This window comes from Bufo bufo, chromosome 2 (genome assembly GCF_905171765.1).
Source record: "Bufo bufo chromosome 2, aBufBuf1.1, whole genome shotgun sequence".
Taxonomy (NCBI): domain Eukaryota; kingdom Metazoa; phylum Chordata; class Amphibia; order Anura; family Bufonidae; genus Bufo; species Bufo bufo.
In genome coordinates, this window is record NC_053390.1 from 258,591,308 (window position 1) to 258,663,396 (window position 72,089).

Consider the following 72,089-nt stretch of genomic DNA (forward strand, 5'->3'; position numbering starts at 1 on the left):
AGGTTGAGCATCCCTGGCGTAGAGGATGATGAGAGTGACTTCTGCGGAAACAATGACTTTAGGTGAGAAGTGACTGTGTGTGTTCAGTAATATGTGTTGTAATGCTGAATCCCCATTTCTGATGCAGAGTTCTACTCTCTCAGCTCTGCAGATGAACCTGAATCTTCACCCTCTCAGTCACCGACACAGTGTAATGCCGCCAACCACTGCTCTATGCACTCAGGTACAGTAAGTGTTTTTGTGTCAGCTTCATGCGCTGATGTAGAGACACATTGTTTGTCCTGCTTTACACTGCAGCTTAGCTCTGTAAAGGCATTACTATGATCGAACTGGGGTGCCTGGGGCCCACCAGTAAAATTTATTTTGGGCGCCCACCGTACGGATACATTCAAATATTACCTGCTCATACAGCAGCAAGATGCTACCAGATGATTGAATATGGGGGTCCCTGCAGCAACTTTGAGGAGGTAGGTCCTGGGGAAAAGAGCACACTGGCTAGCTTTCCTCTATACCTAGAAGTCATCTCAGCTATGTGACCGTGTCTATAATAATAAACTGGGGAGTTTCTTTAATATTCTATCAAGTTTTTTGCATGAACATAGGCTGGTTGAGGTGCTGTACATTGAACATATGTATGTAGTGCAGTAAGTCTACTGTGCTATGTGCCACTTGTGCAGGGGATTGTAAACTAGGGACCCATCTTGCTCAGGTACCCTGAGGGTGAATCACCTGTACCCTTGTGGGCCAGTCCGAGCCTGAGCGCCAACATATTCTGCAGTGCTTTGAATCAGTGAAGAAAAGTGTCCCTTTTATTTTTTTAATTCTGTTCCTTTCTAAAGAAGTTTCCCCCCCCCCCCTTGACGACCCCTTTGACCTTATGCTGATCTACAACGTTTGTCAGCTTTCTAATAACAGTCCTATTCCTGTTGCTGCTACTATTCTTTACTAACCCTAAGCTTTTCAGAGACTCCATTACAGATTCCGTAATATTTGCTGTAAAAGACAGTGCAGCGTTTATTTAGTCAATGGGTCCATTGGGTGTCATTGATATCTCTGATATGATGGATCCAGCTCTTGGAAATTACAGCAGAGATGTGAACAGAGCCTAAGTAGTGGATATACATAGTCCTATATATATATATACACGTAAGGCTTTGTTCCACTGTGGATCCAAACATTTCAATGAAGCTGTACATGTATTAACAGGCTATTTTAATTAGCGATAACCTACACTTTATTGCTGATGATTTGGGCTTTTACACTGGGCAATTATTATTAAAATCAGAACCATCATCGGTATGTGTTATACTTATTTGTTGTTTCATGCAGCTGTCACATTTGTTTGTTTTAGTTTTTTTTTGTTTTTAGTTGTCCGTATTTTTTTATTGCTTTTAGTTGTCTATCATTTTTCTGCTCTTGTAGTCTGTTCTCTGCAGCTGAGGCATATTAAGTTCACCTTTATGTGTTTGTCCCCTTACTGTTATCTGCACCTGCCTGCATCTTTCACTGGTTGCTCTGCAATCTGGTTCTTCAGGTACCTGCCTCCTGCTGCCTTGTCATCTGCACCTGCCTGCCCGTCACCCTCTCATTATGTTTACCTCTTAATGTCCCTCTGTTACTGTTGTCTCTACAATTGTCACTGTATCTGTCCACGCATAAACTATCCCTTATGGTTCTGCATGTTTCCTGTGCTGTGATCATCAGATTTACACTGTTTCCTCTGTTGCTGTCCCCTAAAAAAAAGTTTACGATACTATTTTTTTTTATTCATTGCAAACTTTTTATTTCTGCCAGTTTGTACAAGCTTTTGAAATCATGTACGATGAGAAATGGGTGCATGTTCTGGCTGTCATAGGGCAGCCCTTTGCCTTCTTAGCCACATCTGGGTGCAGTGCCCATGGGGATCCCCTGGCTTACATGGAGCTGGCATCTAACAGATGGGCGCTTGGATCTGCTTTCCAAATCCTGAATAATTTATTAGGAACAAAATAGTTGAGTCTGTGAACAGGTCCCTCCTTCCTCTACTCTTTGTCTCTATAAAGTGCCATTGAGTGGCAGAGTTTCTAATTACAGGTCAGACAGGACAGGCCCTCCTCCCCATCACAGGGAGTTATTTATACACCTGAATTACAGTGACGTCGCTTCTGTTGGAAGAAGCAGATTTATTTCACCTTTTAGAAAAGCCTGTATTCACTCAAACCTCATGACCCAGTTTAGCTACAGAGAGAGCCAGACCTATGGGGAGGAGCAACACTGTGGGGGAACGGACAGAAACTAAGGGGGAGGTTTGTGTTCGGGTAGAACTCTACTGTACTCATATGAAACCAATATTAGTTAGGTATTGATCCATCCGTGCTTTATGCCCAAATTATCTTTTAGAAACACTATAGTTAGTATATATATATATATATATATATATATATATATATACTAATCCAGTAATAAATGTAAGGCATCAGGATATGTAGAAGTGTCAGTGTAAATATTGCAACCATTACTGGTATATGTTACTGAATGGGATGCAAGTGTTTCCGACTTAGTATCACCCCTGGAAGTTGGGTGTAAGATTTGGACAAACTGGGTTATAAGAGTTCCCTGGAAGTGGCCTCTGCAGTTTGTACCCAGTGAGTGATAGATGGGAGGCGCTGGACTATGCCTGTGGGTCTCTTTCCCAGCTCCTGTTTGCTCTCCGCTCCCATTGATCAGGCATGTGGAAACATTCCGCCTCCTGTACTCCTATTGTCAGAATCATGTTGCCAAGCCGCAGCTGCCCTCAATAACTTCACCACAACCCCCACCTCTTGGGCACCAACCTGTGCCTTTTAGCCACTGTCCAGTTGCAGACATGCTAGAATCTTTAGAAGGCAAAGCATAAGAACATCAGTCCATGACAATATCATACGTGTCACCTCTTATAAAAGATGAAATATGGGGGGAAAAAATACATTCAAGTTGTACAGGCCAGTTATGCTGACAACGCTGATGTGGGTCTCTCTTTTAGAGTTCCTAATGAGATGTAATGTGATGTGCTAAGATTGGGGGGTCTTTGTCGGGCAGGCTTTCTGGGGGGCTCCAACATGTTCCCTGAGCTTGAAGGACACTGGAAGTGCTGAGCTCAGCTGATTAGCATAACAATCCCTGCAGATCCTCTTCATCCTGCACTAACGCTGGGCTTTTCAATCCAATTTCCAGCCTCCTTCTTTAGCTGATTACATCAACTGGGAGGAGGGGACTGACCTTAAATCGATGCAGCATCTCCACAAACAGAGTATATAGGTCACCGTGAGATGGATGGAAACAGCTTGTAACAGAGGGGACCAAGAACAGCACATAGTGATACACAGATACAGTGTGTGGGGGAGAGGGGGAGGACAATGTAGGAGGGAAGTAGGAAGTGGTAGAACCTCAGTGCTTGACCAGGTGATCTTGCAGGTGGAAACTCCTTAGTCCTTGAGCTAGCACTGTGCTGTTTATATGCAGACCTCACATTGCACATAGAAATCCACAATATTCATCGGTGAAAAGGATCATAGGCCATGGCTAAAATACAAAACTCTGATGTCCTACAGAATTTATATAATTTCCAACAGGCCACTTAAAAATGGATATCCTAAGAGTGTAAGTTTTGTTGGTTCATGAGAAAAGCCTAAATCCTGATACTTTAGACCCAGATCCCCCACCTGTGAGTCAATGAATTCTTATGAATGCGCCTCTGCTTCCCACATGAGCTCACAAAGCCCTCCCTTCTCTTGTTGTGTGGAATAAAAGCTTCTATTGAGGCCCTCCCTGTAATCTCGGCAGGTCCCTCTTACCCTCTGGAATTCTTATGCGAGGCACGAGTTAATTTCAGTTTGCTAAGCTGAGAGGGAACTGGGAAGGGACCTGTTAGCAGGAGACATAGTAAAGTGTGCATCTGTCCAACCATAATGTCCCAGCACATAGACATCTGTGTGCAATAGGAGGAGAAGACTCCCTCTAAGAGGGCAGGTGACATAGACTCTCTATGACCTTTTAAGTATTCCATTCAATATGGCAACGGTAAAACGGTGTCGATAAAACCTCCAAAATCGTTGTATGTCAAACCAATCTACTTGGGTTTCTTGTAGACATTGACTGCACATATTTTTATTTCTTCTTCATAACATTACACTTGTCTGATAGTATACACTTCTATTCATTTTATATATGGGGAGTTATGAATAATCTGCCGTATGGACAGGCTTTATTGAACACATAAGAAGAAACCTGAATTGAGCTAGGCCTGAAGGCCCATAAATGACAGCAGTGTGCTGCCTTATCATATATTTTCTCCTTTTGTTTTAGCCATTTGTATCTTGAGACTAGAAAAAAAAACACTCAAAGAGGGAGATTCGCTGTTCAGATTAGCTGATGGTTATTTCTGGTTTTATTTCACCCTTAGAGATTCATTACTTTTTACCTGCTGAAATAATCTGCAATATACTTTAATGGCTTAGCAAGGCTTGTTCAGTTAACTGTGAGGTACCTAAAGCCAATCAATGGAAACAGCCAGAAAAGCTTTTGTGTAGTTTAATTTGGGGGAAATAGTGTTCTAGGTAATAGCACACAATAATATTTTAAAAACACTTTTACATCTCAATTACTACACCAGTAAAAGTAATGTACATAAACTGCCTTTATTTCATGGTCATTATGTTTCATATAGTAATTTAATAAAATATCAGTATCTATCTATCTATCTACTTTATCTATCTATCTATCTATCTATCTATCTATCTATCTATCTATCTATCCATTATCTATCCATCCATTATCTATCTATCTATCTATCTATCTATCTATCTATCTATCTATCTATCTATCTATCTATCTATCTGCCTGTCTGTCTATCATCTATATATCGCTATCTGTCTGTTGTCCTCAATCCAGCCAGCTTCTTTCAATCTAAAGTTGCTTTTTGTAAAAGGATCATTCATTTAGTAATATATGCAATTATCTGGATAACTTTCCTTAAAGAAGACCTATCACCATGATATGCAATGCTATAGAGCAGGAGGAGCTAAGCAGATTGCTACATGGTTTTGTGGGAAAAGATTCAGTAAAACATGTATGGCAGCATGACTGACAGCTATCTTTGTATACACAATTACACAGAGAATGTTATCAATCACTGATAACACCTCCCCTGTGTACAACTATCAGTGACTGACAGCTACCTCTGTATACACACTTACACAGAGAATGCTATCAATCACTGATAACACCTCCCCCATGTACCGATATCAGTGACTGGCAGCTATCTATGTATACACACTTACACAGAGAAAGCCATCAATCACTGATAACACCTCCCCTGTGTACAACTATCAGTGACTGACAGCTATCTATGTATACACAGTTACAGAGAATGCTATCTATCACTGATAACACCTCCCATGTACCACTATCAGTGACTGAGAGCTATCTATGCATACACACTTACACAGAGAAAGCCATCAATCACTGATAACACCTCCTAAAAGAACAAATGAAGTCAGAAAAAGCAGTGACATAAAAGTATCATTGGGTGATCTTTGGCATATTTACAAGGGCAGGTTATCGGGAACGAACGTTCCTATGAATTTGCCCGACACTTGGGCAGTCTAAACTCACCTTACAGAGAAACTGTCACCACAAAATGCTATGTAATCTGAAAGCAACATGTTCTAGAGCAGGAGAAGCCAAGCAAATTAATAAATATTTTTGTGGGAAAAGATTCAGTAAAACCTGCAATTTATACATTTATATCCCTGCTTTTTCAACCACATGTGAAGAACTAGGTGTCATCAGGAAGGTGTCATCAGTGACTGATAGCAATCTCTGTATACACACTTATACACACAATGCTATCAGTCACTGATAACACCTTCCTCCTGTACCGATAGTTGTTTACAGAGCTGCAAAAAAGCAGAGATATAAATTACAAGTTTTGCTGAATCTTCCCATAAACTTTATATATCAATCTGCTCAGCTCCCCCTGCTCTATGATATGCTGCCTGCAGATTGCACTGCATTTCTGATATCAGGTCCTCTTTAAGGAAAATGGCTTAGAAAGGATCATGAAGTATATGTCAGTCCTTAAAGGGGTTGTCTCATCATCGACAATGGCGTTATATTGCTAGGATATGCCTTCAATGTCTTATAGGTGCGGGTCCCACGGCTGGGACCCTCACCTATATCGAGAACGGCGCCCCGCAAGTGAAGGAGGGCGCACTACGCATGCGCAGCCGCCCTCCAATTATTTTCTATAGGGCCGACAAAAATAGCCGAGCGCTGGCTCTGCTATTTCCGTCGGCCCCATGGAAATGAATGGGAGCGGGGGCCACGCATGGGCGGTACACTCCCATTCACTTCTATGGGGATCCGGCTTGGTGGTGGCTGGATCGGAGTCCTTCAGCCACCACCTTGCGGGGCTCCATTATCGATATCGGTGCGGGTCCCAGTTTGCTGCAGTTGATCCTCATTGACATTTAATAGCATTGAAAAACGAATGCAAAAACCATGAAACATTTCCTAGAACTGCTGTTTTGAGTAAAATGCCACCTGCGGTGAGGCCAAATTCTGATTGCTGTAGTGACACAGTGCCACTAACATGGTAGATGTGAAAGTCCGCTTGTTTTACAGCTGCAAGATCTATAACTTTCTGCTTCATTATCTGGTCCTCAAAGTGGCATCTCAATACTACAGCTGTGTGCAGTAGTATTTTGGATGGTCCCTTTTTCCTAGGGGCCACCCTACCACATCAGCCACCTGCTCTTATTGGTGGTATTATTTGGTATCAACTGTTGATTATGTGCACACTGTAGAAGAGTATAATGTAGACTCTTGAGGGGCCATTTGCTTTTCATGCTGCTTATTATATAGGTACTATATGGCAGTATTATATATAAGGGCTCAAATTATAAAACAGTCCATAACTGGAAAGTGGGGGGTCCAATTTTGCTTGTTGACCTGGGCTCTATTTTATGTAAAACCAAACCTGACTGCATGCTCATGTATGTTCATTTACACGTGAACATCCTTATACCACGTACATATACAAGAATGTTCAGGCCCCCCAGAGCGTTTCGCTTGGGGGACACATGGGGGCAATGACACCATTAATTTTAGTATGTTGGTATGGTTTTGCTCTCCCCCCCCCTTTTTTTTTCTTGCTTTCCAGCTCTTTTATTTCAGGTTTACATGAAATGGTTAAGTTCTGTCAGAATCAGCTGGTTTTATCCGGTCTCACCTGAACCTTAGATGACAAGCAAGGATCCTCTGATTGGTGCAGCTGGTTGCTGAGGGAGATTTCCGGACAGCTGATTGGTGTGGATGCCAGCGGCGGGAAAGTATGGTCCTTAAAAAGAGGGTTTCGGCGGCGCTTCTGGGCCAGTTTTATCAAGACCGGATCGTCGCCCGCGCCCTCCCTCCGTATTCTTATGCTTTATGTCGCTTTGCTTTATTAGAGGGGCTGTATCACTCAGCTACTGCTGAGTGGATTTCGGCAATTATTGGAATTTGAAGTTTGAAGTTTTAATTATTTATTAATTTATTTACCCTTAATAAAGCATTGCGGCCATTTTTATTCCAACACAAGGTGTCATGTCCTTATTTTATTAATTACTATGGTTCAGTTAGTAAGTCTGAAAGGGGTCATTTGCCTCCATGTACGGTAACTATATTTCTATCGACTTCTGTTTCTGTATATGAATAATCGCCCGCAGTATCTTCCGCCTAATCACATTCCTGTCTCCCATTCCAGCACCTAGTCTACACCTATTCTAATTATATTTGTGGGGGTAGAACTTAGTTGGGGGTTCAAACCAATACAAACAGACATAAATTGGAATGATGGATGTATTCCCGAGGGATTAGAGCTGGGGACAGTAACGATCAGTCAGTTGCAGAGATAGATGTAGGTTATATACGTATTTCTGGTGGGGGGGTTGGGTTTAAAGAAGACCGTTTTTTCCTTTTAATCACAAAGCATTGGTGACATGAGAACCTCTGTTAATATCCACCAGGACTCCCACCCTTACATGCATTTTCCATCAGGATTTGCGTCTTCCTAATGGTTTGCTAGCTCTTGCTACTCATGAAAAGGTGTATGGAAAGCTACAGCTTCTGTCACTACTGTTGTAAATAGCAATTCTCTCGAGGGGCTTAGCCTAGTGATGGAATAAGGGATTTGGTTTAACATTCTATTGAAAGCAACGTGTTATTATAAAAATCAGACCATCGTCGTTTTAGATGTGATTTAGGCACATGGTGAACAAAAAGTGAAATCAGAAGATTTACAAAGTGCTACTGCTGCCATATTGTTATTGCAAAGCAGCATTGTGCACGAACACAAGAGATGTCTGAATGTCTGGGTTGTCAGCATTTGGGGGTTCTGAATGTTATGATAGCCCCTCAATAAACTTTTAGTTTAAGAATCCTATAAATCCTATGCATCCTCTGGCTGGAGATGGGTGTCCCCAGATCTACTCTCAAGGCAGAATATAGTATATGACAAGCTTTGAGCTCATCTTTTGGTGACTTCAGTTCCGTTTAAAGGGAGCCTACCACTATAAAATGCAGTGCAATCTGCAGGCAACATGTTATAGAGCAGGAGGAGCTGAGCAGATTGATACAGTCAGGTCCATAAATATTGGGACATCAACACAATTGTAACATTTTTGGCTCTATACACCCCCACAATAGATTTGAAATGAAACAAACAAGATGTGCTTTAACTGCAGACTGTCAGCTTTAATTTGAGGGTATTTACATCCAAATCAGGTGAACGGTGCAGGAATTACAACAGTTTGCATATGTGCCTCTCACTTGTTAAGAAAACAAAAGTAATGGGACAATTGCCTTCTCAGCTGTTCCATGGCCAGGTGTGTGTTATTTCCTCATTATCCCAATTACAATGAGCAGATAAAAGGTCCAGAGTTCATTTCAAGTGTGCTATTTGCATTTGGAATCTGTTGCTGTCAACTCTCAAGATGAGATCCAAAAAGCTGTCACTATCAGTGAAGCAAGCCATCATTAGGCTGAAAAAACACAACAAACCCATCAGAGAGATAGCAAAAACATTAGGCACGGCCAAAACAACTGTTTGGAACATTCTTAAAAAGAAGGAACGCACCGGTGAGCTCAGCAACACCAAAAGACCCGGAAGACCACAGAAAACTACTGTGGTGGATGACCGAAGAATTCTTTCCCTGTTGAAGAAAACACCCTTCACAACAGTTGGCCAGAACAAGAACACTCTCCAGGAGGTAGGTATATGTGTGTCAAAGTTAACAATCAAGAGAAGACGTCACCAGAGTGAATAGAGAGAGTTTACCACAAGATGTAAACCATTGGTGAGCCTCCAAAACAGGAAGGCCAGATTAGAGTTTGCCAAACGACATCTAAAAAAGCCTTCACAGTTCTGGAACAACATCCTATGGACAGATGAGACCAAGATTAACTTGTACCAGAGTGATGGGAAGAGAAGAGTATGGAGAAGGAAAGGAACTGCTCATGATCCTAAGCATACCACCTCATCAGTGAAGCATGGTGGTGGTAGTGTCATGGCGTGGGCATGTATGGCTGCCAATGGAACTGGTTCTCTTGTATTTATTGATGATGTGACTGCTGACAAAAGCAGCAGGATGAATTCTGAAGTGTTTCGGGCAATATTATCTGCTCATATTTAGCCAAATGCTTCAGAACTCATTGGACGGTGCTTCACAGTGCAGATGGACAATGACCCAAAGCATACTGCAAAAGCAACCAAACAGTTTTTTAAGGGAAAGAAGTGGAATGTTCTGCAATGGCCAAGTCAATCACCTGACCTCAATCCGATTGAGCATACATTTCACTTGCTGAAGACAAAACTGAAGGGAAAATGCCCCAAGAACAAGCAGGAACTGAAGACAGTTGCAGTAGAGGCCTGGCAGAGCATCACCAGGGATGAAACCCAGCGTCTGGTGATGTCTATGCGTTCCAGACTTCAGGCTGTAATTGACTGCAAAGGATTTGCAACCAAGTATTAAAAAGTGAAAATGAGATTTATGATAATTATTCTGTCCCATTACTTTTGGTCCCTTAACAAGTGGGAGGCACATATGCAAACTGTTGTAATTCCTACACCGTTCACCTGATTTGGATGTAAATACCCTCAAATTAAAGCTGACAGTCTGCAGGTAAAGCACATCTTGTTCGTTTCATTTCAAATCCATTGTGGTGGTGTATAGAGGCAAAAAAAATTGAATTGTGTTAATGTCCCAATATTTATGGACCTGGCTGTATATAGTTTTAAGGTCCCTTTATACAGGACAATTTAGGAGACGATTGTTGAGAAGGAAGTGTTCGTTCCCAGCAATCGCCTGCTCGTCAGTGGAGGAGTCTGATGCATTTACATACAGCAATCTCCTCCACAGTATAAGGAGCAGAGATCACTAATACCATCGCTTTTCCCCGTACAGACTTGTATTTTGCCGGATTAAACTGCAAGATCTGCTGCCAGCAAACAACAATTTAGGTGCCTACACAAACTATTCAATTACCCGATGAAGGAGCATTTCGCTCATTCATTGGTCGGTGGCACCTTTACACTGCCAGATAACGCTCGTTAGCTATTATCTGGCGGATTCTCGGCTCATGTAAAAGGCCCTATAGGTGTAAAGGTTTAGTAAAACGTGTAATTTGTGCATTTACATCTCAGCTTTTTTTTTTTTTTACTTCAGTTGTACACAGGGGAGATGCTATCAATGATTAATAGCCTCCCTTGATAAGTGTGTATACACAAATAACTGTCAGTCAGTAATAAGACTGCCTACTTGGGTATTCAACAGAAAGGGCAGGGTTAAAGGGAACCTGTCACCGGGATTTTGTGTATAGAGCTGAGGACATGGGTTGCTAAATGGCTGCTAGCACATCCGCAATACCCAGTCCCCATAGCTCTGTGTGCTTTTATTGTGTGAAAAAAACGATTTGATACATATATGCAAATTAACCTGAGATGAGTCCTCTCCCTGACTCCTCTCACATACAGGACTCATCTCAGGGACAGGACTCGTCTCAGGTTAATTTGCATATGTATCAAATCGTTTTTTTCACACAATAAAAGCACACAGAGCTATGGGGACTAGGTATTGCGGATGTGCTAGCGGCCATCTAGCAGCCCATGTCCTCAGCTCTATGCACAAAATCCCGGTGACAGGTTCCCTTTAAATGTAAAAAAATAAAAATACAAGTTTTACTGAATCTTTTCCCATAAAACATTAAATCATTCTGCTCAGCTCCTTCTGCTCTATAACAGACTGCATTACATTGCAGGTTCTTCTTAATCATACAGACCTGCCCTTTAAGTATGGCTACAGGGGTACAGAAATTGTCACATAACTGAAATTTTACAAGACTACTGTAAGGTGTATATTATTTATTGTGTGTATTGCAAAGCCCTATATACACAGAACATATTTATGTCAGAACCTTTCACAGTTGGGGCCCTCAATCTACTCATTCATACTAGGGCCAAGCATTTCTCAGCTGCTCTGTTATTTCACTTAGTAATCTGCCATGTGAAAGGTGACAAATTAACAAAATAATAATATATGCTGATGTCATAGATACAGGTATGGCTTTGTTCACGTTGGCGGTGCATCTTCCCTTCCATACCAAAAAGCACAAGGCCATACCAGATCTGCTGTATGACAGATACTGATGGACCCAACAGATGTGGACTGGCCATAGACACTACACAGGGAAATTTCTCAGGGGGGCCTCCTGGGCCCTCCTCACTGCCACTGGCCTGGTACATAATGATCTCATGCTCTCCCTCTTAATTAATGCTGGCGGCATTAGGTACTTTTGTACCTGGCCAGCTTACGCAAGTGCCCTCCTGAACTCAATTGTATCGCTGTCCTCAGGATACAGTGATACAGGTAAATACTGTAGCGGAGCATGGGACTTAGATCAGAGACAGCTACTTAGAACGGCACTCAGGTATTTAACTTTTTTTCCTTTTCTTGGCCACTTGGGGAGCATACAACTTGAGAATTATAGGGGTCAGGGAAAATTCAGGTAGCTTGCTGATGGTAGGGCAGGCTTGGTGTTGTGGCCCACATCTCTCCAACTAAGCCCCCTGGTCCATATCTTAATTAGAGGCAATTGGTGGAGGAGGACAGAACATGCCAGCTATTGACGGCCACCACAAATGGACATCTTCTGGGAGGTATTTTGTGTTGCACTGTGGTATTTGGTTCTGCTGGGATGGTGTTTTGTTCTGCACTATGGTATTGCTGATCCTGACTACTTGTGTTATCACTGCCTACTTGTGTTGTCCTGCCTCCTATTAGTTTGGACCTGCCAACATAGGGCCATTTTTAGTTTTATTCCAGGGCCACTTTACGTTCTTGTTCCACCACTGGGACCCATTGACACATAATTAAGTTAGATGGGTTCTTTCATGGTGTCTATAGTTCTAAAGCAAAGAATAGTGCTGCCTACAGCACTAATCTTTTGCCAAATCTGAGACCCTAAAATATTACTTTGGTCAAGTCTGTGACCATCACTGAAAATCTAAGCAAATCAATCACAGTTTGCCTAGGATGTCTTAAATTTTAAAAAATCAGAGATTTGTCAGCAGAACCAAACAAGCTGAATAGTTTGACCCTTTTTTTCCTGGAAATCAGCAGTTTACCAATGTAATTTTCTTACTAGGGTATGAGCAAGGCCTAGGTGAAACGGGAAGGGCACAATAAAAGGATTAAAATCCAATAGTCTGCCGGAATTGCTTTGTAAAATTAATTGGATGGTGTGTCTGAGGAGATGATAGTACTGTAGGTCCCAGGGTCCGAGAACACTTCCCTTTAAATATATTGGTGTGGGCACGAAATCGACTGTGGTGGGGGTGTAATTCTGAAAACCTCTGGCTTGGGCTTCCAAATCGTTCTCCCTGCTTATTACATGTATCTACAGTCAGGTCCATAAATATTGGGACACCAATACAATTCTAACATTTTTGGCTCTATACACCACCAGAATGGATTTGAAATGAAACGAACAAGATGTGCTTTAACTGCAGACTGTCAGCTTTAATTTGAGGGGATTTACATCTAAATCAGGTGAACGGTGTAGGAATTACAACAGTTTGCATATGTGCCCCCCACTTGTTAAGGGGCCAAAAGTAATGGGACAATTAGCTTCTCAGCTGTTCCATGGCCAAGTGTGTGTTATTCCCTCATTATCCCAATTACAATGAGCAGATAAAAGGTCCAGAGTTCATTTCAAGTGTGCTATTTGCATTTGGAATCTGTTGCTGTCAACTCTCAAGATGAGATCCAAAGAGCTGTCACCATCAGTGAAGAAAGCCATCATTAGGCTGAAAAAACAAAACAAACCCATCAGAGAGATAGCAAAAACATTAGGCATGGCCAAAACAACTGTTTGAAACATTCTTAAAAAGAAGGAACGCACCGGTGAGCTCAGCAACACCAAAAGACCCAGAAGACCACGGAAAACAACTGTGGTTGTTTTCCGTGACTTCACCAGAGTGAATACAGAGGGTTCACCACAAGATGTAAACCATTGGTCAGCCTCAAAAACAGGAAGGCCAGATTAGAGTTTGCCAAACGACATCTAAAAAAGCCTTCACAGTTCTGGAACAACATCCTATGGACAGATGAGACCAAGATCAACTTGTACCAGAGTGATGGGAAGAGAAGAGTATGGAGAAGGAAAGGAACTGCTCATGATCCTAAGCATACCACCTCATCAGTGAAGCATGGTGGTGGTAGTGTCATGGCGTGGGCATGTATGGCTGTCAATGGAACTGGTTCTCTTGTATTTATTGATGATGTGACTGCTGACGAAAGCAACAGGATAAATTCTGAAGTGTTTCGGGCATTATTATCTGCTCATATTCAGCCAAATGCTTCAGAACTCATTGGACGACGCTTCACAGTGCAGATGGACAATGACCCAAAGCATACTGCAAAAGCAACCAAAGAGTTTTTTAAGAGAAAGAAGTGGAATGTTATGCAATGGCCAAGTCAATCACCGGACCTGAATCCGATTGAGCATGCATTTCACTTGCTGAAGACAAAACTGAAGGGAAAATGCCCCAAGAACAAGCAGGAACTGAAGACGGTTGCAGTAGAGGACTGGCAGAGCATCACCAGGGATGAAACCCAGCGTCTGGTGATGTCTATGCGTTCCAGACTTCAGGCTGTAATTGACTGCAAAGGATTTGCAACCAAGTATTAAAAGTGAAAGTTTGATTTATAATTATCATTATTATGTCCCATTATTTTTGGTCCCTTAATAAGTGGGAGGCACATATGCCAACTGTTGTAATTCCTACACCGTTCACCTGATTTGGATGTAAATACCCTCAAATTAAAGCTGACAGTCTGCAGTTAAAGCACATCTAGTTCGTTTGATTTCAAATCCATTGTGGTGGTGTATAGAGCCCAAAAAAATTGAATTGTGTCGATGTCCCAATATTTATGGACCTGACTGTATGATAATCAGAAGATCATTTTGCCTGGACGTCCCTTTATGAAACTCTAAAACTGCCTTTACACAAGCCAATAATCAGCCATAATCTGCCCATGTTAATGTGTCGCCGATCACCCAATGAACAAGCGAAACACTAGTTCATCGGTTGATCCTGTCGTTCATGCAGGCACCACCGATCATGGCTTCTGGGCAGCAGATTGTGTGGTCTAAACAGCGATCTGCCACTTAGAAACACTGAATCTGTATGAGGACTTGGAATCGCAATAGCGATCCCTAGTCCTTATACAGTGAAGGAGATTGTTGCATGTAAATGCAGGGGTCTCCATCACTGATAGAGCAGCCGACTGTAAGGAAGGAAAGATTCCCGTCTAAATCCACCTTGTCTCACTTCAGAAAATAGCATTTATCATGTAGAGAAAGTTAATACAAGGCACTTACTAATGTATTGTTATTATCCATATTGCTTCCTTTGCTGGCTGGATTCATTTTTCCATCACATTATACACTGCTCGTTTCCATGGTTACAACCATCCTGTAATCCAGCAGCAGTGGTCGTGCTTGCAGACTTTAGGAAAAAGCAATAGCCTATGCCCGGTGGCATGGTCCCAGCCACCATTCTGAGAGCAAGAATAGGCATTGTTACAATGGGTCCGCAAAAAAAAAAAAAAAACAGATGCAACATGGATGTCACACGGACATCATTCATATTTTTTGCAGACATCAAAATACATGCGGCCATGTGTATGCACCCTAAATGTGCCACTGATCACCAAACAAGCAAGTGATCGTTTGAATGGCATCTTTCATCTGGAATCTAAAATCCTAGTTGATTAGTAATTAGGGACGTGGGAAAGAGGAAACCGTATGGGGGACAAACGATTGTAATAACGATCGTTCATCCTCAGACATCCCCAATCATTGCTGCATGTAAATGCGAGCAAATGTTCCTATGACTGTTCGTCCCCAATTATTGCCCGCTCTATCCACCCATAAAGGGGCCCTAAGGCGTCGGCTGTATGGATGATTATTTTATACACAATTTATAAAATGGAGTAATATTGAGTTTGAGTAATTGAGTAATATTTTTTAGGACGGATCACGTGCGATCATTATGTGATTGTAAGACAATTTCTTTTTATTTATTTTTTTACTGGTAAACTTTACTATATAAAGTAGTTGAAGAGTTAATCAAGTTCTCCATTATACAGTATAGGCAAAAAACTAACAAGAACTACTAGTTTGTGATCAGTTTGGGCCACTGATCAGCTCTTGGTGATCAATAGCATAAATATACCTTGTTAATGTAGAAAGTCACATAAGCACAAATAGTTTTTTTATTTAATAAATAATCTTTTATGTAACGTAGGCCTATTTAATTAATAGAACTTTGCATTAGGCTACAGTCACACGGATACCGGCCCATGTTCCGCAATTTGCGGACCGCACATGCCGCGGCTGTCATAGAAATTGCAGACAAGAATAGGACATGGTCTATTTTTTTGCGGGGCCGCGGCACGGAGCAACCGATGCGGACAGCATCTTTTTCGGCCTCATAGAAATGACTGGGTCCGCACCCGTTCCGCCAAAAATTACGGAGCGGATGCGGACTCATTCATACGCTCGTGTGAATGTAGCCTTAAGGGCACGGTCACACGTTCAGGCTTCTTGATGCAGTTTTGGAAGCCAAAATCAGGAGTAGATTATAAATGCAGAGAGGTGGTGTTTATCTTTTTCTTCAGACCCACTAGACCCGTGGTGGCAATCATACTACTCTGATCCCCGCTGATGGGTTCCGACTCCATCGCTCCCCCGCCGGCTCCGCCATTCCTAGGTCTCCCCGTGTCAACATCCTTTTTTTGACGTGGGTCGCCTGATCGCTGCAGCTACTGATTGATCATAGTAGTGGTGTGTCACCCACATGGCACATGACATGCCACACAGGTGACACATCACTGCTGCCGCGGTCACATGACCAAAGATGATGTTACCATGGGACCTGTGAAGATGGAGCTGGAACCCAGCAGCGGGGATCAGGTAAGTACGATTGCCACCTTGGGATTGGAAGAAAAAGTCACCAGATATGAACAACCCCTTTAAGGACTGATACCACTTTTCTTTTTTGAATTCACTTCTGGTTTTGGCTTCAAAAAATGCATCACATGGCCGTAGCCTAAATGGGGCGAGAAATGTTATTATGGAAACCTGTATGTGGTGTAGCTGGTGCTGCCCCTCTCCAGGATCCGCACATACATTGTATATGGCAGGTGTGTGATGTCCTGGCTGAGCCCTGCACAGGACGAGCATCATTTTATTAGAAAAGTTTGGCCAGCCTCACAATGGCGCCCATTAGAATGCACTGGTGATGCCAGCACAGCCGGGCAGGGCATGGTGACAGGTTACTGGAAGCCCCTTTTTCTAGGGCTTGTGATTCATAGTTAATGCTTCATATGAAGTCCGGGAGGAATGTCATCCCCACCCCCACCGCATTTCCAGTGGCTTTAGGGACAGTCAGTGGCAAGCTGGCTCAGTAGGGGGGGGGGTGGGGGCAGGTGTCTGGGAGGGCTCCAGGACGAGGGGCGGGGCGCATCGCGGCGTGAGGGCGTGGTCTAATAGCGGGGGGCGTTTTCTTTTCGGATAAACCGCTATGTTCTGTCCCAAAGGGGGGTGTGGTAGGGTTTAATGGGCGGGGTCGCCACGCCTCCTTCCATCCTCTTGTCCCGGGAGCTGCCTCCGTTCTCAGGAGCCGCCAGAGACCGAATGGAGACAGAAGCGCCCCAGCCCGGACTGTCGCCCCCGGACTCTGCGCACGATCCTTGGTAAGGAGCTCAGCCCATCCTTATGCCCGGTGCCGCCGTCTTCCCACTGGGATCTGTGCCGTACTGGCCTCAGAAGGGCATCTTACGTGGGGAGGTACCTGGATACATGGGGACCTTATGTGCAGGGTCTGGGACGTGAGTAAAAAGAGGCCACAGCGGTGATCGTTCTCCTGGGCCATTGGTGCTGACCCCCTGTAGCGATGCAGAAGGAGTGATGTCCAGGGCAGCACTTGTGACTATGGCTGCCAGGTCTCTCGAGTCTCTTGTTCAGCTAAAGTTAAGTGGCACTTTGATTATTGCCCCTGACACTGGCATGTATTCAGTGTGCCAGCTTCAAAATGTAATATTTCATCATCCTGATTATTTCTGTGACTGTGATGTCCCCCCATCATGGGGCTGTACCCTTAATCCTTGGTGCTGATCATGCAGGGCATCACTCCTGCTCCTCCTTCCTGATAAGTTTCTGGTCCATACTTCTGCTGGTGTAGGTTATAGCTTATGGCCCGATAGCAGTGTCTTCTGTAGAGTCACAAAGCTGTGGAAAATGTCATAGTCACCAAGTGATTACTCTGATGTAGGGATAGGGGGGGGGGGGGGGGGGGGGGGGTCATGTGCCTCTCAAGTTTCCTGGTGGTCCCACAAGTCAGAATCTATACTAGTTTCTGAAGTCGTCTGATTAGCTTTGCTTTATGACACAATGATTGAGTATCTATCATCTACCTCATGTCTATATATCATATATCTATCTATCTCCTCATATCTATCTATCTATCTTATATCTCATATCTATCTATCTTTCTCCTCATATCTATCTATCTGTTTATCTATCTATCTATCTCCTCATATCTATCTATTTGTTTATCTATCTATCTCCTCATATCTATCTATTTGTTTATCTATCTATCTATCTATCTCCTCATATCTATCTATCTATTTGTTTATCTATCTATCTATCTCCTCATATCTATCTATCTATCTCCTCATATCTATCTATTTGTTTATCTATCTATCTATTTGTTTATCTATCTCCTCATATCTATCTATTTGTTTATCTATCTATCTCCTCATATCTATCTATCTATCTATCTTATACCTCATATCTATCTATCTATCTATCTATCTATCTATCTATCTCCTCATATCTATCTATCTATCTATCTATCTATCTATCTCCTCATATCTATCTATCTATCTCATATCTATCTATCTCTATCTATCTATCTCCTCATATCTATCTATCTACTGAAGTGTGGCAGTCATTAATGGATTTAGGAAAAGTCTATAGGAGATTGAAGCCCTTTTAGAAAATAGCCCAGATTGATAAACTTTGGGCAGGTTTCCTTGTCCGTGTCTCCTCCTCTCTCTCCCCTAATGTAATATCCTTCATGATCTACCATATTACAATATGCTCTTTTCAGTCGGTTGGCGCGGCAGTAGCTCTGAGGCCCTCTCTTCATCTGCCGCTCTTGCCCCAGGTTTTCATTTAGAATAATATTCTTCATCCAGGTATTTTCCCGGTGCCCTGACATTTCTCCTGAAGACGACTGTTCACGTCGCGTTATATACACATTCACACAGATAACTTAGGACTTAGCGTTTGCCTTTTGTTTGTCTTTCCTGACGCTTCTTCTTGTTCCTTTTTGTCCTTCCAGCAAAATGTTCATCGGGGGACTGAGCTGGCAGACTACACAAGGTGAGCGGGGATCATAGCACCGAGTGGGGTGGGCAGAAGGTGCGGGTTCTGAATTGCTCGCACCCCTGTACTTTTTCACCCCTATTTTCTTCCTTGTGTTCTCCACCCTTTTCTTTCTTTCTCCCTCATATGTGCACCCTCCCTCCATCGCGTTCTCTCCCTCTCCCTTTGCTTGGACACGATGTGATTGGATTTTCTGGTGCATGCTGGGATCCGTCTGCCTCGCTTGGTTGTGATAGGCTGCTCTTGTGTTTCTAGAGGGCCTGCGGGAGTATTTCAGTCAATTCGGGGACGTGAAGGAGTGTCTTGTCATGAGAGATCCATTAACCAAGAGATCCAGGTGAGGTCCGGTGTAAACTATGGATTTGATGTACTGCTTCCTAAGCGTACGCAGCTCAAGGGTCTTTTTTCTTTGCTCTTCATTAGGGGATTTGGATTTGTCACTTTTATGGACCAGGCCGGAGTGGATAAAGTCCTTGCTCAGTCAAGACATGAACTGGACTCAAAGACGGTATGGAGACCATTTCTTCCGTGAACTGTTGTCATATGGAGTCTGTGTGGAAGGATACATGTGTTTGACCTAGAATGTTGCAGAGTTTGTCCTTACGTATTGATCTGTTGTATAGACGATGGCGTTGGAGTTGTGGACAATATTTCACAATGTGACAGTGGATAATCACTGAGGCCTACGGTCTTCTACCCAACGTGATCATTTAGAAGTTTGGGTACAGACAATGGTTCACACTTGCGCAGACTGTAGCTGAATTACAGCCAGTGCAAGGTTCATAGGTGATCTCCAGCTTTAGTGGCGCGGTGGCGTCAACTGCTGCAGATAATACGGACTTGCTCGTCATTTGTGTGAAAAGTAAAGTATCTTTTTTATTTAGCAGGCAAGCAATTTAGACAGCATGTGGGGGAAAGCAGGTATGATACTGTGTTGTATAGGTTGTGTCATTCCCATTAGTGATGCCACATACTAGATCACTAAAAAGAACCTAGCTAGACTGCTGTGTTCAGTACTGGAGACCAGATCTTAGAAGGTCGTCAGTTCGTACAACTGCTTTCTTGTCACATACCCATTAATGTCTCTTAGCTTTTTAGTTATTTATTCTATCATTTTTTTTCTTCTAAGATTTCTATGTTTGTGTGTTCGCCTTATGACCGTGTGACCTTGTTATGACTTCAAATCAATCGTTTATTCTAAATCGTTAGTTATCAGTAGTGGTTTACTACAATGTTTTGATGTTTTTACCTGTTTTCTATACCGTGAGCAGCTGTAGATCCTAGACTACTCGAATGACTTTCTGGGTATACGTTTTGTTTTTTTTCGTGATTCTCCATCGTTTCCTTTTACTTGAACATTTACCATATAAATAGACTGGCTAACTTCATCTCCCATGATACCTAGCAGTATTCCGAGGATGCGGCAGACCTGTCATAAGACACTACCTGATGGGACACCAGAGACTTGTGTAATTATTGGCAGGTGAACAACAAAATAACCCAATTTTCAGGAAATTTCTGATCTATTCCATTTATACGGTGAACAGACTAATGTGGGGATGCTGGGCTGATCTCAGCATAGACCATGGAGGTGAGCAAGATTCGAATCGCATCCATTAAGTCTCAGGGAAGAATAGACCGTGCAATTCTTACGAAACATTTCAGGTGGCAGGAGGAGCTTTCGTCAGGTTGTCACGATCATTAGAGCTTCCCCCTAGAGGATTTACAATAGGCAGAAATCTGCGCACGGGGATCAAGTAGGCCTTTGTCAATATCAGTATATGCGTTACAGTCTTTTTTCTTTTATCCAGCAACTTCTATACCATTATAGCTCCAACATATTCTGCAGCACTGTACAAAGATTGTATTCTCGTGATACCACTGTAAAAAAGTACACTTGTTATTGTTATATATATATATATTTTCTAGATATCTAGATGGTTGTGGATAGATCAGATTATTTTTCCTTTTTTTGTCTCCTATTCTTATTCTTTGGAGCCATGATGTAACTTGTGCAGCCATTGGGTTAACTCCCTGGCACTTTCCATTGAGTGGAGTGCAGCGCGTCCCAGTCGGTGGGCTCTTGTTTATCAGCGAGAGCTGTGGGGCACTGGGGACTGTGTCTCTGCAGACACAGGGGGAGGGGGAGCGCTGCTGTCCCCAGCTCCTTGGATGGGAAGTTTCTTTTGTTACCTGGGAGGGGACAAGTGTGTGTTTCATACAAAGAACAGTTGGAAACAGAAGAGATGCAAATGTAGACACTTTATAATTTACCCGCGGTTGGAGGGTCTGGTTCGAGCTCTAGAGGGTTAAGTTAGCAAAACTGAGGGAAGGCCCACCATTTTAAATGATGCCTTGACATGGACTGTGATGGAAAAGTTTTCATTGTCAATTAATTGGGGTCTGGTAGCTCCCGAATGCTTGACTTGGTTACTGTTTGAAGTGTATGAGGGAGTACATTCCATGAATCAGTCATCAGTGTGTTGAGCGAACCTATCAGTTTGGATCCATAATCAAGTATTTCATCTTAGTGTATATTTTACAAAGCTTATTTACTTTCACACTTGCGGCAGAGGATTCCGTCGCCGGAACTGCCTGCCGGATCCATCAAAACGTATGCAAACTGATGGCATCTGTCATCCTGATCCGTCTGACAAATGCATTGAAATCCGTCTCTCCGGTGTCATCTGGAAAAAACGGATCCGGCATTTATTTTTTTCAAAAATTTTGGCGGTCTGAGCATGCGCAGACCGCAAAAACGGATCCGTTTTGACGGAACACTCAGGGTCGGATCCGGCATTAATGCATGTCAATGGGAAAAAAAAGCCGTTCCGGAATTTTGAACGGAGATAAAACCGCAGCATGCTGCAGTATTATCTCCGTCCTGAAAAGGCAAAATGACTGAACTGAAGACATCCTGATGCATCCTGAACGGATTGCTCTCCATTCAGAATGCATTAAGATAAAACTGATCAGTTCTTTTCCGGTATTGAGCCCCTAGGACGGAACTCAGCGCCGGAACAGAATAACGCTAATGTGAAAGTATAATCTTCTCCTGATCAGAATGTATTATGAAACTTTTTAATGTTATTGGTTTTCAGAATATATATATATTGTGCAATTTAGCATATATAATGAAATATATATATATATACATATATATACCAAAAACACAGGAACAGTCAACATGATTATTTAACCATTTCCCACCCTGTCACCCTGCACTTAAAAAAAAAACAAAAACATTTTAAGGCTTTTTTGTATCTGTAGTGTATATAATGCGCCTATACTTTTACTAACAGTGGACTTATACCAGTATAAGGCATGTTTTACTAGGGGTTTAACCAAGATAGTTTTAGGCTCTCTCTTTACACCGAGTGCCTCCATACAGTGTTGAGTGTGCACAACATGGCCGATTCTGCCGTAATTATCTCTGGATTTGATGTTGCTGGACGGGTGTTATCTGGAGGCTTGTACTTTTGATATATTTTTTTTAAGCCGCATGTAGATCACTACCTTCTATGTGCATGTAACAGGACCCATGTGGGAATGAAGTCCAGAATGGCCTCTCCCGCTGTCTCTGTCTGTCTGTACCCTTCCTGTCTCTTCTCCTGCTACTGAATGCTACAGGTGTCTGTGCCATTTACCTGTAACAATAGTGACTTGTGTTTAGGGATGTGAAATTGGTGCATTCCCTCCTGCTCTGAGCTGCCGCTTTCTCCGCTAATAGCATCTTCCTGGCCTTTGCTGACATAGCACAGAGGAATGTCATGACAAAGGGGTATTGTTGGGATATTCTATCTCCTGTTTTGATTTCTCTCCCTTGATGCCCAGAAGCACAAACATTCCCCAGTCCATGACGAGTCGGTGAGGTCTGCCCGTCCTGACCCCGCTGGTGTCCAGGTAGCAACAACCATATCTTACAAGCATCCATAAAAAACTCTCCTCCTGTAAATTGTCATTAAAACGAATCTTTGGGAAAGACATGTAAACTGGCCCGTAAATTTACTCGGAGCAAGTAATTGCAGTGATCCGACATGAAAAGCTGTTTCCCGTATCTTTTCTTCTTATGAAATGAGCAGCGCTCCTGGAGTGAATGTTTACAGTAACCATGGTGATGAGGGTGTCACCGGGCTGATATAGGATCCTTAACAGGCACATATATTTTGCTACAGCGTCCACTGATGTCATGAATCCATCTGATGAACAGTTTGTAATTAGTTTTGAGAACTCCTTTGCGTTATGTGATTGTCTCATTGACATAAATAGCTTGAATTCTTATTTCAAAAACATCATTGATTCATAATTTAGTAAAAAAGGCAAACCCTGGTGTGAGCTGTCATCCATGAAGAGGGTATTCCCATCTCAAGTACGGAATATACACAGGATGAGCTAGGAATGTCTAAGATGGCGGCGCCCCTTTAACTACATCAGATGTTCAAAAATCCATGTGCTTTTTAGATGCATTTTTTATACATTTTAGTAGAATCCTGATATGAAATATTCTAGAGGCAGCGCTAGATTTTCTTCTGTTTTGTAAATTATTGGTGAATTATGTTTTCAGAGTTTTTTATAAAGGTTAATCTTACTTGATGGAAGGGGGTGAGTCCAACCGCGAAACGCATTGTATCCACACCAATAAAGCTCACTTCTGGAGTTACATCGGCTGTACTCGGCAGCGCTAGTTTTTATTCTGTTTTGTAAATTATTGGTGAATCTAAAAGTTTCCAGAGTTTTTATGATGGGCCTATGTGGTCTTGGGTGGTTTTAATGTATAGGGAGTCATGTTAATCACCAGATAATAACACCAAATTAATAGACATTGGCCCAGATTCACTGATGTACCTGTGCCAAAAATCTCTCCAAAAAAGTGGTGCAATTTGGCGCATGTAAGGTTTTTGCTCCCCCCCGACATGCTTGAAAAAGGGGTGGACTTAGAAAGTGGGCAGGACTTAGTGGAGAAACTGGGCGGGCTTAAGCTGCACCATTTTGCACCTAAATTTCAGCACAATTCTGGTCTTAAAATAAGCCAACCAGTAGTTGGTACGGATTCAGAGAAACGTGTCTCTCCCTGCACCACATGTATCCTCCAGCCTGAGCCCCTGTGATAAATCTGGTGCAGGTCTAGGCAGCCTGTCTAAGGCCTCATGCACACGAACGTATTTTCTTTTTCCGTGTCCGTTCTGTTTTTTTTTGCGGACCGTATACAGAACCATTCATTCCAACGGGTCCGCAAAAAAAACGGAAGTTACTATGTGTGCATTTTGTTTCCGTATGTCCGTATTTCCGTTCCGCAATTCCGTATGTCCGTATTTCCGTTCCGCAAAAAAATAGAACATGTCCTATTATTGTCCGCATTACGGACCAGGATAGTACTGTTCTATCAGGGGCCAGCTATTCTGTTCCTCAAAATACTGAATGCACTCAGACGTCATCCGCTTTTTGTGGACCGCAAAGTACATACGGTCGTGTGCATGACGCCTAAGGCCTCTTTCACATGGGCGTCGCGGGTGAGGGCCGAATGCGTTCAGGGTGCATTGCGGGAAACCCGCGCGAGTAGGCACGCAATTGCAGTCAGGTCTGCGATTGCGTTCCGATGTTCAGTTTTTTTTTTGCGCGAGTGCAATGCCTTTTGCACGCGTGTGAGAAAAAACTGAATGTGGTACCCAGACCCGAACCCGGACCTCACTGAAGTTCGGGTTTGGATTCGGTGTAGATTTTATTATTTTTCATTATAACCTGGTTATAATGGAAAATAGCATTTTTAATACAGAATGTAAAGTTAAATGTCGAATGAGGGTTAAAAAATAATAAAAACATAACTCACCTCATCCACTTGTTCGCACAGCCGGCATCGTCTTCTTGCTTTTTCTTTCAGGACCTGCAAAAGTACCTTTGAAGACGTAATCGCGCTGACCATGTGGTGAGCGCGGTGACTTCAGCGCAGGTCCTGCTGAATGAAGATAGAAGATCCTTTTATCTTCATTCAGTAGGACCTGCGCTGACGTCACTACGCTCACCACGTGGTCAGCGCGATTACGTCTTCAAAAGTACTTTTGCAGGTCCTGAAAGAAGAAGCAAGAAGACGATGCCGGCTGCGCGAACAAGTGGATGAGGTGAGTTAATTTTATTTTATTTTTTAACCCCTCAAGGCACATTTTACTAAGCATCCTGTATTAAGAATGCTATTGTTATAAGGGAAAATAATACAGTGAATAGACTTTAACGGGGTCCAGGATTGCTCATCCCTATCATCTCCTTAGCAACCATACGAGAAAATCGCACCACATCCGCACTTTCTTGCGGATGCTTGCGATTTTCACACTGCCCCATTCATTTCTAAGGGGCCTGAGTTGCGTGAAAAACGCAGAATATAGAACATGCTGCGAATTCACGCAACGAACAAGTGATGTGTGAAAATCACCGCTCATCTGCACAGCCCCATTGAAGTGAATGTGTCCGGATTCAGTGCGGGTGCAATGCGTTCACCTCACACATAGCACCCGCACGGAATTCTCGCCCGTGTGAAAGGGGCCTAAGGTCTCTTGTACACGACCGTTTGGGTTTTTCAGTATTTTGCGGTCTGCAAAAGACGGATCCGCAAAAAATACAAATGACGTCCGTGTGCATTACGTTTTTTGTGGAACGGAATAGCTGGCCGCTGATAGAACAGTACTATCCTTGTCCGTTATGCGGACAATAATAGGACATGTTCTATCATTGAACGGAAATACAAAAACGGAAGGCATACGGAGTACCTTCCGTTTTTTTGCGGATCCATTGAAATGAATTGTTCCATATGCGGTCCGTATACGGAACGCAAAAAACGGAAAAAAGAGGCCTGCTGTGTTCACACTTCAGTCAGTTATTTCCATCAGTTATTGTGAGCCAGAACCAGGTTTGGGTCAAAAACACAGAACTGGTGCAAATCTTTCCATTATACCTGATCTCTGAGTAGGCTTCACTACTGGTTAACTGATGGAAATAACTGATGGAAATAACTGAAGTGTGAACTCAGCCTAATCTTACGCCATCTACAGGATTAGTAAATCTGGCCAATTTTAACCATTGACTTTCAGTTTGATTTTTTAAAAAAAGACCCATATGTAAAAAGATGAAAATAAAATAAAAAGATGCTGGTTTCTTGTTCAGCTCCTACAGTATCTAACCACAGTCTAGTTTACGATACTATGAACTTTGGGCTGTCTACCGCACAGAACTGTACATTATATAATACGATCATTAGCTGGGCCCGGAGGTTTTTGTGATGTTTGCACATAAAATACCGCAGTTATTTTAATAATTCATGATACATTTTATAACGTATGTTGTGTAAATCTGTGAATCAGGGGGCAAATCCTAGGTTGCTGTATATGTGCACAGTATTTTTCCTGGTAGGGTCAGCCCTACTTTTTTTTTTACGGCATTACTTATTTTGTCATTATATAGATGTTTAGGGGAGCGCCTGCAGAGTACGGCTAAGTTATTGCTTACCTCTCTGCCTATAGCAACAATTTTTTTAAGATGTCCTTTTCGGCGGGGACCCACATGTCTGTCGTGTTTCTAATTGGTCACTAGTCAACGGGGTTGACAATTCTCTTTATGTTACTCTGTAGGTTTTACTGTCTTTGTCTCTTGCTCTGCAGTTTTCTAGGCATTAGTCACGTTTATATATTACATCTCAGTAGGACTTTGTTCTTTGTAGTTCTTTCAGTTGTCCCAAAAAAAGTTTCAAATCTCCATATTTTCATTTTCAGATTGACCCAAAAGTGGCTTTTCCTCGCAGAGCTCAGCCCAAGGTGAGTTCAGTATCATCAGTATGTAGCTTTCCATTGGCAGATATTAATAAGAACGGGAAAATTGGTTTATTTCAGAATTCCTGGAAGCAGTGCGGTGGAGTTAGTTGGGGACAGTCGGTTAGAGCAGCAGGGGAGAGGGCTGGGAGGGAGCTGTAACTATTGGAAGGAAATCGGCTTACGTCCAATAACTAGCAGGTGGATCAGAATTGGGCCCTGCAAACACCGGCAGAACTGGGTTAATTCCCTTAAGTAGTTTGTTGACAGACGGCATCTTGGTGTCAGAGCCAGGAAGCTTAGCGCCAGGGTAATTAGGGGCAGCTGGGAGACCCTCAAACAAGGCTCATTTTATTACTTGCTCTGATTGTTTTAGTCTTATGGTTTTATGTGATGTATGTCTTTATATAGTCGCTCGCAAGTGCCTTACAGGATTCATTTCACTCTGCTCTCCCTATAGCAAAGACTGAGAATACTTTTCTGCACACTCCATAACCTTCCAGGGATCTAGGAAAAATCTATCATGCCTGACTCCTGTCCTCTGGTCAGTCTCTTGCCCGCCCACGTCATCTAACTACTCTTAATTGTTACAGATGGTGACAAGGACAAAGAAGATCTTTGTGGGCGGACTGTCAGTGAATACGACTGTTGAGGATGTGAAACAATATTTTGAGCAGTTTGGAAAGGTGAGTCGGTATTGTGGGAGGGGGCGGCCATGTTTTATGTCAAGCAGATCCCAAACTTCCAGGGCGCAAGTTATTGACGGAGCCGTTTAGTAATTAGCCGAAAATCCATCATCGCGATAATGGCGGCCTGTGGTCTCTATGACAGCTGGGGAGGCATTCTTACCCACGTCAGTAAGTCGCTGGTCAGCACGTGGGGAGATTTCAAAAGAAGCCTGTAGATTTGGGGATTAGGTGAATAAAGCAATAGACGTTGTTGTTGAAAAGAATTGGTACATACAACAGGCATATTAAAAGTTGCAGTTCTGCAGCGATAATCAGATTATTGCAAGGTATGGCTTCTCTTCTCTGACCATGACACCTGAGGATAGCCCTCCCCCATTATAAACCCCTCATAGACACTGACGAACAAGCCTTGTTATAAGGCGATTAGGTCCCCATTTAATTAGGAGGTTGGAGGGATCATTGGATGACTCGGATTTCTCTCCCATCGGCTGCAGATTATCTAGGAGGGGTTGGGGGGGGGGGGTCGTTGTGCATTACACACGTATGACAGGAACACGCTTTATTGCAACAAGTATTTATAGACTGGGATTGTGTGGTTCACCTGTGCGGACACACTGGTTACAGAATAAAGTACCGTACTGCATCCCTTGTATTCATCTAGTGTGCTTTGTCATTTCATTCTTGCCCACTTTTGTCTTTGTTTCTTCTTTCTACATCTCTGTCTTTCCTTGCATCTCATACTCCCTCTTCCCCTGATATCTGGTGGGGCCCTCCCCCCTCCCCCCATCTTTTCAGTTGCACACAAAAGCTTTTGCCTCTTTCCCTCTCCCCTGCGGCTCAGGACATACTAAGCTGCAGTCATAGTAACAGGACAGGGCTCCCAGAGCCTCTGATTCTCCAGGGAACCAAACGGTTTTCTTTGAAAGGCAAGAAACTGTTTGACCTGATGAGTAAATAAATATCTGCTAGATCTTAGAGGCTGGAACTAGCAGGACGCACCGAATTCCCAGAACAGCGGTGCTTCTCGGAGCTCCATTTTCTCCCCTCAGCTCCTTGTGCACCTCATGCGTTTCTGTTCTCTGTGTCCCCCCTCATTCTGAAGTCCCTGTGTGGCCTCCTGCTCCTTCTTTTCTTCTGCTCGCTCCCTGCCCTTCTCTGTAGGCCTCCTTACCCCCTATTCTTTGCACAATGCCCCCCCCCCCTTCCCCTTCTCCTGCATGCTTCCTCTATGGGATCCACCTGTGTCATTTTCAATCGACTGAAGTGTAATCGTTCAATTTTAACCCCTTTTTCACGCCTAGGCCGCTACATTTACATGGGACTGATTGCCCCCTCTCCCCGTTCTCTCGTACAGGTTGATGACGCCATGTTAATGTTTGATAAAACAACAAACAGGCACAGAGGTAAGTCTCCTTGCCTTTAGACATGGAACAGCAATGTGTCCACCCAGATCTGCTTCTTGTGATGTGATAATCCTCTTTGCAGAGGCTTGTGTGTGTGTATAAAAATGGTCAGGTTCCTGGGGATGAGTGTTCAGCATGTGGTCCGTGCTGAGCTGGACACAGCCTCATTGTTCTCCCCCTTCCTGACTCTGAATACCTGTCCATCCTCTTTCTGCTGCCTGCAGCCTCTCCTGATATCCAGTCTCCGATTTTCTGGGTACACTAGGGCGGTGGGGTTAACTCGTGCTGACAGAGCATAGATAGATCCACTGGTTGAGACCAGTTTATGCAGATCTTTATCTGATCAGTCACATGGTAAGGTCATCAGGCAGGCATCGCATTTACACGCTCCCCTTAGGGCAGAGGATGAATTATTGGGTACTAATGCCGCTAACGTGGGCCCAAATACGTAAAACCACAGATTGGACAATGAGGTATCTCCACTATTGTCCATAATACTCTTTATACATTTCTGCATATTCTTCATTAATTAGATTTCTGGCCTTATACTTTCAACCGTATTTTTATCTGTGTGCTATCCACATTTTTTGCGGATGGCACACATACCCATTCATTTCTGCAACAAAAAAACAACTGAATACTGTACAGATGTCATCCGCGTGCTGTCTCCACCCGTTCACAAATGATAGAACATGTCCTATTCTGGTCCGTTTTATGGAAAAGAATAGTCATTATTAGTGATGGGAGAGCGGAAAAACGCGGATTGCTGTCGGAACATATCTGTATTGTGCAGATCCGTGGTTTGCGGACCGCAATACGGACACGGTCGTGTGCATGAGGCCTCCAACTGGTCTTCGGTGTCTAAATGATCTTTTAGTTGCTACACTGAGATCAGTCCTCACTAGTGTCACAAAGATTTTGGTTTCTCTTGTGTTTTTTTTGGCCATTAAAAATGGGATCAGATCCCAGAAGAGAAAACAAGAGAAACCATTTGTAAATGAAAGGTTTGGGAACGTTTTCCCATGTTAACTTGTTAACTGTTCTGAGATGCATTCCTCTGTTTTTGGTGAGAAAAGACTTGAAACGATAAAGTTGGACAAACATACATGCATTTGTACAAGTGCATAAGCGCACACTAATAAATATATATATCAGTCACTGTCTCTAATTGTAAAAGACAGTACCTTGCTGTAACGTGTTAGTATTCCAGAAGATGACGGCACACAGGTTAGTAAACGCTGCTGGATATCACGTGTTTTCGACATGTTCCAGCCTGTTCAGTAATGACCAGTTCAATTTGAAAGCCTCATTTTCTGTTGTTCTGAGCTCACACATGCTGTGATATCGGACACTTGCCCAGAACTGACTGAGATAGAGCAACATGTACGCGCATCTTAAAGATCTTGAAGGCTTGTGTCAGGAGAACATCCCTGTTCTTATGCCCTATGGACATCATAGAAGGGGGGTTTCTCCAGGAGAAATGTTTAGATTGCTACAATTTTGCCCACCAAAATCATCTGTTTGCCAGGATTACCCGATTGCCACCAGTCTGAAATGGGTTCTTCTGCCATCTACATGCCATCAACCTTCTATATCTTCTATTAAAAATTATTTAGACCCCGTTTCTCTTATTCATGTGTCATTATGGGTGTCATTTATAAAGCTGATTTACGCCTATATTAGGCGTATTTCAGGCGCAGATTGCGGTGCAGCGGTTAGTTGCACTGCAATCTGCCACTTCCCCCCCCCCTTAAAAAAGGTGGGCAGTGAAGGGGATGGGCCAGTAGGCACATCTCAGTTACCGTTTTCTACGCGTGTTTCAGGCGTAGAAAAAGGTCTAAATGTAAGACAGCTCGGAAGCTGTCTTACATTTATAAGCTGCAGTGGATCCTCTGAAGTTATGAAGAAGCCAGCGCCTCTTCATAACTCCGGCGGATCCACCGCCAGTGCAGGGGTTTATTAAGACCAGTGTATTAAGGCCGGTCTTAATAAATAACCCCCTATGTGTTTAGTATATATTGGATTTTCAGCACATCCTAAGGGCCCATATACATGAGCCGATACTCAGGGCAGTGATCGGGGCAAACAGTTCATTTGAGATCTTTGCCTGCTCGTTCAGCTGCATTTACATCCCCTTTGTATGGAGATGAACGATTCATCAACATACAGATTGATAATCAGCAGCATGTCACTGTTCACACTAGGAGATATGCCGTCACATTATGGCTTTGTGAGCTGCATGAATGACAGATCTCTCGACAAAAGGGCGTTTTGCTACTTCGCTGGGTAATCAGTGGCACATTTACACTGACCAGTTTGTTGGATTGTTTGCTTGTTAATTGGACTGATCCTTGGCCCCATGTAAAAGGGCCCTAAATGAGAGAGGTGGTTATGTCATTTGTAAGCAATATCTGTTACTAGGCTGAAGATCAGATGTGACAATCAGGCTCTTAAGGGGGGAAATTGTATACTAGCCTATTACTGTTCTTACATGGGATCTTACAGAATAGGCAGTCATTTATGCACATGAGGAGCAGCATTAAATATGGCCATTATATCACTTGTATCCTGCATTTACCAGCAGTTTCTCCCTTCACAGCCTCCACCTGGAATGGTCAGCTCAAGAGGAGCAGCTATTATGTCTCCTATACACAGCACATAGAGAAGTCTCTCTTACACTCTCAGAAGCAGCAACACAGAGCATATTATCCAACATTTAAGGGGTTTCCAGGATAAGAAAAAACATGACTGCCTTCTTCTGAAAACAGCTCCATACCTGTCCATAGCATACCTGTCCATAGATTGCATCTCAGCTCCATTGAAGTGAATGGGGCTTAGCTGCAGTACCACACACAACCTACAGACAAGTGTGGTGCTGTTTTTGGAAAAAGGCAGCCATGTTTTTTTAATCCTGGACAAGCCCCTTAATGAGCAGTGGTGCTGTGAATGTAGCTCTGAGGTTAGATACACTAAGGGCTCATGCACACGACCGTATGTATTTTTCGGTCTGCAAAAAAGGATCCGCTAAAAATACGGATGACATCCGTGTGCATTCAGTATTTTGCGGAACGGAACAGCTGGCCCTTCATAGAACAGTATTATCCTTGTCCGTAATGCGGAAAATAATAGGGCATGTTCTATTTTTTTGCGGAACGGAAATACAGACATATGGAAACGTAATGCACACGGAGTACCTTAGGTTTTTTTTGCGGACCCATTGAAATGAATGGTTCCGCATATGGTCCGCCAAAAAAACGGAACTGACACGGAAAGAAAATACGTTTGTATGCATGAACTCTGACTAGAAGCAGATGCAGCATCTCTGTGTGTCTGTGCCTTTCTCTCTCTCTGCAGTTGCTCCCATCTCCTCCTCCTCTTGCCCTCTCCATTGACTTTTGTGGGCAGTAAGTTTAACCTGATTTATGACTGAGCCTACATGCACACGAACGTTTGTGTTTTGCGGTCCGCCAAAAAAATGGATGGCATCCTTTTTTTTGCTGATCCTTTTTAACAATGCCTATCCTTGTCCGCAAAACGGACAAGAATAGGACATGTTCTAGTTTTTTTGCAGGGCTACGGAACGGAGCAACGGATGCGGACAGCACACGGAGTGCTGTCTGCATCTTTTGTGGCCCCATTGAAGTGAATGGGTCTGCATTTTTTGCGGCTCAGATGCTGAACCAAACCACGTTCGTGTGCATGTTGGCTGAATCTGTGGTTCACTGAAGAAGGATTTTACCACTGAAATGAGAGTGGAAGAGGGGAGACTTGGCAAAAAAATGGAGAAATATTTTTCTGAAAAAAGTTTATAACCACTTTGACAATTGACTTACGGGGAAAATCTGAAATGATTACTATACTTTAGAAAAGAAAACTTAGGGTCCATGCACACGTCCGCAATTTTTTTTACAGATCCATTCTGGATTTTGCGGACCCATTCATTTTCAATAGATGCTTTGTGCTGTCCGCATCCGCATTTCTGGATCCGCAAATCCGTTCCCGAAAATAATAGAACAGGCATTTTCTATTATAGTGATGGCAATGTGCGTTCTGCAAAATGCGGAACGCACATTGCCGGTGTCCGTGATTTGCAGACTGCAAAACGCCTACGGACGTGTGAATAGACCCTTATGGTGCAGTCAGTAAATGGAGATGCCCAAGTTACATTTGCAATAGGCATCGCTGTTTTTTTGCAAGAATGACAGTGCTTACCCGATTGAAAGCAGTGTCCTTCTTGTTGTATGACCTTTTAAACCAATCAATAATAGTATCTTAAATATAGTAATCAATTATCAATACTAGTATCTTAGACCATTCAATAATAGTATTGTAAAGTCAAGCTGTGTTCATACACAGAGGAGTTCTGACCTTTTTAAACAGAAAGAATAGTATGGCAGATTGTCCACAAATATGGTATCCCCTTTCGGAAAATGAAAAAAAAAAATGTTAAATAGGGCATAATGTAGACAAATAAAAACTTTGTTGTCCACACTAACCAATCACAGCCAAGATTTCATTTCTTTGGTTCACTTGAAAAATTAAAGCTCAGTTGTAATTATGGTTGGTTTGGGCAACAGAGATGGTTTTCATAAATTTGCCCCATATGCCTCTTATTGGGTTGCATTTTATCTTAGTTTTGTGTCCACTGACAACTAAGGTCTCTTTTTGGCCCTACAGTTACACCTTGACAAAACGCCCACTGTCTTTTGATGCCAGGCACTGCAGGTGCCAAGTCTGCAAAGAAGAATTTATAAGCCTTATAACAATTTCTGACCTCCTTGTGAAGTCTACATAGTGCCCAATGTGCAGTGTATACTATAGAGGAAGCAACAGTGTCACTGCTGCTGTTGGACCTGGCGATCACATGATCGCTGGGCATCTTCTTCCATGGCAGAGCTGCTGGGTCTTAGTAGACTCCGATTAGCGCATTAGAGAGGGCTATTTTCTCTGAACAAGTGATGTCCCCCAAAGATCATTTATACGCACTTGGGGGACATATTATGTTACAAAAGTACAGTCAAACGTAAGAAAAATAGTGTATTATAAAATGTAATAAGAATTTTAAAAATTCCACTTCCACAAAAAGGTGATATAGCATTAAATACATTTGCTTGAACAACTATTACATAAAAAAATTCCTATTAGTTATCTACACAATTGTAAATTACCTGAAGTATTAATTGATCTGGATATTTAGTGTGAAATGTGAACTGCATAAAAAATAAACAAAAAGGCAAAAATAGCTTTTTATATATTCGCATAGCCCAAAAATTAAACAGTTGGGTTCATTTATCAAACTGGTGTAAAGTAGAACTGGCTTAGTTGCCCATAGCAACCAGTCAGATTACACCTTTCATTTTTGACGGCTCCTTTGGAAGATGAAAGCAGGAATCTGATTGGTTGGTATGGGCAACTAAGTCAGTTCTACTTTAAACCAGTTTGATAAATGACTCTAAATGTCTCATACAGCCGCGTCAATAAAAGATAACGTTATGGCTGCTGAACTGGCAGAGGCAAAGACAATAACATGAAGCCTGCCATTGAGGCCTGGTCAATAAGGGGACATGAGAAAACAATTTCATATGCCTTTATAAGAAGTTGGAAGCATACAGAGGAACAGTATGTACTCATACAGCGTGATGAAAGGGGTTGTCCAGGATTAGAAAAACATGGCTGCTTTAATTCAAAAACAGCATCACACTTGTCCACAGGTTGTGTGTGGTATTGCAACTCTGCCCCATTGACTCCAATAGAGCTGAGCTGCAATACCAGACACAACCTGTGGACGGGGATGGTGCTGTTTTTGGTAGAAAGCAGCCATGTTTTTCTAATGCTGGACAAAGGGCTTGTACATTTTGAAGAATTCCTGGTCAGTTACTTCCAACAACAAAAGGGAGGGTTCTGGGTTTATTCGAGAACCTGTCAACAGTTTCATGCTAACCTATCCATGGGAAGAATGAAATACTGAAGAAATTACGAAGACCTATGGGGCAGATTTATGAAAACTATGTAAAAGAAAAACTGCTCTCCCACGGACACTACTGTGTTCCACTTTAAAACATAGGGGGAGAGTTATAAATCTTTCTTAATTAACAGCTGCTTTGTTGCCCATGGCACCCAATCACAATGCAGCTTTCATGTTGTATTCAGCTCTTGAAAAATGAAAGATGCATTCTGATTAGTTGCTATAGGAAAAAAATTACAGGGGGAGATTTATCAAAGGTGATGTAAAGGAAAACTGTCTTAGTTATCCATAGCAACCAATCAGATTCCTCCTTTCATTTTCAAAAGGAGCTCTGAAAAATGAAAGGTGGAATCTGATTGGTTGCTATGGGCAAGTAAGCCAGTTTTCCTTTACACCACTTTTGATAAATCTCCCCTCTAGTTTTTTACAATCCAGGGGCCTGTCAGTATTGTCTGTGGCCCATGAGGACAGTATGGATCTACCAACAGTTTCCCTCTGTCTAATAAATACATGAATTCCCCTTTTCTCATAGCACTGTGCTATTCTTCTGTCATTACTTCTGAATATTTAGGAATAAATTGACGACTGCATGTTACTATTCCCCTTGTAAATGTGTTGTGTATGTAGACACTGTCAGCACTGATTGGGGAGCCTCAGCGTGTATAGCGACACCTCCCCTCAACTATTAGTACCCAGTTGTCAATTCATTCATACATTTCTAGGAGGAATAACCGAGGAATGTCGCAAAGCAGAACCGTGAATGCATTAAGAGACAAGGCACCACCAATGTGATTTATTATGAAGTAAGCTATGCTGTTATCTGCTCGTATATCATAGCAGGATTTATGCGTATTGGTGCTGCCTTCCATCTTCATGCATTCTGGATTGTTTGGGAGGATCAAGGGGGAATCCATCCCCCAGCTAGCATGCCATCCTCGGAACATCTGCTTGGATAGCCAGTGCAGATGTAAAGAGGTTCCAGCATTGTTATTTAATGAAGTATACCAGTAGTTACAACATGTGGCGGGGTTCTTCTTTAAAGAGGACATGTTGATTCTCCAGACATGAATTCCCTGAAGTAGGCGGCCTCTTTTGGGTGTATATCTGGTCCCATCTCATTAATGGTTGAAGCTATGCACCAGGGACTTTCTACCAATTTCCTGCCTTTTACAAAAATTTATGCAATTACAGAATATCTGTATAATGATAGGATGCGGTTGGACTTCCTTGCAGGGCAGATTTTGTACAATGAGGTGAACGTGTAGCCTATTCGTCCAAGTCCATTGTACTATAATTTACAGTATATACCACATGTATACTACATACTATAATTTATCTTTTTACCAGGATTTGCAAGGTAACAAAGCTACTATCTGTAAATGGGTGGGATGTAAAATTGCGACGTGAAGAATAAATGTACTTCAGGAGTTGGAAACCTGATGAGGAAGCCTAATGCCTTAGGCCTCATTCACACGTCAGTGATTTCCGTCAGGGATTTTGAGCCAAAACCAGGTGCGGCTCCAAACACAGAACAGCTGCAGATCTTTCCCTTATACCTGATGTCTGTGGAGGCTCCAATCCTGGTTTTGGCTCACAATCACTGATGGAAATCACTGACCAAACACTGACGTGTGAATGAGGCATAATGGTGCGTTTCCACATTGCGGCATTCACATGAGGCCAAAACCATGGGCACATTCAATGAGTGGGGGTTTCAGATAGCTTGCTAACTGGCTGCATGATTTTGTCCGATAATACCGCAGTTTTGCCCATAAAACCATGCTGCCATTAACAATTATGTTGAAGGGGTTATTCCCCAAAAAGTATTACTATGCAATGAATAGGACATTTCAAAAGAAGTATTATTGTAGTATACAGGCAATAAAAATATTGTACATGACATTTTCCTCTCTGGTAGCGCCCCCTGCTGTTTATCCTTCTCTTTTATTCACTTATGGACTATTCTGCTCAGTAGCTTCCCGCCTCCTCTCAGTGTTAGCATAGAGATCTCATAGAGAAGCGGTCCAGACACCTTTCATTCATTCACTACCACTTATAAATTCATAAAAATGTTTATCTATATCTCTCTAAACAGTGGAGAAGGACATTGTGGGGGCATTATCTACCATATGTATCTCTGGGGCTATATGAGAAGGGCTGTTTTCTATGCAGGGGTGGAAGGGATTAAGGGTACTTTCACACTTGCGGCAGAGAAATCCGGCAGGCAGTTCCGTCACCGGAACTGCCTGACGGATCCGGCAAAACGTATGCCAACGGATGGCATTTTAAGACTGATCAGGATCCTGATCCGTCTTAGGGCTCTTTCACACCTGCGTTCTTGTCTTCCGGCATAGAGTTCCGCCGTCGGGGCTCTATGCCGGAAGAATCCTTATCAGGATTATCCTAATGCATTCTGAATGGAGTGAAATCCGTTCAGGATGCATCAGGACGTCTTCAGTTCCGGAACGGAACGTTTTTTGGCCGGAGAAAATACCGCAGCATGCTGCGCTTTTTGCTCCGGCCAAAAATCCGGAACACTTGCCGCAAGGCCGGATCCGGAATTAATGCCCATTGAAAGGCATTGATCCGGATCCGGCCTTAAGCTAAACGTCGTTTCGGCGCATTGCCGGAGCCGACATTTAGCTTTTTCTGAATGGTTACCATGGCTGCCGGGACGCTAAAGTCCTGGCAGCCATGGTAAAGTGTAGTAAGGAGCGGGGGAGCAGTATACTTACCGTCCGTGCGGCTCCCCGGGCGCTCCAGAGTGACGTCAGGGCGCCCCAAGCGCATGGATCATGTGATCGCATTGGACACGTCATCCATGCGCATGGGGCGCTCTGACGTCATTCTGGAGCGCCCCCGGGAGCCGCACGGACTGTAAGTATACCGCTCCCCCGCTCCCCGCTCCTACTATGGCAACCAGGACTTTAATAGCATCCTGGGTGCCATAGTAACACTGAAAGCATTTTGAAGACGGTTCCGTCTTCAAATGCTTTCAGTACACTTGCGTTTTTCCGGATCCGGAGTGTAATTCCGGCAAGTGGAGTACATGCCGGATCCGGACAACGCAAGTGTGAAAGAGCCCTTACAAATGCATTGAAATGCCGGATCCGTCTTTCCGGTGTCATCCAGAAAAACTGATCCGGCATTTATTTTTTCACCTTTTTTTCGGTCTGCGCATGCGTAGACCGGAAGGACAGATCCGGCATTCCGGCAAGTATTCAGTGTTTTTGGCCGGAGATAAAACCCTAGCATGCTGTGGTTTTATCTCCATCCTGATCAGTCGAAAAGACTGAACTGAAGACATCCTGATGCATCCTGAACGGATTGCTCTCCATTCAGAATGCATGGGGATAAAACTGATCAGTTCTTTTTCGGTATAGAGCCCTAGGATGGAACTCTATGCCGGAAAAGAAAAAGGCTAGTGTGAAAGTACCTTAAGAAGAACATTGCATAGCATCCTGTGAAATGCGGGTGCTTGATTGTCTCATGTGAGCTGCTGCCCACACACAGAAAAGGAAGAAAGTCCTGCAGATAATTGAGTAAATTTGTGGGTAATTGTTATATGGTTTTGTGGGTAAAATGCAGTATTACTAGCAAAATGATGCAGCCATGCAGCTGGCTCAACCCTAACAGTGTCTGAACCATGTAGGCTGCCTTCACACGCGGCAGATTTTGTGACAGAAAAATTCTGCGACTGAAAATCAGTTCCATTCATTTGAATGGGGCAGGAATCACATGGATTTCTACAATCTCCATTCAGGTGAATGGAACTGATTTTCAGTCGCAGAATTTTCTGCTACAAAATCTGCCGTGTGTGAATGCACCCTTAGGGCTCATGCACACGACCGCGAGTATTTTGCGGTCCGCAAAACATGGATCCGCAAAAAAATTACGTCCATGTGACTTTTATTTTTTTTGCGGACCCATTGTAACAATGCCTGTGCTTCTCCGCAAATGGACAAGAATAGGACATGTTCTATGTTTTTGCAAAATGGACTTGCAGACATGCAGATACGGAAGGCACACGTATTCCGTTTTTTTTTTTGCGGCCCCACTGAAATGAACGGTTCCGCATACGGGCCGCAACAAAAAATGGAACAGACACGGATAGAAAATACGTTGCAGTTGCCATAGATTCACCCGGCTGCATGCTATATCTCAGTGAGTGGGCTGCATCCATTCACGGCTATAGACCGGTTTATAAAACAGGGTAGTTAGAACCAAGAATTGGGACACCTGCCAGGAATTGTATTTGTGAGCCATGTCTCATGTTGAGGTAGAAAATAGTTGAAAAGTTTGAAATCCTCTTTTAGATGTAGGAATGTATGAAATGTTCCAAGATAAAATATTCAGCGCTGGACCTGAGAGGAGGCATTGCTCTGAATTCACTGAGGGTTGTGTCTGCACTAAAGCGTATAATGGTGCCATTGTTTCTTACTGCAGAAGGTTCTGACACAGCTCCATATGCCGAGCGCTTGTCACAATGACCAGTCTGCACGGTATATGATACTTGTGCTACGCTATTGTCCACTGAGCTCACGGGGGTGCAGAACTGAGACTAGGTGCAAGGGACAAAATGTGAGGAGGCCGAAATACCAAGTATAAGGCTGTATTCCTAATACATTAGAACTGTCTGTACATGGAAATCTGCAGGCTACCTTCATAGAACCCACACGATACTGACACTCAGTGCCCAAATAATACCACCAGACTATACTTAAATAATAACCTCTATATAGTATCCAAATAAGGGTACGTGCACACGAACATTGTTTGTTTCCGTGTCCGTTCCGTTTTTTTTTGCGGATAGGATGCGGACCCATTCATTTCAATGGGTGTCCGCATCAGTATGTCCGTTCCGTAGCCCCCCCAAAAAAATAGAACATGTCCTATTCTTGTCTGTTTTAGGCATTGTTACAATAAATCCGCAAAAAAAAACGGATGGCATATGGATGTCATCGGTTTTTTTTTGCAGACCGCAAAACACATACGGTCGTGTGCATGTAGCCTAATACTGCTGCTATATTGGTTAAATCCCTGGTTTTCTAGGGTAGTGAAGGGGATAATTCTTTTGTGGTCTGACCTCCTCACTAGCTAATGCTGCATTTCCAATTGCTTCCTACTGGGCGCTGTTTTAAGGGGTTGTCAGATTCATGTATTTATTTAAAGGAAGGAAACCTATTTGAATCATAATTTTTTTTAATATTTACAGTCCCAAACCCTCTCTCTATTCTAGCACCGCCACTCCTATTCTCCCTGCCACTGCAGCCATGTCTTAATGTTTTGGCTGCAAGTATGATGTGTGCCTATACTGCTCTTGACTGCTGCAGCCAGTCATTGGCATCTGCAGTATACGCCACAAGACCACCAAGGCCATTGATTGGCTGCAGAGGTCACATGTGGCATATGGGCACATATGAGTGTATGCACCCTTGCTTCATCTGCCAACCCTTCCTTCTTTTTCTTGCTTGGCAGGGCCAGGTTCCTGCATAATCTTCTCGCCTGGCCCTCTCATTTAAGAAGGAGAGGGAGCGGCTGGCAGAGGAAGCAGAAGGAGCAAGTGGGCACAGAGTGGCTTGGGCCTGCCCTCAGTGCACTGGGCTGCTCATTTGCATATAAATATGGAGTATGGGCTCATTCACATATCAGAGTCACTTTGCCTTTTTTATTTATTTTTTATACGATTTTCTCGAAAATGTGGAGTTTTGCAGTCATGCAGCAAAAATGATGATATGACCGTCCTGTGTGAATATTATTTAATATTAAAGCGCCGTTCATTCCTTGGCGCTTTACATATGAATAGACCGTAAGTAACAAAAGCTTTGTCTTGGGTAGAGCTGCACATGATATAAACCTCCACCCGTAATACATACCATAAAAGTGACCACGGAACTGTAATATCTTTTTGCGGATTGTTTTACATTAGTACTGTCTATTTCAAAGCAAAGCTATGTAGCCTGCCTGACGCCTGATTGTACCTGCAGGATTTGGATTTGTAACTTTTGAAGGGGAAGATATTGTTGAGAAAGTCTGCGAAATTCACTTCCATGAGATCAACAATAAAATGGTAAGTGGGATTCCATAAAACTTTTATGGTCGCTTAGATCGGATGAAGGAGATGGCAAAAAAGGAGGGTCAATACATAAATAGGGACCTTATTCATTTAGAATTGTGGCAAAGCTGAGTGACAATGCGTGTGGGCTGTAGTGGCCGTCATACCGATTGTCATCCAGCTGCGCAGAAACCTTTAGAATGAAAATATAGCTAAATAATATATGAAGTCTTCACACAAGAGGACGACTCAAGGATGCACATCTCTATTATGTGTCACATGTAAAGCTAGGTTACTAATTTTATTTTTAGGTCGAATGTAAGAAGGCACAGCCGAAGGAGGTGATGTCACCAACAGGCTCTGTACGGGGACGATCCCGAGTGATGCCATATGGAATGGACGCCTTCATGCTGGGAATAGGCATGCTAGGTAACTGTAGATAGATATTGAGGTAGATTGAACTGGGCAATAGATGAGCACCGTTTCCCTCTAGTGGTCACAAGCGGTTGCTACACCCCTGAAACCAGACATTTTTATATTTCTTAAAAAACAGCTTCTAATATTATGTCACATTTAACAAAAACATAAATATAGTATACCTTTACAATAATGAGCCGTATCATTATTAAATGTACCCTAGTTTTTGAAAGTATAATGCACATCTGCAAAAAATGGTGCACAAATAGTCATTAAGTGATAGTTCTTTAGATATGATTAAAATGATGCATAAGTAAAATGTCAAATGTCACGCAACAGGCTGAATATAAATTTGTCATCTAAATCCGTAAGAAAGCTGAATGTACAGTCACCAATTGTTAACTTCCTAGCAAACAGAATACCTGGTATTAGAATGGATGTGCACTGTATATCTTAAGGCTATTGACACCTTCAGTGGCAATTTTTTTATTTTTGCATTCTGCCGTACACATTTTTTCAGTTGGTCTTTATTAACAATTTTCAGCCACTTTATCTGTTCACTTGCAGAGCAGGGTTCTTTGTTTACACTGAATCCCGTCATCTGACGGCTCATGTGAATCCCTTATTATGTGATCTCCTGAAGCTCATAAACACTTATTTAAGCCATATTCTTATCAGTGTGACAAGTATTGAGCTGTGATGAGTATTTATGAGCTGTCAAGAGTTCAAAGAAAAGGGTTACAGACTGAGCAGACAATTCTGCAGGATGATGGGACTGGTGGTAAAGAGAAACTTTTTTTTTTTTGTTTTAGTAAAGACCAATTGAAAAAATTATTTGTATCCGGAAATGAGTAGAATGCGTAATAAAAAAAATAAATCAGTCTTTATATTACTTAAATAGGTAAAGAGGTAAAGCTGCATAGTAATGACTAAAACACCAAGTTCAGAAAGGATGCCAATGTATTGTAATGTTAGCATGCATACTTACATACAGAAGAACTGACGGCATGTGCTGACACATCCATGTGTAGTAGTAGAACTAATCACCACTACGTGACTATATACATAATAAACCCATCCTAGAAAACGAATACCCACATAATGTCCTTCTGGTGATTCCATGATGATTTCTTCAGGGTTCTATTATTTTATGTCTTTTTTGTAGGCTATCCTGGTTTCCAAGCAGCTACTTACGCCAGTCGCAGCTACACGGGCATTGCACCAGGGTATACTTACCAGTTTCCAGGTAAGTCAAATGTACCATGATTATAGTGTTTAACGTGCATGTTGCTTCCCTGCAGTGGACTAATGGTGGCAGATTAGTGTAAAGACTTCACTGCCTTTGTCAGTTCATATGTCCATTCAAGGAATGGGAGTGCCAGCAGTCATTTACATTTCCTGGTTTTTTTCATTGGCACTGGGTGGTTTTGGTCAACTATTCCATACTCATTGCCAGTCACCTCTGTAGGCTGGGCTTCTAGCCATTCCTAAGCTGTTTCACGTTTCGTTTTAGAATTTCGTGTAGAGAGAACCCCTCTCCCGGGCACCCCCGTCCTCCCAGAACTAACAGGTCAGTCCCATTAACTTCTTAAACCTCACCAATGAGGAGAACAGCATAAGCAGAGTGTGAGCTGGTGCCCGCCGTGCTCTGTGGGTAATGAGGACTGCATCTGGCACTTCACTGATGGCCTTTTAGCAGGATAAGGTGTCATCTTGTCCAGGACAATTCATATTGGATGTTCCATCTAACATACAAGTGCTCACAGCAGTATTCTTCCTTGTGTGGGTGAATCGGTTGCTGTCCTATGACTTCCCATCTACAGATGTGGGGAGACGTGTGGACTAGTTTCTTCCTCTTTTCCTCTTTTCTTTCTTAAACAAGGAGACTCTTCTCATTGTGACCTTGTGTCAGTCTGCCGTGCATCCTCCTAAGGGAGCTGATATGTGCACATATCCGCAGCTGTCTCCTGCTACAACATAGCAAAACATTTCTTTGACTTGATATGTAGAGAACAATCTCATGTGAAATATTAGATTTTCTACATTTTTTTCTAAATATTCTTTATTATTTCTGGATTCATTTAGATTCTGTTGTTAAATCGGAAAATCAGCTTTGGTTGTATTTTTATCTGTCTACCTCTACTCCTTCTCACTCTGCAGCTCAATAGCTGTTCTTTCCGACTCCCCCATACACATGCATGCAAGAATAACCGAGCATGCACATGCCAAGAGAGGAGAAAGCCACTGCCAGAGACCTCTCCTTCCAGAACAAAAGGATCAGGAATTGAAAGTCAACTTGCCCGATCCTTCTTTCTAGAGTCAGGAGGCCCCTATACACATTAGTTGGCCAGCCCCACCAGAATTGGTGGGTTCGGCTGATGGTAATCTAATGTGTATGGGGGGCCTTCATGCTTTTGGTTTTCTTCTTTGTCCAGGAGCTGAAATCTCCACAGTATAGCTCTCTTTCTGTGTATCGTGCTGCATGCTCCACGAGTATTTGCTGACTAGAGCAGTATTCATTAGTCTGGTGGCATCATACTTTCTTGCATGTTTTTAAGATGAAATCCTAATCATGCTTGTAGATGTTGGTTCTAGTTTTGCTGTATTCTAAGTGCAGTTGTCTTATGTTTTTCAGCAATTCCATTGACTGCATATGGACCAGTAGCGGCAGCAGCTGCAGCCGTGGTGAGAGGTAACCAGCCTATTATCAATGCATTGAGAACATTGTATACAATGAGTAGTCAGGAATAGAGGATTGAACTCTTTGGGTTACAGGAAAAAGTTTTTACATTTTTCAGTAGAAGATTCACAACGAACGGGGCAGGAAGACGACACATGTCTAGATTACTTGCTGGATTTGTATAGCTTTCCAAGTGGAGGGGACAGAGCTGGGGTTCGAGTGTAGGGGGCTGTCTGTAAGATTTACTTTTTTACTTTATAAACAAGGCTCCCCTCCAACCTGCACAGGGGGTTTTCTGGGAACCAGCAGCCCAGGGCCAATGGCAGAACTGTATGGAGCAGCCAATCAAGAATCCGCAGTCAGCAGCTACATCAGTGCAGCAAGTCCCGCACCAAGCACTGGCTTCGGACACAGCCTTGGGGTAAGTGTCTAACTTCAGATTTGTATAACAATGCCTTTTCAGAGTTACTGAATATTTATGAAGATATAAACTGAAATATTGTAGTTGATGTAAAGTAGACTTCCTTTTTCAGCAGATTTGTACCCAATGAAACTGGCTGACCTGTTCCATGGGCACTTGGCAGCTGAAGACATCTGTGTTGGTCCCATGTTCATATGTGCCCGCATTGCGGAGAAAAATGACGTTTTTATATATAAAAATGAGCCTCTAGGAGCAACTAGGGCGTTGCCGTTACAGCTATAGGCTCAGCTCTCTCTGCAACTGCTGTGCCCTCCGCACTTATATTGACAGTGCCAGACAGTGAAAATGTCATCACACTTGTCTGGTCCTGTCAATCAAAGTGCGCAGGGCACAGCAGTTGCAGAGAGAGCAGAGCCTCTAGGTGTAACAGCAACGCCCCCATTGCTCCTAGAGGCTCATTTGCATATATTACAACTTCATTTTTCTCAAGCAACTACTTGTTCAGGAAAAACTGTTGTAGTCACACAGTATCCATGTTGAAAGTTCTCTCTTTATTATTCCAACAATGACGTACAGGAAAATGACAACATTTCTCTGTACGTCATTATTGGACGGACTGTTGAAGGTGGATGCTGTGTCTAAATCTGTTTCCTGGACTGATACAGTAGAAGTGAGGACCATCCCACATATTGCACACAGACAACCAAATATTCTCTGTGGTCGATGCTGTTCTGCGTCCCTAGACCGCTAACTTGTTGTCACTCAGTTTAATCGGGCTGTGAACATGGTGGACCTCATGATCACCTGCTTAATTTCAAATGGAAACCCTGGTAAAGAAATTAATAGCTGCAGTTTAATCAGAGTGATTCAAGCATTGCAGCATTTTTTTTTTTTTTTAAACATGACTTTTCAGAGAAAACCCTTTAGGGTTTATCCACACAGGACAGGTCAGCTGTGGATTTGCAATGTGGAGAATCTGCTGCGTATTTGCCTGTATTCCACAGCAGTAAAAGCCACACCGAATCGTGCAGATTTTGTTGCAAAATTCATAGCATAAATTGTCCCAGATTTTAAATTTTGTATTGGAAAAGGTGAAATTGTGGCGAAAGTCCACAGCATAAATTCCACAACATAATTCAGCTGCGGTTTCTTTAAAATCTCATCAATGTGCTTGTCCTTGGCTGTACATGTCCACGCCAGTAGTGCTTTTCTGAATTAATGAGGGTTCTTCTTCCCCAGGGTCCACTGATCGCCACGGCTTTCACTAATGGATACCACTGAATTCGCAGATCACAATGGAGGTTAGTCGGAATATTTCAATCCAATCTAGAAACAGGTTCTGCTATTACATAACTAATCCAAGACGTCCACTGTGCTCTCAAATGCTTTCTATGAAATCCACATGCACAGCCAACTGACCTTGGATGGGAAGCTTTGTGACTTTAATTTCCGCATTTAGTCCCTTCTCTAGAACTTCAGTAGATTACATGTTTGGTGAGAGTAACATGTACAACTGTAAAAGGGTCCATTCACACGTCCGCAGAATGGCTCCGCATCCGTTCCGCAAATTACAGAACGGGTGCAGACCCATTCATTCTCTATGGGGCAGGAATGGATGCGGACAGCACACAGTGTGCTGTCTGCATCCGCATTTCCGGAACGCGCCCCCGATCTTCCGGTCCCCGACTCCGGAAATAAAATAGAACATGTCAAAAAATTTCAGCAACAAAATCTGCTGTGTAGGAAGGCACCCTTAGCCTATGTTCACAAAGCTAAAATCCGCTGCGCAAAAAACTGTAGCATATAAGTAGGCTGATCTGCCACTGTTGACGCGCTAAAGACCACTAGCTATTTTAGCCCTAACACATAGACTAAAATAAAGAGCACAGCGAAAATCCTCTGTAAAGAAGAAACATGCTTCTACTGAAGTGGATTAGAAATAAGCGGAGAATTATTTTTTCACCATGTGCATTTTCCCATTGAAGTCAGTGGGAAGCTGTTGGCCTTTTGATAGCGCATTCTGCTCTTCATGGCAGATTTTAACAGTGTGAACATATCCTCAAGTTGCCACCATGGTTTTTCTTAGTACAAGCAGTCACAACCAGTAAGAACTACTAGTTGTGATTAAAGGGGTTGTCTCACCTCAAACTTTGGTGGCATATCGCTAGGATCTGCTAACCAATGTCAAATCGGGGACCCGAGCATCTATCTCTAGAACGGAGGGCCCAAAGTTCCTAGTGATATGCCACCATTGTTAGAGGTGAGACAATTAAATGGTACCCTGTGGGTTAGGTATGCCACTGTATGCCTACTTGGCTCTGTCTATAGTATCCATCACACTTAACGGAGATAACAAAAAATCATTAACATTTTATTCTTAAAAACCATAGTAGGAAATGTCCTAGGAGTGTAAGCCTTACGCGTTTCAAACTTGGTTCTGCCCTGTGGTAGACTTTTTTTTAAATGCAGGCATGAGCAGGTGCACATACTAAGTACCACAATTAACCCTAACATTGCTGAACATTTTTTGTCATGTGCCTGCTTGCTTCTGCCCTCTTTGGACGTCGAGAGATATTTCCACTATATGACTACAATAAAAGGCAGAGGAGGCACCAAGTGCTGTTACTGCCGTAGGCATAATTCACTTGGCAGATCATACCTCTGCATGAAATCAGAGGCATGGGAAGGTACCCAAAAGAAGGTAGAAAGTGGGTAGAGAGGACCTAAAGAAGTCTTTGAGTGCATTGTTCTCCTATGAGCAGGAACTCCCATGATTGTTCCTGAATGGAAAGTAAGGAAGCACACAATCCTGAAGCAAGCCATGTGACCCTTAGGCTTCCTGCACACGAACGTGTGCGCCCCGTGGTCGTGCTGCTGCCTGCAAAATGCGGGCCACAATGCACGAGCACAGTCCGTGGGGCAGCAGATCGCGGACCCATTTGCTTTAATGGGTCCGCAATCCGGGCGTTCTGCAAAAATATAGGACATGTTCTATCTTTTTGCGGAACGGAAGTATGGTACGAAACCCCACGGAAGCACTCAATATTTTCTGTATTAAGAATGCTATTATTTTCCCTTATAACCATGTTGTAAGGGAAAATAATAATGATCGGGTCCCCATCCCGATCATCTTCTAGCAACTGTGCGTGAAAATCGCACCGCATCCGCACTTGCTTGCGATTTTCACTCAGCCCCATTAACTTCTATGGGGCCTGCGTTGCATGAACAATGCTGAATATAGAACATGATTTTCATGCAACGCACAAGTGATGCGTGAAAACCAACGCTCATGTGCACAGCCCCATAGAAATGAATGGGTCCGGATTCAGTGCGGGTGCAATGCGTTCACCTCACGCATTGCACCCGCGTGGAAATCTCGCCCGTGTGAAAGGGGCCTAAGGATCCTACATTATAATGGAATTGTGACCTGAGGTTGCAGTTTCAGTTCTGTCTATGTATAAGGCTGTGAATAGGTAATTTCCTTAGGATAGGTCAACAATATCAGATCAGCAAGGGAGTCAGGCCTCCGCCGATCTGATATTGATGACTTATCCATCAATATTAGTCACGGAAAACTCCTTTAAACGCGTTTTCCGAGACTTTTATGCTGATGAACTATTTTCTGGATAGATGAGGGTCGACAACCCCCGCTGATCAGCAGTAGCGCTGCAAGCACAGACACTAACAAGCACAGTCGTTATACAGTGTACGGCTTTGTGCTTGGTGAGCTGAGAGAAGAACGCAGTGCTGCTGCGAGCATCGGTGCCATCTCAATCCAACTAATCAGCAGGGGTTCCTGGAGTCTGACCCCTCCGATCCGATACTGATAACCTATCCAAAAGATAGGTCATCAGTATAAAAGTCTCTGAAAACCCCTTTAACAGGGCACCAACATGTTCCACATTACTGATTCACAGTGGTCTCAGAGGAACCTACAGCCCAACCAGTCTGCTACTCTAGGGCAAATTTCACAACAGTGTAGGATCTAAAACATGATGTCGGTAGCTAATGGATTGCAATATTGTCTTTGTAGGTTCCAATGTGGAAGCTATTCATGTCCGTGACTCTGTCCCTCTCCTCTGAGATTGTCAGACGGCCACACGCCACCTTGTGTTCAAGCAGAGTAACTGGTGCCTCCTGCATAACTTTCCCTTCTCCCCAGGACGTTTTATTTATTTTTGTTTAGTTTTTTTTTGTTTTGTTTTTTCTCTCCCTATTATTTCGTGTCTGTCTTGTTTTCTCTTCTTTTTGTTAGTTTTGTGTTTTCATGATAGAGGTCAGGAAAACATTTCATTTGTTCTGGTGGGATGCAGGGAAATTCTGGTACCACATGCTGAAGGGAGGGGATAGTATTTTAAGTCCAGCTGTCTGGGAATGTTTTGTTTATTTTTAACAAAAAAAAAAAAATATTTTTTATGTAAATTTCGGCTTTTATGACATGGAGTGGACAATGCACAAGAACAAGACAAATGTATATTTTGCTAAATGAAAAACTATTTGTAGAACAGAAATTATTTTAATTTTCTCAAAACTGGGTTAAATTTTTGTTCTCTGTAAAATATGTAAATATTGCAGACTGATCGTTCTGCTTCCTCCAGGTCTCCTCTGGTCCCGGCTTCTCCTTCGCCAATTTGGGTCCGTACTTTAGCAATATTTTTCCCATAACCTGGAAGGATTGACAGTTTTTTTTTTATAAACTTTTTACTACAACTGAGTTCTGTCCACTGGAATAAGCGCTGGGGTGTTTTCAGTGCAGGAGAACGCTGAACCCCAACATTATCCTCTGTTCAAATTAACTCTGTCCGTGCCACACATCTTACCATTGCAGAGGATCTTATCAATATGACCTAGTAAACTGTCAGGATACAACAAGAAAAAGAAATGAATGTGCTGCTGATTGAGCTACATAGTATAGGCAAAGTCCGATATTTCTTTTTCCTGGTCATATTTGCTGGAGAGTAAAATCTTGGTATTTTCCGGTGTCTCCAAACACTTAAAATGTTGCTACATTCCTACAAGCAGGAAAGAAAATTCAATGCATTCCAAATTGTTGGTGTCCTGTAACGGTCTCCTCCTGCAGAGATTGTGTGATTGCACATAAAGAGTTAATTCTGAACAGGGGAAACGTACAATGCTGTATTGCAAGTTCAAAGCAATAATGTTTGTTACTGCAACTGGAATTTTTTTTAAGATAGTTAAAAAATAAATGATGAATTTTACTGTCTGTGTGGTGTATTTTTAAGTCTAAAATTTCAGAACCGAGGTCTTATAATCTTATAAACTGCAGGGTTTCCTTTCCTATTTGAATGTGAAAGTTGGGGGTCCCCCGATCAGGATTCTTAATTCTGCTTTAGAGGTGATCAATTATTACATGGTCACCCTTTTGCTAGAGTACAGTATGGGGAGATGAGCAAACTTCTGTAAATTCAATTTATGTCCAATTCGACTGAATTGATAATTCGATTCTATGACATTATGTATTTTTTTTCTCTCGCTCTTCCCGTTTTCAGCATCCCCTGACCTCAAGAGATTATGACCACAGGATCTGCATTTAGAAAACAGGTTGTCCTGATGGAACATCCCCTTCATATTGCTTATATTATACTTTTTCTCATGCTTATCACAACTATTCCATTACAATACAGGCCCACTGGATAAGGTTAAAGTTGCTGTCTCACTGCAGCAAGTGGCATTTATCATGTAGAGAAAGTTAATACAAGGCACTTACTAATGTATTGTCATTATTCATATTGCTTCCTTTGCTGGCTGGATACATTTTTTTTTTTTAATAGCGTTTATTTATAGAAAACATTTTAAATGTAAAAGAACATCTCAAATCCCAAAGGGATACATTAACAGAGACAGCTGACAACAAATCCAAGTTCCAGTACTCATACAAAGATCCCTGACCGGGAAAAACATCAAAGTAAAACAATGACTATGTGTTGAAAAGACTGTGAGCAGTCCCGTAATACTTCATGGCATATTACAGGACCAGACAACCATCCACACACACACATTCATACAACCTGGAGTTCCCGACTCCCGCACATAAAATCAGATAGTACCCTGCGCACATAACCACAATCCCCAAATGTGAGTAAACCTATCAGGAGTCCCCCTTGCTGCAAAAGTGAGTTTGTACATCTGTAGATCAGAATTTATCAGTTGGATCCAAGAGCCCAGGGTAGGGGTCTTTGGTGGTTTCTAATTTAAAAGGATTGTTTTCCTCCCGTTGAACATAAGTAAGCGGAGCAGCTTCCCTCCATATTTGGTAGGTACTATTTCCGAAACCAATCCCAGCAGACAGACTATAGGGGAGAGTATCCCGGGGAGCCCCAACTTTGAGGAGACAAAATGACAAATCTCACTCCAGTACCGCCTCACCGCAGGACAAGTCCATACCATATGATATAATGATCCTCTCGGCTCTCCACACCTGGTACAAGAAGGGTCTGGGAGCCTACGCATATGATGCAGACGGACTGGGGTGAGATAAACCCTGTGTAACCATTTAAGTTGAATGAGCTGATCCCGAGCACTTAACACCGTGTTCTTCCAGACCGAGCCCAGTTCCTCCAGATGAGACGCCTCCAGATCTGGGATATCAGCCCTCCAACGTTCGAAGGAGCGACAGAGCGGTGAATCCTGCATTTTCATAATTTCAACATAGAACGATGAAATGGGTTTACAGGGTTGTTCCAACCGAGCCACCGATTCAATGGGGCCACATTTCAGACACAAGGATAAGGATTTAAATTGGGTCTCACAGGCTTGCCTCAGCTGGAGGTACCGATAGAAACATATATGAGGCAAGTTGTATTCCCTACGAAGGCTGTCAAATGAGCAGAAGACCTCATCCACATATAATTGAGTAAGGTATTTCACACCCCTCTGAGGCCAGAATTCATAATTAAACAAGTGAAACATTTCTTGCAACTGCTTGTTGCGCCACAATGGAATGTATGGGGACCAGGTATCGCCTCCCTCACTCTCAATGTGCGTCACCACAAATTGTTTCCAAGCCATCACCACCGCAGCCATTGCTTCAGTGTAGTGCAGGACTAGAGTCACTTCCCCACGATATACCAAGTTGGCTAATGCCTCATATGAGCCCACAAGAGCCGCCTCTATTACCACTGCAGGATTATTGGCATCTGCCCTGATCCACCAGGAGGCATACACTAATTGGGCAGCGATATAGTACACATACATGTCTGGTAGTCTCAGCCCCCCCTGATTATAAAGGGCTTTCAAAGATTTCCTAGCAATGCGAGGGAACTGATGATTCCACAAAAAGGGAGAGAAAATCTTATCTAGAGAATAAAAATGGGTATGGGGGACCTTTATGGGAGCTGCTCTGTAAAGATATAGAAGTTTCGGCAGTAAGGCCATTTTTATCATATTTGTTCTACCTATTAATGTCAGCGGCAAATTTTCCCAGGCTTCCAGTTTACGAGTAATATACTCCATAGTGGGGACTACATTTAGCCGATAGAACTGTCTGGGGTCTCTGTGTACCTTAATCCCCAAATAGACAAAGCAATCCACTACCTTTAAGCGCGACAGGGGCGTTATATCTGCAGGATCCATGTCATCTATTAAACAGAGACTAGATTTACTCCAATTGACCCTGAGGCCCGAAAATTTCCCAAAACCATCTATAGTATCCAAAAGAGCTTCCAAGGATGGACCTGCATCGGCTAGATAGACCAGTAAGTCATCCGCGTAAAGCAAAATTTTTTCCTGTATTCCCACTATAGACCATCCCTCAATCAGTCCCGATCCATTAACTAATTGAGTAAGGGGTTCCATAACTAGGGCAAATAACATAGGCGATAAGGGACACCCCTGCCTAGTACCTCTATGCAGACCAAAGGGGCGCGATAGGTACCCATTAACCCTGACTCTTGCCGTAGGGGCCTGGTACAATAATTGCACCCACCTTATGAAAGACTGGGGGAAGCCCAGACAGCGCAACCTCTCCCACATAAAGTTCCATTCAACCGAGTCGAATGCCTTTACATTATCGAGGGATGCGATCGCTCGGGATCCCGCATTATCATGTGAGACCTGCAAGTTGGTAAACAATCTTCTAAGGTTAATATCAGTGGTCTTACCCGGCATAAAACCCGATTGGTCGGGATCGATCACAGACAGGATTACATCCCTGAGTCGTCTAAAGATAAGTTTAGCTAGGATTTTCGCATCCACATTCAAAAGGGAAATTGATCTATAGGAGCCGCACAGGTCCGGAGGCTTCCCAGGTTTGTGGATTACCACAATAGTCGCCTCCATGAATGATGGGGGCAATCTGCTGGACTCAAAGGCGTAGTTAAGGAGTTTCAACAACCGCGCACTTTGTTTGTCTATATCTGCCTTGTACCATTCTACCGGGAAACCATCCGGACCAGGAGACTTCCCCACCATCCTGCTCTCTATCGCTGCCCTAACTTCCCCCACCTCAATGGGAGCATCCAGAAAAGATCTGTCTGAGCGGGAAAGAGGCGTAAGTTGGACATTCTTCAAAAAACCCTGAATTTCACTAGCTGTAAAATGTGTTTTAGAGGTATAAAGGTCAGAGTAGTAACAGGCAAATTGGGCACAAATATCCCCCGGCTGGGAGAACTGAACACCCTCCGTATTAGTAATAAGGGAGAGTACTGTCTGAGGATTTTCTGTTCTTGCTAAATAAGCCAAAGCCCTCCTGTTTTTATCCCCTTCCGAGAACACCACTTGTTTCTGATACAGTAGCTTCTTCTGAGTATAATCCAATAAATGAAGGTGATATCTCCTCTGGGCCTCCTCCCACATCTCCCGGGTTAGGGGTCCTAGTATATTTATCCTCCTTATTAGCTATTTCTACTTCTAGTTTGGTCCTAGTACTCTAATTCTTTCCTACGTGAGGTAATGGCATGTATAAATGTGCCGCGTTGCACCGCTTTAAAGGCCTCCCATTCAACAGTAGGATTAGCTGACCCCTCATTAGAAGCCCAATAATCTGCTGCCCCCTCTAAAGCTGCACAAGCCACAGGTAAGACCTCCAGCCATCTAGCATTGAGACGCCACTGCCTATCCGGGGGTGCCAGCGGCATTGTCAAAATCACTAGTAACGGGGCATGATCCGAGATACCCCTCGGGAGGTATTCCACCCTAGACAACCACAGGAGTAGCTCCCTGTTAACAAACACCAAATCTATTCGGGACAAGGTATCAAAAGAAGGCAAGTGACAGGAAAATTGGCGGTCACTTGGGTGAAGAAATCTCCATTCTTCAGTCAGCGCATGCGCATCAGCCCAATTAACAAGTGACCTATTATGCGAGACCTGGGGAGGAAGTCTATCTGCAATCGGATCCAACACTGCATTGTAGTCTCCCATCATAATTAGTGGATCAGTCGGTAAAGTTGATACCTTCCCCATAATGTCATCTAGTACTCTTCTCTGAAAGGGGGGGGGGGGGGGGGGGTGTATACGTCCACCACTATGTAGTCCCTTCCCCGTATAGCAGCGTGAACAATTACAAAATGCAATGAGCAGGACCGTGGTACGGTTACACGAACGCCAAATTATGCAGTGGGTCCGGATAGGGGTATATAAGTCTATAGTTTTTGTTCATGACGCCAATTGCAGCGTGCGCAGGGTACAGTCTCAGGGCCCTTTAAGGTGTTGCAACTCACGTACCAGGTTAGGAATGCCAGAGTGGTATAATGTCTCTGTGTGATAGTGGTAATGGTGTCAACGGTGTCTCCTACCTGGGTACGGCAGGACTCCTGGATCCTGGCTCACTTGCAATAAATGAGTGTGTTGCTAGTAGGAGTAATTGAGGGATTTGGTAGCAATAAATGAGATCCAGACTTGGGATATAATTCAACTTGTCTTTACTGGAGGCAGCATTAATCCATATGAGTTACAGCAATAGTCTTGGGTCCGAGCAGGTATTGGCAATGTATGGCAGGGATAAATATCTCTTCTGCTCCTATCATGTGCCTGGAGAATATGGCAGGAATCTGTCTTCTGCTCTGTCTATCTTCTGCTGTGTATGGGACTGACTAGCTGAGGAGGAATTTGGCTTCTCCTGGTCTATGGATGTTACTCACAGTTAGCTCACAGGGAATGGCTCGTCCTGGAGTTCTGGAGGTGGCTGCTTGCTTGTCAACCAGCTGAGGCTGAAGGGCTCAGACTGGGAAGGGTGATCTTTGGTCTCAACCGAGACACGATCCTGGGTTGGGATCCCTATTTCTGGGAGCTCCTACTAGCACAGCCTTCCCCTAGCCGGGGTGGCTGGCACACTAACTGTAACTTCCTTCCCTCCCCATGAGGCAGGACATGGGCCAGCCCACTTCTGCTCATAGAGGGGAAGCTAAACTGGAATGTACTATTCCAGTCTAGATATGCTAAACTGAACTAAGACCTTGCTAAACATTGCTGCCACCTGCTGGTGTACATTGAAATTACAGCAAATACATGTAACAGGCTCAGAAAATGCACATTTGTGAGAGATATTACATAAAATCACATTAGATGACAGGGCACATGTTACCAACTAATAGTAGCGGGGAAAAAGAGTTTAGTGACATAACTCTGGGATGTTACATTCCCCCTTACTTTGAGTTAAGCCGCCCTCGGCTTATGCTTAAGAGGGAGAGGAATCAGCTCTGGGGTACCCAAATAAGTACAAAGTGCTGCATGAATTACATATATAGACATACAAAGACAAAACATTAAACGGCTTTCCCCAGGTTCCTGCCCGCTAGAGTAAGGTGTCCAACACACAGTTTCCTTCTCTTGGTATAACCAGTGAACCTAAATACTGCACTAAGCAAACATTACTGACTGACTTTTGGGGGTATTGTCCACCAATACCAAAGAAAGCATGGGGGTGTCTTTACTCTGTAGTCCCACCATTATGTAATGGAATGCCCGCAAATGAAAGGGTGGCTTTATCCTGTATTCCCTTCCCTGCACCAAAGCCTGAGAAATTTGGCTTATAGCACGATCACTATGGTGACTAAGGGGTAGCTAAATTATAGCTCTAAGGTTTGAGGGCCCGTACCTTAGGCAAAGGCTCAGAAGGGGAGGTATTTAGCGTCTCCATGCACTTCTTGCAATGTCACAGGAGGAGGGTAGTATAATCCCATGGATCTCCTGGAAATAAGACACCTCAGGATGGGAACAATCCTGAACATGAAACAAGCGGGAAGGAGCGGTCTATGCCTTCTAACAATTCCCGAAGCAGCGGGGTTACCCGTGTAGTTACTAGACCTGCCGGGACTTACCACTTGGTCCTACCTGTGCAGTAAGAGTAGGCCATTCGTTTTAAGAGTCTGCATAAAGGCGGTCCGTATAAAGGAAGGAGAGAACATGAGCTGTCAAATAAGGCATACTGAGTAAGTTGCTACAGTTTTTGGTTAAGTTCAATTTTAAGTGCAATCATCACAAATAGTGCAGGAAGGTCACATTGCGGCACTTAGGAGAGAATACACACAATGGGCATGTTATCTTAAACATTGCATAACTTGTAAACTGGTAATTAGTGCAAAAAATATTGAATAGGACATCACAAAGAACTCAGGTACACGTTTGAGTCCTTTCTTTGGGTGCAAGCTTTTATGTTGCAATAAAACATTTTTAGTAAAATAGTGCAATTTATTAATGCAAGGATAGGCTCAAAAATAACTTGAGTCCTTTGACTTGAAGTGCTTGACGTTGAATCCTCTGGAAACAGGTAAAAAGTCAATTGTAATCCACAAGGATAAAAGTTAATTGTAATCCAAGGAGGTATAAAATGTCTAAAAGCACATATTTAGAACCATAGTTCCACAAGGTTATCAAGTAACCTGAGAAAGGGGATAAAACAATGAACTTGGACATGAGGGGTTAAATGCTGATGGGGGGAGTCCTTACTATGCGTGACCATCAGGGTGAGGACAAGCTAGGGCAACCTGAAAATAAATCGTTAAAAGCACACAATGCAAACGGGTCCTCACCCGTTAGGAATAGTCCACAACGTGGCTCCCAAACAGTTCCTTATTCTAAGGGAGGATGCATTTAGAGAAGGGCATCCATGTCCTCCTCGCTGCTGGAGCTACTGAAGCGCATCAGGGGGCGCTCCTGCCTCTGGTAGCTCATCGTCGCCACAGTTGTTGTGCGCCACTGACCTCTAGTGGTGGCTGTTGGAGTTGGCGGTGCATACAGCCTGGAGAATGCAGCCGTGACATGCTGCAATCCGGGATCCCTAGCCGGTGCAGAGGGGCTCAAAACCTCTGGCTGAAGGGGCTCTGGTAGACACACAGAAGGTGCTTGAGGCTGCTTCCAGGGCAGTACATAGGGTTGCACCTTAGGATTGAATGTCAAGACTGAATTGTTTATCTGGCCCACCCGCAGTGTTGGTGGTGCAGCCAAGTCAGGAATAAGAGGTGCAGGTTCTGGCTGAAACGCAACCTGCCGTCTGAGGTTTCTTGAAGACATCTCACTTTCCCCACAGAGCCTGGGTCTTCCTGCCAGGTCTCTGGGGTGACTACAGGGGTTAATGGCTTGTCTAACAAAGTCACACCAGCAGCGAAGGGACCTTGTACCGAACGCATGGGGGTATATTCTACCTGGTCCCCTGCGTACAGGTTGTGACGGGCCTGCGGTAGATAGTGGCGCTTCACTGAGCGGCGGCCCACAAAGATCTCCGACCCGGAGCGGCTATCTTGCAGGAACCCTACTCCCCTTTCAACGGAGAACCAGAGCACAGTCCCAGTGCGTCTGGTGAGTTTGGGGTCTACTGGCTGGGGGTCATCTACTACTTGTATGACCCATTCCTCTATGGCGGACTTGTACTCCCACGCCGTCTGGGCATAAGCGGTGATCTCCCATGGGACCTCGGGGTTTAGGCATCCCGGTTTTGTAGTAGTGGAACTGGGCGGCGGAGTGGAAACACCATCCGCCTCCGCCGCACCAGTAGGTGTCCTTAGCGGAGCAGGCCTAGGCCTGTTAGTAGTTTCGGGACCCGCGGGAAGCGGTGCAGGGGCAGGTACGGACCGGGCCTGGGCCTCAGGGAGTGCGGCTGCTCCTACCTGATGTCGCGGCCGGGCGGCCGGTTCCGGTGCCTTCTGGTGGTCATCTGGAGCTTCAGGTGCCGTCCGCGGTGCAGGCTGATCCGAAGCCTGGGCAGCTACGTCAGCGGCATCCTCCACGGGAGCGGGTTCAGCGTCGGCAGCCATCTTCCGTGATGCTTCACCTTCAGCGCTGACAGCAATGGAAGCGGAGGGATCCACAGCCTCCGAGGACTTGACTGGAGTCCTGTGTTCTTCCGCGGGGACTGGAGCGGTAACAGCGGCCTTCTCGGGTAAGTCAGCGGCGGTTGTCCCGTCTTTGATTGCAGCAGGCGCTGGCTCTGGAGACGCTTTAAATGCGCAGGGGCCATCTCTCCTCACGAGCTGGGAAACCCGGATTTCAGGCACAGTGGGCTCCTAGACGAGTTCTCCCTGTATTGCCATCTGGTCCCACTTTGGTCAGGGAGCGCCATCTTCCTTGCTTCTTCTGTCATGAAGAGTGCAGGAGGTAAGGGTGGAGCCCAGAGGGAGGAGTCTGCACTCCCTTGGCTCGCATTGCAAAGTTCTTGATGGGCAGGTTTTAGATTTCCCACTTCTAGAGGGGCGTATTCGGCATCTTCGTGCTCTTGAGAGGGCGTTCCTGTGTTTTCCCGCTTCTGGGCATAAAGAAGAAGCACCATTTTACGAATATGGCGAATTAACCCTTTGACTGCTGGAGTGCACGTTTTAGCGCTTTCTGGCACAGCAACAAAGCAGTAAAGTCAATTTTCAGGGTTTTTGCACAATCTGTAGGTCTTGCAGTACTGTGAAACATGCAATTTGATCCGGTTAAGCACACAATTGGTTCCGGTTCTGTTGGCACACAATAGGATCCGGTACTGTTGGCACACAGCTCGATCCTGTTCGTGACGCCAAAAATGCAATGAGCCGGACCATGGTACGGTTACACGGACGCCAAATTATGCAGTGGGTCCGGATATGGGTATATAAGTGTATAGTTTTTGTTTGTGACGCCAATTGCGGCGTGCGCAGGGTACAGTCTCAGGGCCCTTTAAGGTGTTGCAACTCACGTACCAGGTTAGGAATGGCAGAGTGGTATAATGTCTCTGTGTGATAGTGGTAATGGTGTCAACAGTGTCTCCTACCTGGGTATGGCTGGACTCTTGGATACTGGCTCACTTGCAATAAATGAGTGTGTTGCTAGTAGGAGTAATTGAGGGATTTGGTAGCAATGAATGAGATCCAGACTTGGGATATAATTCAACTTGTCTTTACTGGAGGCAGCATTAATCCGTAGGACATGGACATGAACATGTGGAGTCACTGTGGGTAGAGATACATGGAGCTAAAAACAACAATAAATTACTAATAGGAGTTTACTATAAACCACCTAATATACCAGAGTCCACAGAAAATCTACTACTAAACGAGATAGACAAGGCGGCAAATCATAATGAGGTGGTTATTATTTGGGACTTCAACTACCCAGATATAGACTGGGAAACTGAAACTTGTATATCTCATAAAGGAAACAGATTCTTGGCAATAACCAAAGACAATTATCTCTCCCAACTGGTTCAGGACCCGACTAGAGGGACGGCCATACTGGACTTAGTATTAACCAATAGACCTGACAGAACAACAGACGTGCAGGTTGGGGGACACCTGGGAAATAGTGACCATAAAGTAATAACCTTCCAATTATCATTCAAAAGAGCGTTTCTACAGGGAGGAACAAAAATACCAAACTTCAAAAAAGCTAAATTTAGCCAACTAAGAGAGGCCAAAGGCCAAATTAACTGGGACAAAGTCCTCAAAAATAAAAATACAGCCACAAAATGGGATATCTTTAAAAACATCCTAAAATCTCATTGTGAGAGGTACATACCGTATGGGAATAAAAGGTTAAGGAACAAAAAGAAACCAATGTGGATAAACAGAACTGTAAAGAAAGCAATAAATGACAAAAAGAAAGCATATAAATCACTAAAACAGGAGGGTAGCACGGAAGCACTGAAAAACTATAAGGAAAAAAACAGAACATGTAAAAAACAAATAAAAGCGGCCAAACTAGAGACCGAGAGATTAATTGCCAAAGAGAGTAAAACTAACCCTAAAATGTTCTTCAATTATATAAATGTTAAAAAATATAAATCTGAAGGTGTCGGCCCTTTAAAGAGTAATGAGGGGGGATTCGCAGAGAGCGACGAGGAGAAAGCAAAGCTGTTAAATATTTTTTTCTCCAGTGTATTCACTGAGGAAAATAAACTGTCAGATGAAATGCTGAATGTTGAAATAAATTCGCCATTAAAAGTGTCCTGTTTGACCCAGGAAGAAGTACAACAGCGACTTAAAAAGATCAAAATAGACAAATCGCCAGGACCGGATAGCATACACCCCCGTATCCTAAGGGAATTAAGTAATGTCATAGCCATACCCTTATTTCTGATATTTGCGGACTCTATACTGACAGGGAATGTCCCACAGGATTGGCGCATGGCAAATGTGGTGCCAATATTCAAAAAGGGTCCAAAAACAGAGCCTGGAAACTATAGGCCGGTAAGTTTAACATCTGTTGTGGGTAAACTGTTTGAAGGTTTTCTGAGAGATGCTATCTTAGAGCATCTTAACGGAAATAAGCAAATAACGCCATATCAGCATGGCTTCGTGAGGGATCGGTCATGTCAAACTAATTTAATCAGTTTCTATGAGGAGGTAAGTTCTAGACTTGACAGCGGCAAATCAATGGATGTCGTATATCTGGACTTCTCCAAAGCATTTGACACTGTACCACATAAAAGGTTAGTATATAAAATGAGAATGCTCGGACTGGGAGAAAACGTCTGTAAGTGGGTAAGTAACTGGCTCAATGATAGAAAACAGAGGGTGGTTATTAACGGTACATACTCAGATTGGGTCACTGTCACTAGTGGAGTACCTCAGGGGTCAGTATTGGGCCCTATCCTCTTCAATATATTTATTAATGATCTTGTAGAAGGCTTGCATAGTAAAATATCAATTTTCGCAGATGACACTAAACTGTGTAAAGTAATTAACACTGAAGAGGACAGTATACTGCTACAGATGGATCTGGATAGATTGGAGGCTTGGACAGATAAGTGGCAGATGAGGTTTAACACTGACAAATGTAAAGTTATGCACATGGGAAGGAATAATGCAAGTAACCCGTACATACTAAATGGTAAAACACTCGGTAACACTGACATGGAAAAGGATCTAGGAATTTTAATAAACAGCAAACTAAGCTGCAAAAAACAGTGTCAGGCAGCTGCTGCCAAGGCCAATAAGATAATGGGTTGCATCAAAAGGGGCATAGATGCCCGTGATGAGAACATAGTCCTACCACTTTACAAATCATTAGTCAGACCACACATGGAGTACTGTGTACAGTTCTGGGCTCCAGTGAACAAGGCAGACATAGCAGAGCTGGAGAGGGTCTAGAGAAGGGCAACTAAAGTAATAACTGGAATGGGGCAACTACAGTATACCTGAAAGATTATCAAAATTAGGGTTATTCACGTTAGAAAAAAGACGACTGAGGGGAGATCTAATTACTATGTATAAATATATCAGTGGTCAGTACAAAGATCTATCCCATCATCTATTTATCCCCAGGACTGTGACTGTGACGAGGGGACATCCTCTGCGTTTGGAGGAAAGAAGGTTTGTACACAAACATAGAAAAGGATTCTTTACGGTAAGAGCAGTGAGACTATGGAACTCTCTGCCTGAGGAGGTGGTGATGGTGAGTACAATAAAGGAATTCAAGAGGGGCCTGGATGTATTTCTGGAGTGTAATAATATTACAGGCTATAGCTACTAGAGAGGGGTCGTTGATCCAGGGAGTTATTCTGATTGCCTGATTGGAGTCGGGAAGGAATTTTTTATTCCCCTAAAGTGAGGAAAATTGGCTTCTACCTCACAGGGTTTTTTTGCCTTCCTCTGGATCAACTTGCAGGATAACAGGCCGAACTGGATGGACAAATGTCTTTTTTCGGCCTTATGTACTATGTTACTATGTTACTAGTTACAGCAATAGTCTTGGGTCCCAGCAGGTATTGGCAATGTATGGCAGGGATCAATATCTCTTCTGCTCCTATCATGTGCCTGGAGAATATGGCAAGAATCTGTCTTCTGCTCTGTCTATCTTCTGCTGTGTATGGGACTGACTAGCTGAGGAGGAATTTGGCTTCTCCTGGTCTCTGGATGTTACTCACAGTTAGCTCACAGGGAATGGCTCGTCCTGGAGTTCTGGAGGTGGCTTTTTGCTTGTCAACCAGCTGAGGCTGAAGGGCTCAGACTGGGAAGGGTGATCTTTGGTCTCAACCGAGACACGATCCTGGGTTGGGATCCCTATTTCTGGGAGCTCCTACTAGCACAGCCTTCCCCTAGCCGGGGTGGCTGGCACACTAACTGTAACTTTCTTCCCTCCCATGAGGCAGGACATGGGCCAGCCCACTTCTGCTCATAGAGGGGAAGCTAAACTGGAATGTACTATTCCAGTCTAGATATGCTAAACTGAACTAAGACCTTGCTAAACATTGCTGCCACCTGCTGGTGTACATTGAAATTACAGCAAATACATGTAACAGGCTCAAAAAATGCACATTTGTGAGGGATATTTCATAAACTCACATTAGATGACAGGGAACATGTTACCAACAAATAATAGCGGGGAAAAAGAGTTTAGTAACATAACTCTGGGATGTCACAATAACGCCCAGACAAGTCCGTCTGCACGGAATGTAGTTGATAAGGGAATTTATTTAGATACCAGGACAGAGACTCCCCTAGCATAGTTACTATATACAGCATGAAATGATGATCCTACCCATGGACGCTTCAATGCCAGCAGCTTTTGGCCTCTCAAGTGGTCTCCTGCAATAAGACCATATCCAGGGAGAATTTCTTCAAGTAATTGAATACAAGAGATCTTTTAACTTTATCATTAAGCCCCCTGACGTTCCAGGAGATAAAATTACAGGTTGCCATCATGTTATAAAGCCAACCACATAATTCGCAAAAGCCCCAGAACATCCAGGCCATTCACTCCCACACTCATACCACAAGACAGCACACCAACACATAAAACAAATAGCAAACAGGTTAAATAAGTCCCGTAAATAACTCCCCCCCTCCCTGCCCAGACCACCCAACCTATCTGAGCCCAGTAACCCAAACTAAAACTAATAGCTTTCCAGCTAGATAAGGGATCAGGAACAGTTAACGGTTCCCAACTTTAACGCGTTGGTCATAACGAAGCAGGGATAATGAAGAAGTTCAGTGCAACTTCAGCCCCCGCAAATATAGCGGACATCCGTGGAACATGAAGAGGTCCCGTGACCTGGGGACCCTCCTAGACTCAGCCTCTCCTGCCAAGCCAGTCCGAAGCTTCCTCCGGAGTGGAAGAGAATCTAGAAGTCTTGCCGTCTTGAACCCGAAGGCGTGCAGGGTACAACATTGCGTAACGGATGCCCTTCTCACGCATGCGGGCCCTCACCGCCGTAAACTGCCGTCGTTGCATTTGAACCTCCGAGGAGAAATCTGGGTAGAATGAGATCCTGGAATTCTCAAACTTGATCTGAAGCTGCCGCGCTGCCGTCAGGATAGCATCACGATCTCGGTAGTTCAGGACTTTCAATATGAATGGACGTGGCGGCGACCCCGGTGGGAGGGGTTTAGTAGGTATTCTGTGAGCTCGGTCCACCACAAAAGTGGAGGAAAGACTGATGGGATCCAAACACTTTTTGATTAATTGTTCCGCAAAAATCTCAGGCACTGGGCCCTCAGCCCGCTCTGGGAGGCCCATAATATGGACATTATTCTTCCTGTTACGGTTCTCAGCGTCGTCGACTTTCGCCTGCAGGGATTTAACTTGCTGTTGTAAAGCCCTGACCAGATTCCCTCCAGAGTGGGCCACATCCTCCACCTCTCCCAATCTTCTCTCCACCTCTGCGGTCCTATCACGAATTTTATCAATGTCATGCCTAAGACAGGTGAGGTCAGACTGCAGGTGGTCTATTTTGACTGTAAGTGTGGACTGACACTGCGTAAATTGCCGACATTATCTTACTCAAATCCACCCTCTCCGCCTCCGAGGGTTCACCAGCCCGCTTGTCTTCCGTCTGACTCATAGCGTCAGCTAGCACTTTGGACTGAGTCGGGCCACTGGAACCTACCGTTGTACGTCCCATGAATAAAGAAACAGCCACTTGTCAGAGAGAGAGTGCAGTAATCCCAGTCCTGTGTCACACAGAGTAATATGTAGTGGAGAGCAGGCTCAGGATGTCCTTAGGACAGCTCCAGCCCCAAGTGATGGGGGGCAGGCAGTAAAATGGGTTCTCAGTATAGCCTTAGGTCAGGCAGACAGATAGTAAGAGGCCTTTGGGGGGCCCTGTACTGGTACCCCAATATCAAAGGCAGCAGCAATCAAGAGCAGGAATCCCCCAAGGTAGACTGTCGGTACCTGTAGTCAAGCCGCTCCTCCAGTTAGGATGCTATCTTCATGCAGAGCCGAGGAAGCAAGGAGAGAAGGCCCCAGGAAGCAGCCAGCCGGTGAGTCACAGCTCTGCAGAGCCGACATGTGCCACAGCCAAGCACAGGGACCGATAGGGCAGCAGGCGAGAGAGCCGCAGGAGAGAAGTGCTGGCAGCCAGGGTGTACAGATTCGATCATTGCCGCTCCTCCTGCCCTGCACGCGCATGCAGCGGCACCCTCCAGAGCAACGGGGCAGGCTAGAGACACCGCAGGACAGCGAGAGGGAGCCAAGGAGATCAGGACCCCACTCCTCCAGAAGCAGACCAGGCCACGCCGCAGGGGCACTCCAGCGCAGGCAGATAACGCGGACCGCAGACTGGGCCTCCAAGACGGCGATCGGCATCCAGGCCAGAGGTAAGGTGTAGGCCGCAAGCCAGCAGGATCACTTAGACGGAGAATCCGGGTCCCCAAAGCAGCCCGACCTGTATAGGTCACACACTAGACCCCACAGCGCTGAAAGGGAGTGAGAAGGTGCACAGATGCCCAGGATAAATACAGGATGGTATCGGAGCTGCAGCAGGAGACGTCCTCACTCCATGACAGTTAGGCCATGCCCCTTTGCTGGCTGGATTCATTTTTCCATCACATTATACACTGCTCATTTCCAGGGATTACGACCACTCTGCAATCCAGCATCGGTGGCCGTGCTTCAGCTGCTCTGCTTGTGCTCCCAGGATGTAAAGTTCCGTTTTGATGCCATTGCTGCCCGCAGCTCTGACCTGCTCCCCTTATGTCATGGCAAATGGTCACGTGATGTAAGAGTTGCAGTTTACCGCTGCGTTAGCAATTGGCAGCAGCAGCGTCAAAACGTTAGTTTACATTTTGGGAGCAGAGCGGAGCAGCTGAAGATAGGGTGAGATGGGGCGGGGAACCAGCGCCAGGAAGCATGCGTCCCTTACCAGGTCTCCTCAAGATGGGGGTTGCCAAAACCTTCCCCAAGGTGTACAACCCCTTTAAGCTGCCCATAAACAATAAATAGCTGTCAGACGAATGATAGTTTGGCTGACAGCTATCTCTCCCAACTCCCCCATACACAAGTTCTGCCTTGATGGATCCAGACGCATTCAACTTGAGTGGGTCTGTGATCCATCCGCACCGCAAAAAAATAGATCAAGATAAAGTTAATGGGTCTGCTCTGCATCCTTGATGCGATGAGCACACCGCCGATGCACGCATATTGTGGACCCGCTGTTTGCAGGCCGCAATACGGGCCATGGCCGGGAATGGCCTTGTGCATGAGGCCTTATCCTGCTAAAAATCTGTAATGATCTTTATAGTTTCTGATAGATTTGACCTCCCTCTGGGCAGAGCCTTATGGGACATGTAGTTAGTCACCAAAGCTACCACCTGCAGATAAGGATTTTTACAAAAATCAATAAGAGAGGCTGAACTATTTAGATCTAAAAATAAAATTAGATGTTGCATGAAGGAAAGTAGACTAAAACAGTGAAAATGTGAACTAAGGGGTGGTCAGTATAAATTGATATGTCGACTTTAGTTTCGTAATCAATATAGGAGTAATCAATGTACCAGAATACCAGCCCCAAGATGGTCTGGGTCCTAAGAAGAAGTTGCCAGAGACCACCATGAAGCCCTGCTAATTGGAGAACTAGATCCTAGGTTACACAGGAGTTTTAAATATTTCCAACCCCAAAAATAGAGCAGATATCTTGCCAACTATTGTAACTAGTTAATTGTAGATTGTGATGTGGGAGGGGGGAGGGTGTAGAATGTGGCGTGACTCAGACCAGCAGGTAGTTTAGATATAAACCCTGCAGACAGTTTACAATTCTATGTGCAACGTAGGTTTACTGAAGGGTTTGTTAGGCTCGCTTCATACTTTTTATTGACCTTTTATGTTTTGTTTTTTCACCCATATACTGGATTAAATTCCAGGAGGAGGTGAAAGGACATATTGTATTTTCCTTCTCTTAGGATGCGAGATCTATTTTTTTTTCTTTGTATTTTATTTTCTTTTTTAAAGAAAAAATGGAGGCCAAGTTAGTGTGAAGTGATCCTAATAATCTTATGCAATACTAATTTGATTGATCCTGGTATATGGTATGCTATTCGTATTCTTTACGACAGAAATATAGTTATACAAACTTTTTTTTAATTTTTTTAATTTTTTTTAAAAACAATTTTTATTTCGGAAAAAGAATAGGCAGTATACAAGTACATAGATTATAGTAAATATTCATGCACGCAGGCATGTGTACATTATACAATTCGCCTTGCAAGATCATATACATGTTAGACAGCCGTCCAGCAATCAATTAGTAAGTGCCTTTTCCGAATTTTTTATTTTCTCCCCCCCTAAACAACCCCCCCCCCCCCCCGCCTCCCAACTGTTTCCCAACTTACAATGCCATGACAATATCACATATTAAGACTTCCGGGACAAGTGCTTCTTATTCGTGTACAATAGGAATATCACATGCTAATATTTTCTCCCTCTAGACCACCTCTAGTCTATCTAATGTACCCTTCAATTTCCTTTCTAGATACCACCTAGTATGTATGAAAGGCATAACAACTTCCGATATTTCTGCTGATGCCAATGAATGAACAATAAATCTTTCCCAAGTATGAAAAAAACTGTTTTGCAGACTTCTCCTTGCTACGTTCTATATCTAGCCTATCCATATACATGACATGCTTCATCACCCCCAATGCTTCTTGGAATGTAGGAACTGTGGGATATATCCAATGTCTGAGTATGGTCTTTACCACTGCTAAGAGGAACAAGTGTACCCCTTTAATATGAGTAGAATGGGATATTTCTCCCTTTTCATCTAGTGGTATATAATGAAAAATGCAGTGCAAAGGTGACAGTTGTGGTTTTATTCCCCATACTTGCTGGATATATTCAACAGACTCCTCCCACAAAGATTTCAAATTAGGACAATGCCAAAGCCCATGCAGTAAGTTAGCCTTTTGTTGTAGACATTTGGGACACCATCTCAAATAATGCGCAGGTGCGTCTCTATAAGATAAGTCAAAGGCATACGTAGCTTTATGAAGGATCCTAAAATGCATCTCCCTCCATGTTTCACTTGTAATCGCCTGTCTCACTTTCTCCATCCCTTCCCTCAATTTAGGAGTGACTGTATCTTCCCCTAGTTCTTCTTCCCACCTCTTATACACTTTATCTCCTAATGGGGTAGAAAGAATGTTTTGCATTCTCCTATAAAGGTCGGATAATGAGTAATCCTGGGTTGCCACTAGAGCCCCAAACCAGTTCAATCTCTCAGGGTCTCCCAGTTTCACTGATTGAGCCATGCAGTATGAGTTTATCTGCTTGTATGACAGAAAATGGGAAGCTGGGATCTGGTATTTGGACTGAACCTCTGGCCATGTTAAGAGCCCAGTACCCCCCTCACTCAGTAATTGTTGCAATACAAGAATCCCTTTACTCTTCCACCTTCTGAAAAGACCAGATTGCCTACCCTCCGGAAACGCCGGGAGATTCCACAATGGCATATAGGGAGTAATGTACATGGGCAATTTATATAATTTACGAATGTTCCGCCATGCAGCCAGAGTATCCCTCAGAACTACATATTCTTTAAATGGCTTAGGGAGATCTCGGACTCTTGTGTGTAATAGGGCTACTAGATCCCAAGGTGCAACCAGTTCACTTTCCAGAGGGGTATTTGAAAAGTACGAGGAACCTTTCAGCCAATCCCTAGCATGTCTAAATAGCGAGGCCAAGTTGTATCTTCTAATGGACGGCATCTGAAGTCCTCCCTCCCACTTAGTGAGGCAAAGTTTTTCATATGCTATTCTAGGCCGTTTTCCTTGCCAAAGGAACCGTACAAACGCTCTTTGGATCCTATTGACATCAATATGTGTCAGCAGGAGGGGTATAGTCTGAATAGGATAGAGCAATCTCGCAAAACTTACCATTTTTAAGAGGTAAGCCCTCCCAAAAAGCGAAAGCGGTAGTTTAGCCCATTTATCTAATTCCGTTTCTATTTTCCTGATTAGGGGATCATAATTTAATTTATACAGCGAAGATGGGTGACGCCCTACTTTGATACCCAAATAGGTTAAATACTGTGGTACCACTTCGACATTGCAAAGGTCTCGTTCCAGTTGGGCTTGAGACCCTTCTTTATCCAAAAATAATAATTGGCTCTTAGTTACGTTTATTTTATATCCCGTAGTTCCCCCAAAATATTCGAAAGTGTCTAGTATCTTTTTAAGGCAAAGGTGCGGGGAGTCTAAAAATAGCAATATATCGTCTGCAAAGCAAACTAATTTAAGTTCTTTCTTACCTATCCGGATCCCTTTAAAAATATCCGACTGAATCAGGTGTTGCACCAGTGGTTCTAGAGCCAAATTGAATAGGAGGGGAGATAAAGGGCAGCCCTGCCTTGTACCTCTGCCGAGCCGGAAAGGGGCCGACAAAAAGCCGGGCAAACTGACCTGAGCTTGCGGGCTCTGATAGATGTTCTCAACTAATGATTTGAAAGATCCCTCTACTCCGAAAGCAGTCATGGATCTCCACAACCAATTCCAGTTTACAGTGTCGAAAGCTTTCTCCGCATCGACAGATAACAAGGCAGGGCTCCTTCCTACACATCCAGGACCATGATGAACATAGTCCTGCGCCACCAAAACCGATCTGATGTTAGTCACCGCCGCTCTATTTTTTATAAATCCCACCTGGTGCGCCCCTATAAGGTACGGCATATGTTGTGCCAATCTATTAGTTAATAATTTGGTCAGTATTTTAAGGTCTTGATTAATTAAAGAGATTGGTCGGTATGAGGCAGGCTGTTCCATATCTTTGCCTGGTTTGGGGATGAGTTTGATATGCGCCATGTTCCCAGATTGCATGATACCTTGACCCCCCAAGCAACTATTGAAAAGCAATGTTAAAAAAGGGGTGATTTCCTCTTTAAGACCTTTATAAAAGTCTGCTCCAAATCCGTCCGGGCCCGGAGCTTTCCCACTTACAAGGGATTTGATGGTAGATTTGACCTCATCTTCCGTGATCTGCTCATTAAGATGGGCGCGCATTTCCTCTGTAAGCCGCGGTAAAGAGATCTTAGATATGAGTTCCTCTGCTAATTTAGCATCATATTCTGCTTGACCGTATAAAGCAGCATAGAATTGCTCAAAGCAATCTACTATTTCTTTCGGGTCTGTAACCTTGCGCCCCGACGCATTTATTAAGCTTTTAATATTGGTGTTAGGCACATAAGGCCTGGCTAGATTAGACAGCATCCTCCCTGCCTTATTTCCATATTTGAATAGATGCGACTTTTTATAATCCCCAGTCAGTTTTGTATTTTGTTCAACATAGAAATCATAACTGTGTTTAGCCGTGACCCATTGGGTTTTACTAATATCTGTTGGATTATTTAGGAAAGTCGTATATGTACGTCTCACCTCCTCTGTTGCTGCATTCATTTTCTGGGCCAGTTTCTTCTTTTTAGTTGCGGCGTACGAAATTATTCGCCCCCTAATTACTGCCTTGGCTGTGTCCCAGAATAAGGTATAATTATCTCGGTGCTCCCTATTAGTATCTGTAAATTCCCACCACCAACCTTTCAGCTGTAGGAGAAATTCTTCATCTGTGGCCAAATAACTGGGCATGCGCCATATATAATCTGTACCTCTGGGTATATTTTCCAAGAGGGAAAGGGATACTGGGGCATGATCAGATATTAGAATATCTAGTATCTCTGTTCCCTTCACCTTCCCCATCAGTCCTGGTGAGATAAGTGCATAGTCTATTCTGGACCATGACTGATGAGCAGGCGAGAAATGGGTAAACTCACGCTCCGTCGGGTTTAGGTGCCTCCAGACATCTTTCAAGGCAGTAGATTGCAAAAAGGAGTCAAGTGTCATTCTCTGAACAGTTGTTCCTCGTCTCTGCATATCTACTGCCTCTACCTTCCTGCAGTCCTCCTGTGTGTTATGAACTACATTAAGGTCTCCCATCACTACCGTACTATCACTACTCTCCTGCACAACCTTAAGCTCCAACTCTGAAAAAAAGCTAGCTTGCATAGCATTAGGCCCATATACATTAAACAATGTTAAAGGGGTTGTCCCACTTTGCTTTTTCAGTCTTACGAGCAGTAGATGTCCTGATAACTTCCTGGTTTGGCTCAGGCAGTTGAGTGAAGGCCGGCCTCCTCATGACTCACCCTGAGAGTTCAGTCCTTGCATGCTCGTTCATGTGGATGAGTCATCCTTCTGGAGCCTGGAGAGTATGTAAAGCCCATCCCCCTGCTGGGGAATCACTCAGTGACCACTGACCAATGATAGTGAACTAATGTAGTAACTTGTGGCTGTCCTGCATTCTAATACACTTTTACACATAAAACCTGTGCTACAAACCCATTCTGTGCAGCAAAAACAATAAATCACTACAGCCCAAATGCATGTTAGCTAGTAGCCATATGATCTGTGCTAGATATAGATAGATATATTCACTGACTTATTACCCAGCTTTCCCGGTGTCTGATATTATCACTGACTTATTACCCAGCTTTCCCGGTGTACAATATTATTACAGACTTATTACCCAGCTTTCCCGGTATCAGATATTATCACTGACTTATTACCCAGCTTTCCCGGTGAACAATATTATTACAGACTTATTACCCAGCTTTCCCGGTGTACAATAATATTACAGACTTATTACCCAGCTTTCCCGGTGTCTGATATTATCGCTGACTTATTACCCAGCTTTCCCGGTGAACAATATTATTACAGACTTATTACCCAGCTTTCCCGGTGTACAATAATATTGTACACCGGGAAAGCTGGGTAATAAGTCAGTGATAATATCTGACACCGGGAAAGCTGGGTAATAAGTCAGTGATAATATTGTTCACCGGGAAAGCTGGGTAATAAGTCAGCGATAATATCAGACACCGGGAAAGCTGGGTAATAAGTCTGTAATAATATTGTTCACCAGGAAAGCTGGGTAATAAGTATCTGATAATATCTGATACCGGGAAAGCTGGGTAATAAGTCTTATAGACTTATTACCCAGTTTTCCCGGTGTCTGATATTATCACTGACCTATTACCCAGCTTATGGGGGGGGGGGGGGGCATCTGTGGATGGCACTTATGGTGGGGGGGGGCATCTGTGGATAGCACTTATGGGGTGGGGGGATCTGTGGATGGCACTTATGGGGTGGGGGGATCTGTGGATGGCACTTATGGGGTGGGGGGATCTGTGGATGGCACTTATGGGGTGGGGGGATCTGTGGATGGCACTTATGGGGTGGGGGGATCTGTGGATGGCACTTATGGGGTGGGGGGCATCTGTGGATTGCCGCCTGGACTCCTTCTGGGCACCAGAGAGCACGGCATCCTCTGTTGCTATGACGCCGTGCGCTCCCTCCTGCCGCTGGAATACAGTGATACTCTCTTATAGATCATAGCAGTATATCACTGTATTCCGGCTGCAGTAATGTCTCTATATAACGCCCACAGTAATGACCCCCAACTGCCCCCGGTAATGTTCATGCCCCCAGTAATGTCCCTATAGTGTCAACAGTAATTTCCCTCCACTGCCCCCAGTAATGTCCCCATAGTGCCCACAGTAAAGTGCACCTAGTAATCTCCCTATAGTGCCCATAGTAACTTCCTCCACTGCCCCCAGTAATCTCCCTTTAATGCACCCAGTAATCTCCCTATAGTGCCCATAGTAACTTTCCAAACTGCCCCCAGTAATGTCCCTACACTGCACCCACAGGCTGTCATCAGAAGATTACTAGCACTGGCGGCGGGCCAAGTCACTTACATGAAGCCAGCCCCGCCAGTCACCAGCAGCCTCTTGCTGAAGCTCCCAGGCGGCTCGCCGACAGCACTCATGGTTATGAGGTAAGAACTACCACAGGACCGGAGTAGAAGGACATGCTGCGTCCCGTCCAATGGCCGCCAGCTGATTGGACGCTCAGCATGACGTCACAGCCCGTCCCGTTGCCTCTGCAGATGCGGCGGCTGGAGCTGCGAATGTCGCCGGGCAAGGTATAGGAGGAGATGCTGGGGCTCCTGCTGACTTTGTCGCGAGGTTCGGGGCA

At 43.8% G+C, this 72,089-nt stretch overlaps 1 protein-coding gene across 2 annotated transcripts; it reads left to right on the plus strand.

Annotated features, from left to right (window-relative positions):
- Positions 1-17,185: 17,185 nt before the first annotated feature.
- Positions 17,186-49,614, plus strand: MSI1 (musashi RNA binding protein 1). Of its 2 annotated transcripts, XM_040420248.1 has the most exons (15): positions 17,201-17,315; positions 18,968-19,008; positions 19,267-19,348; positions 19,435-19,519; positions 26,769-26,810; positions 27,398-27,490; positions 28,848-28,896; positions 40,849-40,931; positions 41,228-41,345; positions 42,499-42,579; positions 42,847-42,903; positions 43,969-44,025; positions 44,301-44,434; positions 45,674-45,735; positions 48,468-49,614. In XM_040420248.1, the coding sequence occupies exons 1-14, from the start codon at positions 17,257-17,259 to the stop codon at positions 45,713-45,715; spliced, it is 1,023 nt and encodes a 340-aa protein (XP_040276182.1). In that variant the 5' UTR covers positions 17,201-17,256; the 3' UTR covers positions 45,716-45,735; positions 48,468-49,614. The 2 variants fall into 2 exon arrangements, with proteins under 2 accessions (XP_040276183.1, XP_040276182.1); XM_040420249.1 differs by lacking the exon at positions 42,847-42,903 and having other exon boundaries at positions 17,186-17,315.
- Positions 49,615-72,089: the final 22,475 nt, after the last annotated feature.

Coding starts and splice junctions, on each gene's coding strand:
- MSI1 (XM_040420248.1), top strand. CDS start 17,257: ATGGAGACAGAAGCGCCCCAGCCCGGACTGTCGCCCCCGGACTCTGCG. Junction 19,349..19,434: donor CCATTAACCAAGAGATCCAG/GTGAGGTCCGGT, acceptor GCTCTTCATTAG/GGGATTTGGATTTGTCACTT. Junction 42,580..42,846: donor GTATACTTACCAGTTTCCAG/GTAAGTCAAATG, acceptor GTTTCGTTTTAG/AATTTCGTGTAGAGAGAACC.